Raw genomic sequence first — 66,047 nt, 5'->3', positions numbered from 1 at the left:
TCCCCGTAGAGTAGCCACAGGTTAGAGGATTACAGCATGAGCAATCGACATGCAAGTGTTCCAATAAGACCATACTCCTTGAAAAGCCCCTGAAATGAGACTAAAGGAAGAGGAGAGAAAGTACTCACCAATTTTGCACTGAAGCTCAGAGTCCAGATGTAAAGACTCAGCCCCACATTGGGCGCCAAATGATGAAGTTTTAAAATATAAGTGAGGTTTGGTGGGGTGAGGTCCGGAGCCAATGACCAAGAAGGAATTCTTGAGACATCTGTGGTACAAAATGGTGGTTTAGTAAAGCATGGGGACAGGACCCATGGACAGAAAGAGCTGCTGTCCGGGCATTGTGAGGGGTGGCAGGTTATATACCATGGGGGTGGGGGACGGAAAAGGGAGATTTCATATGCTGAAGAGGACCTACAAGATACTGAATACCAGAAGCCTTGCCATTGCCAAGGTCGTTTTGCCCTTTTTAGCAAGCTATTAAGATAGTTGGGAGATTCCTAAAGAATGTCACATGTGTCCCACCCAAGAGAGGCGGTGGGGGAAGGTTGGAGGGTGTCAGCTTTTGCTTTGTCCTCAGCCAGCCTTCTGTTCCCTCATCAGACTCACACAGTATATAACCTTCTGAGATTGGCTTTTTTCACTCAACGTAATACCTCGGAGAATCATCAGTTGTATGCACCAACAGTTTATTACTCTTTATTACTAAATAGTATTCACTGAATGAAAACTATTTACTTTGTTTACCTGACGCTATAGCTTTTTCTAGCTTCCTGTGCTTCCTCTCCCATAGTAGTTCAGTGATTCTCAAAATATGGGGTTCCCTTCAACTGGGAATGATTATTAAAAAATTCTGAACCCCAGGGCGCCTGGGTGGCTCAGTCATTAAATGTCTGCCTTCAGCCCAGATCATGATCCCAGGGTCCTGGGATCCAGTCCTGCCTTGGGCTCAGCAGGAAGCCTGCTTCTCCCTCTCCCACTCCCCCTGCTTGTGTTTCCTCTCTTGCTGTCTTTATGTCAAATAAATAAATAAAATCTTAAAAAAAAAAGAAATAATAAAATAAAATTCTGAACCCCATTTCAGATCCATTCAATCTGAGTGTCTGTGGGTAAGGCCTAGTATTAGATTATCCATAACTCAAACACTACATTGCAATGTAATAATGGTTACTTTTTAGCTGCATTAATCTAGAAACCAATGTAGCTACCATTTAAATTAGAAATGGTGAAGGCTAACGGGCATTATAATTATGAAATCCATTCTTCAGAGGCAATTAGTTGTAGTGATTGACATTAGACACTGCTAATTACAGCAATAAATGTCATAATTTTTCTTGAAAATCACAGCACTGGTGTTGAGGGAGCAGAAGGCAAGCTGGGGACAACGCACAAGCTGACAAAGCTGCAAGCTCCTAGCACAAGTCCCTGGTGGGATCTGTATGACATTCCTCCAGGAAACTTCCAATTACCTTAATGTTAATGCTTTGCTAGAGGAAAAAACAACCTTAGCTTGATAATAGGCAGGCATGAAGGGGCAGAGTGTAATGTTCCCCCAGGAAGTTCCCAACTATCTTAATGTTAATGCCAGAGGGGTAAACAACCTTAACTTGACAACCACAAGGCCTCTGGTATCCTGTGAGTTTTTGTTAGCATATGAATGTTCTTTTAGAAATCTCCCTTTTTCATTCCTCTGGAACTCCATAGGATATAATTAACCACCCCCCCACACCCCTGGGAGCAGCAACTCTTTCCACCCACGCCCACGGGTCTTTTCCCTGTGCTTTAATAAACCACCATTTTGCACCAAAGACATCTCAAGAATTTTCTTGGTCTTTGGCTCTGGACTCCACCCCACCAAACCTCAACTATACTCCAAAACCCCATGACCAAGACATGTTTTCTTGCCTCCCAAGGTTCCAAGCTAACTAATTTCCTGATATTCCAGAAAGAATTAAAAGTGAAATAAAAATAAAAAAAAAAACCACGAAGGACATCTGGTGGTGAAATTTGTCACCATTATGTCAAATTACTTCATACTGCACTTGTCCCTTGAGGCCACACTTGGGCTCAGAAACCACCCAAACCCAGCTTCTAAGCCTTGTAGTAAGCCACAACCGTGGAAGCCCCACGCCTCCATTCAAGAGCGCACTCTGCCTCTGACTGACTGCCCTCGTCCTGGTTGGCTCCTAAGGACCTGAGCCTCAGACAGACGCAGCTCCCTGCAAGGGAATAATCTGAGTATTTCTATGCCAAGACGGCTGCAAGATGTTTTACAATAAAAAGATGAAAGGGCAAAAGCAAACGTCAGAAAGTTAGAAAAACACTGAGATCACAAACAGTGATGGCAGGTAATCTAATTTAACAACAGCTAGCAAGGAAATGGTGGATGATTTTGATATGAACATCTGCAAAAAGCCATGACCAGTCACCTTCTGATCCTATCTATATCCCACCAGGGCACCTGCATGGCATAGTGGGTTGAGCATCCCATCCTTGGCTACAATTTTGAAAAGACAAAAAGTTATGTACAATGTAATATTAATTATCTATGAATCAAAGCTTTCAAATTGTGACTATTTTTTATTTTCCTATGTTTAGACTATATTTATTATAATTTTATGCCAACTGACTCTAACAAAAGAACTGGGCTTGAATTGTTCCTTTTTCTGTTTTTTCCTAGTAAATCTTTTTTTTCATATTTTCCAAAATTGTTAGTTCTCAATGGATTGAAAGAAAAATATTTTAATGGTCTTTCTTCAGAGCTAGTTTGTGAAGCACTGAGCTAGAAGGCTGTGTCGCTGCTCGGTGGTCCTGTTACTCCACCCCATCCGTGGAACCACGGGAAGCCTCATACCCGCACAAAATCAACCTCAGACCACACCTCTCTGGATCTTGTCTAAAACTGGACTGTTGATTCCTTTCTTAGGAATCCAGCTTCACAATTTCCCCAGACTTGAAATTTTCTAAATTAATGACTTACTTTTAGAAAAACTAGTTAGAGAAGTGTTTTCATTGTACTTAAATTGTAATAACAGGTCTCTGGGTATACAGTTGAGTTCTCAAGGCAGATAGACATCCCCAGGCCCCAGCCCCTTCCTGTCCCCTGCTCTACATTGCTCCTGCTGAAGTGGAAGAAAAGACAAAATGACCATCCTGTTTGGTTAAAAAAAAGAAAAAAACAAGGCCCCAGGGATGGTTTAGCACTCTCCTGAGACGTCTCTGCATAGATTATACTTCCACATAAAGGGGGCCGGCCAACTGGCCCTGAGAGACCTTGAAAACGTCCCATTACCATCCCCCATCATCTGTAACCATAAAAACTCACCCCTAGCCCTGTCGGGTGCTCAGCCTTTGGGAACCATCCTGCTGAGCCCACCAGCGATAATAAAGCTGAGTTCTCCCAGATTTCCGTGTGCCACTTGAGTTTCCTCAGTCGCTTCAGATTTTCTGCAACATTTGGTTCCTTGACCAGGAAACCCAACTGCACTGGCTCATCGTGCCCCTGGTGTGGGGCCGGAGATAGGCCTTGGAGGCCAATGGAGTACTACCCTAGGATTTAGGCATGCCCTGCTGATTTCGGTGGCCCCAAAACGGGGTTCTCCTGGACAGCCACGGCTCACCTCCGCCCTGCTGGACCAACAATAGGAACCCGGGGACAACTGGCAGGATCCACCCATTGGACCAGGTAAGCTCTGGGGCCACGGCCCAAGACAGATCTGTCCATTGAGTACAGAAGGGGAGCCTGATCACCTCCCATTAGTCAGGGATACTCAGAGTGGGGTGTCCAACCAGATTGAATCTGAGGAGTGCCTGACTGTGTGAATCTGTCTGTATGGCTCCACCGCTTCGGCTACAGAGTCTGAGTGGGCTGCACCCTGAGTCTCGTGGAGCATTATATGGCATAATGGTCACCTACTCTATGGCATAGCCTGGTCCCAGGGCTTAAATGGACAGACCTTAGCTAAGACGCTCCTAATTTCCCGTGAGGGACGTGAGCAGGACAGTACCTGAAAGAATCCCCTCCCTTTGTCTGTGATATCGTTTATGATGGGAGGGAAGCCCAGTAAACCCACTATCTTAGAGAGCATGCTTAAAAACTTTAAAAAGAGCTTTAGTGGTGACTACGGGGTTCATATGACCCCAGGAAAATTCAGGACCCTCTGCGAGCTAGAATGGCCTAGTTTTGATGTTGGATGGCCCTCAGAAGGAATCTTAGATTTGCCCACCATCTGACATGTTTATTGCATGATCACAGGAAACCTAAGGCACCCTGATCAGTTTCCATATATTGACTCCTGGTTAGAATAGCTGTTGGGTCCGTTATCAAAGGAACAAGTCTGAGACAAAGTGAAAGTTATGCAAAGCCTTATTCTATGCCAAGCATTAGAAGTTAGGCTGACCGGCCAGGGGAACAAGACTGAGACAAAGTGAAAGTTATGTAAAGCTTTATTCTATGCCAAGCATTAGACGTCAGACTGACCGGCCAGGGCCACCTCCGAAGACAGCGAACCCCCTTGGTCTTACGGGCTAGTTTTTATAAGGCACAACTGCAGACCTCTACATATGTGGTTTTGGCTGATTGTCTTTTACCTGTCTGGCCTTATTTTAGGTGTGTGTTTTAGCAACGGTTACCTGGAACCGGTATCACTAACTGCTGAGGCATTTACTAAAGAACAAAATGGCTACCTAGACAACGAAATGGCTACCTAGACAACATGGAGTCACTCTGGCTAAGCAGGCCCAAGCAGGCCCTAGGGCTTTAACAGGTTTTAACGTGGAATAGGCCCCAACAATAGCTAGAACCCTCCCCCCTGGGTATGGTTGCATCTATAGTAAGAGACCGTGCAGGATCTTCGTCGCTCAACCAAACTGAAGTGTAGGGGCCTGATTAGCCAGAGGAACTGTAAACCCCGGATATAGGGGTGGGCCAGGCCAGCTAGATGGAGACATCCAATCAGTGGGGCATGCATATATTTACTGAGGTGAGTTGCAATCTCATTGGCCACCTGTGTGTGGGCCGGGCTCAACCACCTCTATAAAGACTGGTCTGTGAGGCTGCAAGGGAGGGGGTAGCAGGAGGAGTTAGAATAGCCATTAGAGTAGCCATTGGGAGTCGTTAGGGTAGTGGTAGGAGTGGTAGTGTCGGGGTCGTCGAGAGTGACAGGGGCCTCTTCATCATCGGGGGCGTTGGGAGCAGCATTGCTGGGAGCCTCGGCGTCAACGCCCTGAGCAGTGGCGCCACCCTGAGCAGTGGCACTGTCACAAGTCCGTGGAGCAGCCTCATCCAGAGCGGCGGCCTCGTCCAGGGAGTGGCCTCGCCACCCCGAGCAGAGCAGCGGCGCTGTCACGAGTCCTGGGAGTCGCCTCGTCCAGAGCAGCCTCCTCCCGGGGAGTGGCCCTGTCCAGAGCGGCCTCGTTGGCAGCAGCCTCGTCTTGAGCGGCCTCATCGGGGGCGGCCTCATCCCAGGGAGTGGCCCCGTCCGGAGCCGCCTCGTTGGCAGCGGCCTCATCGCAAGTGGCCTCGTCAGGAGCAGCCTCGTCCCAGGGAGCGGCCTGTGGTACAGTGAGGTTGAGGCAAGGAGCCTCCAGGAGGGACCCCAGGGCAAGGAGGCAGTGGCCCCCAGCAAGGCTCGGGCACCTACCAGTCAGTTTGATTTCTGATGCACGGCGCGAAATAAAACTTTGCTTGATTTTTGCTTTGTGTCAGTCTCGTTCCTTTGATCACGGACCCTAACATGAAGTACTCGGAATAAACCATACACCAGGAGGAAGAGCTCCCACCACTGTATGTTCCTCCAGCAGCCCCAACTGCTCCTGAAGTGGTACCTGGCACCCTGCCACCCTCAGTGTCTCCGCCACCTCCAGCTCTATCCCTGCCTCCCCCTGTTCCAGTGCTAGCTGCAGCCTCTCTGACGCCTCCGATTCCACCAATGGCCGCAGTGTCCCCCTGCCTCCAGTACCCCAACTGTCAATGGTCTCACTACCAGCCTTCACACCGCCCCCAACTACTTGTGATGGGGACTCTGTGTGAGGGCCTGTAGGAGGGCCTGGTTAGCCAGAGGAACTTACTTGCAAACCCCGGATATAGGGGCGGGCCAGGCCGGCTGGAGACATCCAATCTGTGGGGCATGCATACATTTGCTATGGTGAATTGGAATTCAATTGGCCACCCGTATTACTGACAGAGCATGACTGTGCAGTTTTCCCTATGTGTTGCAATCTCATTGGCCACCTGTGTGTGGGCCGGGCTCAACCACCTCTATAAAGGTTAGTCTATGAGGCAAGGCGGGGAGTAGTCGTCAGGAACAGCGCCGTTGGGAAGCGTAGTCGTCGGGACGCAGCCTCTTCCTGGGAGCGGCCTCGTCCTGGGAGCAGCCTGGTCTGGGGAGTGGCATTGTCCAGGGAGCAGCAACGTTGGGAGCAGCATCATGGTCGTTGTCGCCTCTTTGTAAGAGACATCCCCAACCAGTTTGATTTTCGATGCTTGGCATGAAATAAAGCTTTGCTTGACTTTCGCTTTGCATCAGTCTCTTTCCTTTGATCACAGACCCTAATACTCCCCAGAACCCAAATCCCGAAATACCACACGCCGTGTTCAAGCACGGGAGATCCCGGCTTACCAAGGGCCCTCCATGAGACTCGAGGTCCCAATACAATTTGTGCAGATGGCACCCCCTACCAGGTCGGCCCATCATCTATTATCAGCCTTTCAACACTACCGACCTCCTAAACTGGAAACATTATACTCCCGCATATTCAGAGAAACCACAGGCAATGACTGACCTCATGGAATCCATCTTCCAAATCCACCAACCAACGTGAGAAGATTGTCAACAGCTCCTTTGCACCCTGTTCAACACAGAGGAGAGAAGAAGAATCCTTCAGGAGGCGCATCAGTGGCTCCAGGAGGTGGCTCCAGCAGGTGTTATGAATACCATGGGATGGGCTAAGGAGTCTGCACCAGACAATTGCCCGACTAGGACTTCAACATGGGAGAAGGCCGTAATGCTATCAAGCTCTACCAAGAAGCCATCCTGCGAGGTCTCCGGCAAGGTGCCAAGAAACCTACTAACATGTCAAAAACAGCTGATGTCACTCAGGACGGGGGAAAAAACTCCTGGTAATTACTACGAGCGGCTTTTCGAGGCTTTCCACCATACAGTCCATTTGATCCAGAAGCACCCGAGAACTAAAGGATGGTAAATGCTGTCTTTGTGGCACAGTCAGCCCCTGATATCCGTTGCAAGCTCCAAAAACTTGAGGGTTTTGCCGGGATGAACATCACCTAGCTACTAGAAATAGCCAATAAGGTCTATCGAAATTGAGAGACTGTAGCAAAACATGAGGCTGAAAAGAAGATGAAACAGAAAGTCGCCCGGCTAGCCACAGCCCTTCAACAAAACTCTCAACTGCAAGGCTATCAGAACAGTTAAGAAGAACAGCCTCAACAAGGTAGAACCCTCAAAAAGGACCAATGCATATAATGCAACGAAATGGGGCACTGGAAGAAGGAATACCCAAATTAAAGGCCAAAGCTATGCAAATCCTCTACCCGACCTGAAACCCAGGCAGACCGGGATCCAGCCTTTATTGGACTACCCAACAAAGACTCTGACTGATGGGGACCAGGGTCATTGACATTAGGCCCCCAGGAGCCCATGGTTGATGTAAATATGGGGGGCCAGAAGATCACTTTCATGGTGAACACCAGGGCAGAACACTCAGTAGTAACTACACCAGTGGCACCCCTTACAGAACGAACTATAACCATCATGGGTGCCACAGGGGATTGAGCCACAAGCCAACCCTTTTGTCAATCCTGAACTTGTAAGCTAGGCGGACACACTGTGTCCCATGAATTTCTATATGTTCCAGACTGCCCACTCCCTTTACTGGGAAGAGACTGGCTTTCAAAATTAAGAGCACAAATCTCCTTCAGATCTTCTGGACAGGTCACCATGAATCTAAACCCCGCCAGACCTCGACTCATCTTGTCCCTCAACACACCCCAGGACGAAGAATGGAGACTGTTCGAACACCTGAAGACAAACCCCGAGGCCTACCGGACTGTAGTCCCCAATGTATGGGCAGAAGATAACCTTCCCAAGACTTGCCATCTGGCGAGCTCCACTCATTATAGAACTAAAGGCTGGAACATAGCCACAATGGCAAAGGCAGTATCTGATCTCATGGAAAGCCCAAATAGGCATATAGACCCACCTAGAGCAACTGAAAGAAGCAGGCACTCTAGTCAAATGCCAATCTCCCTGGAACACTCCTCTGCTCCCAGTCAAAAAGCCCGACGGTGACTACCAATCTATCTAGGACTTGTGTGCCATAAACCAGGTTGCTTAGACTCTACGCCCAGTGGTGCCAAACCCCTATACCCTCTTAAGCCAGATCCTGCCAGACGTTGCCTGGTTTACCTGCCTCAATCTAAAGGATGCTTTTTTCTGTATTTGCCTAGCCCCCATAAGTCAACCTCTCTTTGCCTTTGAATGGACTGATGTCAGCTTGGGATGCCAGATGCAACTCACCTGGACCAGACATCCACAGGGGTTTAAAAACTCACCAACAATATTTAGTGAAGCCCTGGCCTCCGGCTTGGCTGACTTCCCCAGGGAATGAACTGGCTGCACAGTACTCTAGTATGTCAACGACCTTCTCATCACCAGCCCAACTAAGGAAACCTGCTGCTGAGCAACACTCGACATCCTACATCACTTATCAAAAAGAGGATATTGAGCATCCTGGGAAAAGGCTCAATTATACAGATAAGAGGTCAAATACTTAGGATGCATGATAACTCAAGAAGATGGGCCCTCAGCACCGAACAAAAGGCTGTGATAACTAACCTTCCGCGGCCCACCATCAAACGAGCTTTGTGTGAGTTCCTGAGGGCTGCAGGATTCTGTAGAATCTGGATACCAGGGTTCTCAGTCATAGCCAGGCCCCTGTATGATTCACTAATGGGACTGGATAATCAGCCTCTACAATGGGAAAACAGACGAAAAGACTTTCAAGGAACTCAAGGACTTACTTGGAAGGGCCCCAGTGCTACTAGGCCTACCTATATACTGGGAAACCCTCCTGCCTGCATGTTCATGAAAAGAACAAAATTGCCTTAGGACTTCTAACCCAACCAATGGGCCCTTCTAACCCAACCAATAACCCAACCAATAAGAAAAGCCCACTGCATATCTTTCAAAGAAATTAGACCCTGTCGCCTCCATAAGGCCCCCTTGGTCTACAGGCCTTGGCAGTCGCCACACTTCTCATCAAGGAGGCTGACGAGCTCACTTTAGGACAACAGCTCACAGTAAAATTTCCCCACTCAGTGATCACTCTTCTGAACAGTCAGAGTCAGAAATGGATATCAAATGCCAGGCTCACTCAATATCAAGAGCTACTTCTAGAAAATCCTCACATAAACCTACAGACTGTGCAGGCCCTCAACCCAGCCACATACCTCCCAACGGTGGAAGGGGAACCAGAACATAACAGTCTGGAAATCATAACTGAAGTCTATACCACCCAGCCAGACCTGCAGGACTCCCCTCTGAAAAATGCTGACCTTACCCTGTACACTGATGGTAGCAGCTTCCTAAGCAATGGCCTAAGAAAAGTGGGTTACACCAGTACCACAGCTACAGAAGTCCTAGAAGCTAAAGCACTCCCTGTGGGATGGTCAGCTCAGAGAGCTCAACTCTGGGCCCTTATCCGAGCACTCTTACTAAGGACAAAACGGTCAACATATATACTGACTCAAGATATGCCTTCGCCACTGTACATATACAGGGGCAATCTACAAAGAGGACTCCTCGCATCCGATGGAAAAACCATCAAGAACAAAAATGAAATCCTCCAGTTGTCAGAAGCAGTATGGGCATCCTGGAGCTTAGTCGTCATCCACTGTTGGGGACACCAAAAAGGAGATGCCATGCCAGCTATAGGGAACCACTTAGCTGACCAGGCAGCCAGGGAAGCTGCCCAAGATGGACAACCTGCCATTATAGCATTTGTTACCCCCTCCTTACAAAAACCTACTTATACAGCAGCTGAATATGACTGGGCCAAAACCGAGGGAGCCATTTACCATCCCCAAGGGTGGTGGATCCTCCCAGATGGGCGCTTATTCATTCCAGCAAACCTCACCCCCTATGCCATCACTGAACAACATTCAACTTCACACTTGGGGAAAACGGGGCTTGAAAAACTGCTGGCAGAACATTTCTACATCGCCAAACTCGCAACCTTATGCAAGTCAGTCACAGATCGGTGTGCCACTTGTGAGGGACACAACCCAAAAACCGGACTTTCCCAGCCTCCTGGAGTACAGCGCACAAGGACAGCTCCCTTCGAAGACCTGGAAGTGGACTTCTCAGAGATGACTCCTTACCAAGGTATAAAATATCTGCCAGTTCTGGTCTGCACCTTCTCAGGATGGGTGGAGGCATATCCATCCCATACCAAAAAGGCCAGAGAAGTCACCAGAGTACTCCTCCAGGAGATCGTGCTTTGGTGCAGGATCCGCTTACCATACATAGTATCAACGACCCAGCCTTTATCTCTGAAGTTCTGTAAGAGCTAACTTCAGCCCTCAACATCTGGAAACTCCACACAGCCTACCAGCCTCAGAGGTCAGGGAAAGCAGAGAGTATGAACCATACCCTCAAGGAAACCTTATTCAAATTACATGCTGAGACCTCCTTAGGGTGGACAGATCTACTTCCCTTAGCAGTACTCCGTCCCTGCTATACCCCTCAGAAAAATGAATTCTCCCCATTTGAAATACTTTATGGCAGGCCACCCCCACTGTTGTCTTCTTTTCTGGGCAATCTTGACATCTTAGGAGACACGTGCCTCCAGGACCAACTGTTATCCCTAGGAAAAATCATCGCAGAATTACACACCCACATATTAGAGAAGGCTCCTATATCCCTAGGACGCCCCGTCCATTCCTTCACCCTGGAGATGAGATCTGGGTAAAAGACTGGAAACATGAACCGCTTCGCCAAACCTGGACTGGCCCACATACAGTAATTCTCATAACACCCACTGCCCTCAAGGTTACCAACATCATACCATGGATCCACCTATTCACGAGTGAAAAAGGCAAACCCAGACCAAGCTACCTGGATCCCCACATCTGTTACCATCAAACCCTCCGAAGATCACTCTAAAGAAGGGCCCTAAACTCTAAAGTACATCCTTTCCTTTCTCAACCCAGCTGTAGCCTCACGTTATGGCTACTAAGTTTCCTCTGCCTCCTCCTGCCAGGAACCTCCACTAACCCAACAACATACAAATGGAAATTAACCCAGACTTTGGAAGGCCAGGACAAAGGCCTTTGTAACTAGACCACTGGTGAGTGTCCCACCTTCCAGATATCCCTATGTCAACTCCTGGCTCCCTACAAGGAACAAGTGCTTGAAGGGAGGCTATGTAAAGAGCAGGGACATCAGATATACCTTTGCCCAGACCAGGGGTTAGAGAAATGCGGGGAAAACTTTTGTGACCAATGGGGTTCTGAGACCATAGCCCCATGGGTGACATCAGGCAAGCTTCGGTTCTCCCTGGTTTACATGTCCCAGGTCAGCCAAACACAATTACCCCCACAGAACTGAAGAGGCTCCTAGTAGGACTGGCCGTGACACTGGGAACTGCATTTCTCTGTTTCCAGGAAGGACTCCGGAACAACATTCTCGCTCTCCACTGGGACAGACACCCTCCATGGCCCAGATTCTCTTCTATAAACCCCAGTCCTCCAGGGCCAACCATTCAAAACTATACTTGTCAGCTCTTAAACACCTCCTAACACTTATGGTTCAACTCGACCCATTCCCCTACTGGTTCCGCCTGCTGGGTCTGTCTCCCTTGGCTCAATTGGCTTTCTTCAGTATCCCCATCCCTCCTATCTGGCTGTTGCCCAATAATACAAACCCTGTGAGTTTTGGTCCTGTACAAAACTCAGTCCCGCTGCTTCCAGCTAACAATCTAACCTGCTTTCTTCCCCCCTGCTGCACCGAGGTCCCAGACCTGGGACGTCACAGCTCCTCTACCTTACTGCACCTCCCCTGCCCCCGGGTATCTTCCTCTCCTGAGAAAACAACCTTTTCTTTAGGTGCTGCAACGAAAGTAGTGCCCCTTCTGGTTGCATACTTGTGTTTTTGTCCCCCTCTGCCTCACTACACTTAGATTTCCAGTTCCAGTCCCAGGTCTCTCTTCACCACCAAAGCTGACGGGCAGTAATCTTACCATCCCTCCTAGGGGCCAGAGTCTTTGCCGACATACCTACTGGTGCATGGGGCCTCAGTACTTCCCTTAACTTTTACTTCAAGCTTTCACAGGAACTCAGTGATGACACGGAACGCATCGCAGATTCATTAACATCCCTCCAGACACAACTCTCCAGTCTGGCAGCAATAGCCCTCCAGAATCGGCGAGCCCTAGATCTCCTCACTGCTGAGAAGGGAGGAACCTGTCTCTTCCTACAGGAGGACTGCTGCTATTACGTCAACCAGCCCGGGATCATCCCTTCCAAGGTTCGCGAGCTCCAGGAATGCAACCAGCATCGTCGAGAACTCACGTCTTAGGGTTTCAACCCACAATCATGGACATCCTGGCTATTACCCCTAGCAGGCCCTTTATTGTCCCTACTCCTCCTGGTTACCCTCGGTCCCTGTCTCCTCAACAGTTTCATCCGTTTCATCAGTAATACTGTCTCTCAACACACGATAGCCTGTATCCTCGCCCTCGGGATACAATCCCTTAAATCTAGGTAATGATGATCTCTAGGGTACCCCTGCTGATCATCAAGACGGAGGACATGAGGCGGATAGAGACTCGCAGGCCCCAGCCCCTTCTTGACCCTGCTCTCCATTGCTCCTGCTGAGGCGGAAGAAAAGACCAAATGGCCATCCTGTTGGGTTAAGAAAAGAAAAAACAAGTCCCCTGGGCTGATTTAGCACTCTCCTGAGACACCTCTGCATAGATCATACTTCCACATGAAGGGGGCCAATCAGTCCTGAGGGACAGTGAAAATATCCTGTTACCATCCCCCATCACCCGTAACCACAAAAACTCACCCCTAACCCTGTTGGGTGCTCAGCCTTTGGGAAACGATCCCGCTGAGCCCTCCGGCGAAAATAAAGCTGTGTTCTCCCAGATTCCCGTGTGCCACTTGAGTTTCCTTGGTCCCTTCAGATTCTTCTGCAACAAGAGAACAATGCAGAAGTCTTATGGAGTAAGATTTACTGCATGGAGGTGGGTCTGGAAGACCAAAAGAGAAGGGAGGGCATTCTAGGTTTAAAAAAAAAACACAATTTATCTCAGTCGTTAATGTCTGTCTTCAGCTCAGGTCATGATCCCAGGGTCCTGGGATCAAGCCTCGAATCGGGCTCCCTGCTTGGCAGGAAGCATGCTTCTCCCTCTCCTACTCCCTCTGCTTGTGTTCCCTCTTTGGCTGTGTCTCTCTCTGTCAAATAAAAAAAAAAAAAATCTTAAAAAAAAAAACACAGAAACAAACAAAAAAAAACCCCACCATTTATTTTTACCATTCTTATTCCACTGTCTGGATAACATGAATCATGGTAAACATGAGACAGTTGCCAGTCAGTTACTATGACTCTGCAGTCTTTCTAAAACAATGTTGATTTCTTGTCGCTTTACTCATCTTCAGCCTTTGAACAATGTTATTTTCTCAAACTGTCACTTTTCTAGCTCATATATCAATAAATCTTCAGTAGGTGTTTTTCTATTTTAGAAAAATACATAAAAATGTAAAACCACAAGAGAAAGAAAACTTAGGGCCAGTGATGGGACATTGACCCCCACCCCAGTATCTCTGCCCTTAAGGTGTTCAGTCAATCTGAGATAGGCCTGAGGATAAGTTATTGAAATGGAATAGCATGCCACTATTAAGAATTACAAATACTTGTCGTTTATTGACATGAAAAGTTGTTTATAAAACATTAAGCTACAAAAGCAGGTTATAAAACTTAGATACAAGATGATCCTACTTTGGTGATTTCACAGATCATAAATGTCTCTCTGTAAAATATATATTTACAAACAAAAGATTATAAAAAAAACAAAAGAAAGATTTAAAAACAAAACAAAATCTAAATGAAAATATTATGTGTGGGTGGTGGGAGTGTGGATGCTTTTTTCTTTCTTTTTTTTATTATCTACATTTCCAATTTTATTCATCTAACTTAAAAGGCATTGACTCTGAGAAACAACCTGGAGGTTTTGAAGGGGCGCGGGTGGGAGGTTGGGGGAACAAGGTGGTGGGTAATAGGGAGGGCACGTGTTGCATGGAGCACTGGGTGTTGTGCAAAAACAATGAATACTGTTATGCTAAAAAAATAAATAAATAATTTTTAAAAAGGCATTGAAATGCAGTATGATGTTATACTGAGTATCAGAAAGTACAAAGGGGTTGGAGAAAATACCTACTTAAGTGTTTGGGTGTGTCAGAAAAGGCTTCCCAGAAGAAAGGGGATGAAACCAAAGGCAGAGCAAGCATATTACAAAGTTTACAACTAGGACTATATATCCCCTTCGGGCGGAAAAGCATCAAGGGTAGAAGGACTTTGGAATTAAATAAAGGTAGGAGACAGGTTGGATTGACACAAGGAAGTAAAAAGTACCTATAATACCCAGATAAACATTTCCAACTGTCACAGAACTTGGAGAAAGAGAAAGCAGACAGGTGCCAAAGGAACGGAGTAAGTCCACTGACTTATTTATCTACCTCTTCACCCACACTAATGGGTTGGTCTGTGTGGGTTCTTTGCAGCATCCCATTCTCTAGGTTGGAGGGATGAAGCCAAATCTTGACTCTTATATTAGGCCAAGTAGATAAATTAAGGGAAAAGAAATCAGGAGAGGGATGAAACAGGTAAACAAGGGAAAAATGAAAAACAGACAGAAATTTAAAAAAAAAAGAATGTCAGTTGCTCTAACACAGGTAAAAGATACTTCAAAAAAAAATTAAAAAATCAGGGGCACCTGCATGGCTCAGTCGGTTAAGCATCTGCCTTCAGCTCAGGTCAGGATCCCAGAGTCCTGAGAGCTAGCCCCACATCAGGATCCCTGCTCAGTGGGGAGGCTGCTTCTCCCGTTCCCTCTGCTGCTCCCTCTGCTTGTGCTCTCTCGCTATCAAATAAATAAATAAAATCTTTTTTAAAAAAATCAAAAGTTTATGCCAAGAGAGGTGACACATAGAAGGTTCAAATGTATGCCATTCTATAAATATTAATCAAGAAGGGGAAGGAATGTCCCAGTGTGAGCAATTTGATGATGATGTGGCTACCACAGGACCAAAAACACTGTAGCATTGCTTTGGTAACATATTTTAATTAAGGTGCTTTGTTATGGGGGGAAAAACAAAAATAGGTGGGGAATAGTACTAATTTTCACTAAGTCGGTATTTTTATTCATGTATGTACTTGGGTGACACAGTAGAAATGATTTGGTATTATGCTACCATGTAGGCTACAACCTTTTCTCAAAAATAGCAGTCATATTCACCCTATACTGTTTTTTTTTAAAGATTTTATTTATTTATTTGACAGACAAAGATCACAAGCAGGCAGAGAGGAAGTCAGAGAGAGAGGAGGAGTAAGCAGGTTCCCTGACAAGCAGAGAGCCCGATGCGGGGCTCGATCCCAGGACACTGAGATCATAACCTGAGCTGAAGGCAGAGGCTTTAACCCACTGAGCCACCCAGGTGCCCCCATATTCACCCTATACTGTTAAAAGTGACATTCATTTGGAAGGAATAAAGGAACTGGAATAAAGTAAATTATTCCAATTTTTATTTTGACAGTCCTGCCCTTCTGATCTCATCAGACTTATTTTCTGATGTGTTTCTTGGGTTTAAAAATAATTACAGTTGCTCTAATGTTTAGATGAAAAGACAACTGATAATAAGCATTTTACCAACAGTCAAAAAAAAAATTCCATGGTAGGTGCAATCAGTAAAAATAGTCTATTCATTGGTTCCCCTTTTTTCTTCCATCATTTTCAGGATTACCCTCATTTCAACGGAATAATTTCTTAGTTATTCCCTCAAGCATTTTTCCCTCCCTCTGTGCCAAACTATGTAACCAGTAGAGCTGTTTATACATTAAGTCATTTTGGTATAAAGTCAAAGGATCGAGACTGGCTCAGCTCTTTAATTCTTGTTATAAAACCAGAACCCGACCCTGTAAAAATGCAATGAGACTAGCATGATCATTATAAATTATTGATAATGTGGATTCTATATGGAACTTATAGGACAGGGCTTATTCCAGGAAGTAAATAGCAGATATTAAATTTTAAAATGTTGATAAATAAATGAGAAGCCACAGGTTTTGTATTAAATTTCTCGATGAAACAAACAAAACTGACAATAAACAACAGGAAAGGAAGGAGGTAATGAGATCACATACATGCAGAAACTGTTTAATTGCTTTAATACTTTTAAAAAAACTCAAGGAAAATCTTGCTCTGGTTAATTTCTATATCCTAAACTCTCATTTCCTGTCTCCTTGGTGTTGGCAATGACCTTTTGAGTCCAATCTGGATTATAAACTTTTCATATGCCAATGATATCTACTTCTGAAACCTGCCTTTGGGCTCTGATAACAGACGGGTGTGAGGTGGTATCTATTGTGCTTTCGATTTGTATTTTCCTGATGCCAAGTGACACTGAACATTTTTTCATGTGTCTATTAGCCATTTGTATATTTTTTAAAGAACTGTCTGTTCACGTCTTCTGCCCATGTCTTGACTGGATTATTTGTTTTTCTGGGTGTTGAATTGGTAAGTTCTGTACAGATTTTGGATACTAGCCCTTTATCTGATAAGTCATTTGCAAATATCTTCTCCCACTGAAGTTGACTTCTAGTTCTGTTGATCATTTCCTTTGCTGTGCAAAAGCTTTTTATCCTGATTAGGTCCCAATACTTTGTTTTTGCTTTTGTTTCCCTTTCCTTTGGAGACTGTTTAGTAAGAAGTTGCTGTGGCCAAGGTCAAAGAAGTTGCAGCCTGTGTTCTCCTCTAGGATTCTGATCAATTCCTATCTCATATTTAAGTCTTTCACCCATTTTGAGTTTATTTCTGTGTATGGTGTTAGAAAGTGGTCCAGCATAAATGCAGAAAACATATTTTAAAAAGAAGCAAGCCTGGGGCACCTGGGTGGCTCAGTGGGTTAAACCTCTGCCTTCGGCTCAGGTCATGATCCCAGGGCCCTGGGCTCGAGCCCCACATGAGGCTCTCTGCTCAGCGGGGAGCCTGCTTATCCCTCTCTCTCTCTGCCTGCCTCTTTGCCTATTTGTGATCTCTGTCTTTCAAATAAATGATAAAATTAAAAAAAAAAAAAAGAAGCAAGCCTGGTCATACTTACCAGATGCTGACCTTTTGGAGCATTCTTTCATCAGTAGACTTGGTACATGCAGAGGGAGGAGCCCGCTCAGCTGGCTCACAAACTGAGCTGCCCTTGTAAAGATGCCCCTGCCAGGAGGCGGGGTTCAGTGTAGGGGACTCCAGCCTCCACTGGAGATGCCGTGTTCCTCTCTGAAGTCAGACTGTGCTGGGGGGTGGGGCATAGTGGAGGAAGAAGAATATGGTGTCACCCAGCCCTCTTGTCCCAGGGAGCGGAACTACAGGTCACTGCTTTTCAGGAGGCCCTCTCATAAAAGTGACCAATCTCCTGTGGCCTGGGCTTTCCTCAGTTCCCTGCCCTTAACCTGTCTGTTTCTGGACCATCAGCCAACCTGGCACCACAGAGGTCCTATATTTTATCTCTGGCTGGTGGCTGGGATGCAAAACTCCCAAGTTTTAAAGGGCCTGGCAAGGTGCAGGCCACTCCCCAACCCCAGAAGAGAGCCTCGCAGCATGGCCAGCACTGTCCTGTCCCTGAAAAGCAGTTGCACAGTGCGCACATGGAGGCCAGAGTTTACTGTAACACTCGGTGAAAAGCTGGAACCAGGTTATCGGCTGTCTATGTGCAACTCGGTCCCCTATTCCATCCTGTCCCAGAAAAGCAGTCAGAAAGAGGCTTGAATCTACTGTGGCAGACACTGGAAATCAGCAGCCAGTTTGTCTGTTATCTGCCCGTGTCTCTGCTCGCTGCTCAGCGCTGCCACAGAAAAGCAGCCACTCGGCGTGCACACAGAGGTTTAAGCCTTGTGTGGCTCACGGTGAAAATTTAAGAGGTTTTCTGCCCTCCACACACACATCTGCCCCTGCTGTTGAGCACTACTCAACGGCTCCTGGCTGGCCTATTGCCCTTGGAGACGCAAAATACGCTCTTTCAAATGTACTCCAGGAGGGGGAGCGATCTCTCCCGGGGCGACCCCGGCGATCTCCTCACTGCAGCTTATCCTGAGGTCCCTATCCTGCGGTCCCTATCTCTCACGTTCTCCCTCTCCCTGACTTTGCTCCACAGAAAGGGTTCCCTTCCCATCACGGCCACCACGAGGCTTTCCTCTTCAATTCACAGCTCTGAACCTCACATCTACTGCGTTCTTTCCCTCTAACTGCGGAGACTGTTTCCCTAATCCTCAGATCATCTTCCTAGTTGTTCACAATAGCTGGATGTTGGTCTAGCTGTGATCAAAAGACAAGGCAAACACAGGGTAACCCTACGACTCCACATTCTTAACTACCTCCACACCAGTTACTATGACATCCTTAGTCTCATTTTATAGCTGAGATACAGGGACTAACATGGATTTAGATAAGAAAATGGATCAAGGCCCCGGGGTTATTAAAGTAGTGAATTGGGGATTAGGGAGACGGCAGATTGGTAGCATTTGAGCGCTAAGTGGCCACAGACAACACATGCACGGGTTATGAAACCTCCTATTCTCAAATGCTATTAGAGAGTCATAGGGAGCTACTCCAAGAATCACAGCTATGGAACAGTTTGTTTAAAATAAACTTTTGTGAATTAAAATTTGTTTCCACCCTGAAAAAGTAATCTCTTTATAATCAGAGGTTTCCAAAATGTGTTTCCCACCTTTCCACTGAGTCTTCAACCTTTTTCAGTTGTATCTAGCATCCCAGCAGCTTAGAATTAAGGGTTGTGGGTACAGGTTCTGATGCAATTCTCTCACTGTTAACACGGGGAGGATATTAGTACCTGCCTCACTGGAGGTTTTAAAAACTAAGAAAGAGAATATACCTCACCCACTAAGCAATAATGTAGCCAACCACACAGTTATAACAGGCACAATTCTAAGAACTTTACATGGACTAACTCCTTAATATGCAAAGTAAACGTTTAAGGAAGGTACTCAGGATCCTCATTTTAGAGATAAGAAAAAGGGTTTAATGAACTTGCCAAACATACAGAGCTGATATCAGAGCCAGGATTCTAACCCCGAGTTCATGCTCTAAACCATGACACTGTACAGCCTTTACTATGCCCACAGTGAGGGTTTAATAAAATGTTAGCTCTCTAGACAGCTCATTTGAGGCTCACGAGAAGAGACTTTACTAACTTAATCACTGAATCATCAGAAAGTGAGACTGGTTTCTAGTCTTCCCTACAGCACGAGAAGACCGCAGTTTTGCTGCTGGGTGATTGTAAGGGCAGAGTCAGTTCACAAAGACTGGCCTGGAACACCAGCTCTGCAAGCGTCCAGAGTGAGCAGCGTGGGTGGCAGGGGAATACTTCACAGCCAAGAGCTCAATTTTCTAGTCCAGGCTCTGCCACGTGTTTTCTATGTGACCTTGATCACAGCATTTAACTTGTATTGCTTTAATTTCTCTTCTACAAACCAAGGTAAAAAGACAGAACGACTGGAATGGCTCTGAAATTTCAGGATTCTAGGACACACAGTCTGAACAAGTGTCCCTGTTAAAATGCCAGTGGTGCAACGTGCCAGTGGACTACTCATACTTCATACAGTGATGAAAGCATTCAGAACTCCTTCTTAATATTTATGGTGTACAAGAAAATTGGTCGGGGAGGATGTTTCAGAAAAGGAAACATCCTTTTTCCTTTTTCTTCCTGAAGACAAGTGTCATAATTTTTCTTCAAGGATAAATAGTGATTGATGTCCATATCTAGTTGTCCTAATTGATTTCCAACAAAATTCCCCTTGACCAAAAAGGACCTGAGATACTCTGTGCTGCCGAAGGACAAAAATGAATAGGGAATCTCAAGAGAATTCTTCCTAAAGAAAAAGATAATTTAATTGGCCATATATGAAATACCTACTTATAGGTATATAGGTATATGGAAAAGTAGTTACAAATAATTTTACTGTGGGCTTCCATTCTTACCATCCATTTGTATATTTGGTGCCAGTTTTCCATTTACTGCTGCAAAAAATTACCACAAATTTAGCAGCTTAAAACAACACAAATTCATTGTCGGACAGTTCTGTAGGCCACCAGTTTCACTAAGCTAAGATCACACTGTTGGTAGAGATGCATTCTTTTCCAGAGGCTCTAGGAAGAAGTTTGTTTTCCTGGTTTTTCCTCTGGCTTCTAGAGGCCACCCTAGTGCTCGGCTCCCAGACCCTTCCTCCATCTTCAAAGCTAGCAGCACAGCATCTCTCTGACCCTGCTTCCATCACCACATCTCTTTGACTCTCTTCTACATCCCTCTTCCACTTTAAAGGACCTTGTGATTACACTAGGCCCACCCAAATAACCCAGGAAATCTCCCTGTTTTAAGGTTAACTGACTGTCAGACCTTATATCATTTGCAACTTTAAATCCCCTTTGTCATGTAACCAAACACACTCATGGCTTCCTCAATTAGAATGTGGACATTTCTGGGGGAGGGAAGATGCATTATTCTGCCTACCACCATCTCCTTCCCTCCCTCTGTTGTCCTTCAGATGCAATAAACTCAGGGAAGAATATATAAAAATACTTTACCAAATCAAATAGGAACTGGAAAACAAAGTCACTCCTGTCTTCCCCTCCTTCACTTCCTTTGAACTACAGGGTATATAGATTCCAAAGTCTAAAGAGGTTCAGTTTACGTTGGTCGTCATTGCCCATTATTTGCTCACTTTCTCTATAGTATTTACATAGTATTTGACATTTGACAAGATTTCCTTAACTTTTTTTGTGGCTAAATTAATCAGTTTGTTATGTTTTTGTAGTACTTAGGACACAGTGATGTCATCCCAGGCAACAACCCAGCCCAAAATGTATGAAACCGTATTCAATCCTTACCCGCCAAACAGCATCATGGCTCCTGGGTTTCAACAACCTGTGGGTTTCATACGCCTGGGAAACCAAGCTCAGAGTGGCCAGCCTCCCTTCCTGGGGTCTCCAGGAATCATCACCAACAGTCATCAAGGTCAAGGAAATATACAGGTGGTAAACCCAGCTACAGGAACAGCAATTACAAACTTTAGAGAAGAAGCAAAGATATTAGGGGTAAGTCTACTTACTATGAGAATTTTAATTTTGCATTTGCAAGGTTATATTGTACCTATAAGTAATAGGTGGAAAAAAGTTTATGATCTCATGACCTACATCCAATCATTAAAAAGTTCTGAACGTTACTGGAAAATGTGTTCCTTTAAGGCAGAAATAATTCAACTGCATATAGACTTTACCCTGAGTTCAATTTATTTTAGATTCAAGCAAGGCTCTAACAGGTGACAAAGTCCTCTTCCTAGCAGGATGATTCAGTAACACTGACATTATGGGAACACCACTACTTCTAGCTTGATCTCACTTCTGCAAAGGACACTTTGGGCACCCTCGATCCCGTCTCAGATTAGTTGCAAGCCTGGTATTTGTGTATACAGGTGAATTCACATTAAAATGAACGTTGACAGCTGCCTTAAAAACAGAAGCAACTATAAATGGGCAGTCTGGGGAAACTGGGTGGGGAAGAAGAATTCATGGCCATTCCATCAGCTGTGCCTTTCACCCAGGGCCTATGCCGACATTATGATTTAACCGCCATGCTACTTCTACAAAGGACACTTCAAACACTCATAATCTTGTTTATGTAAGTATTGTAAGACATGCCCTACTTGTAGATGAAGATTCCACCTGCACAGAGAGGACTGTTAGTTTTTGCTGTGCTTTCCAGATACCTCATTCATGCCACTAACAATTCCACGCCACAGTACTGTCTCTCCTGTGTGCAGTTCTAACTTCTCTGCTAGAGCATTCAGTAGGTTATACTGAGTGCCCCTTATGTACCAGAAACTCGTCCAGCCATCTTACTACCTATTTCAGGTTTCACCACTTTAAAAAAGTAAAAATAGGGCGCCTGGGCGGCTCAGTGGGTTAAGCCGCTGCCTTCGGCTCAGGTCATGATCTCGGGGTCCTGGGATCAAGTCCCACATAGGGCTCTCTGCTCAGCAGGGAGCCTGCTTCCCTCTCTCTCTCTCTGCCTGCCTCTCTATCTACTTGTGATCTGTCTTTGTCAAATAAATGTTTAAAAAAATAAATAAATAAATAAATAAAAAAGTAAAAATATGTTGCACTCTCTAGCAGACAGATCTAGGCTGTGGAGGGTGGCCCCTTTGATCCTCCTCCTGGCAGAGAAAGGAAATCCCCTGCTCCCACTGAGCAAAGGGACAAACTGGGACCCCACAAACCAACCCCACACAGGTGTTAGGAATACTACAGAGAACAAAACAGGCACGATCATGCCCTCATCTAGATCAGAATCGCAGGCTCAGACTACACACATAAAACAGAACTAAAGCACACGATGTGTTAGAAGGTGAAAATGATGTGGACAGAATAAAGAAGTGTAAAAGGGCTGGTTAGTACCAGGCAGTGAAGGGTATGAGTAGCAATTTCAAGTTGATCAGAGGAGGCTTTCCTGAGAAGACGACATTTGAGCAAAGACATGAAGGGAAGAGCAATCCATGCAGATACCAGGGCAAAAGCTTCCAGGTAAAGTTGGGAGGATCGTTAGAGGAAAATGTGGGTGCTGTGTTTGAAGAACAGGCAGGAGGCCAGTAAAGTAGAACAATATGATGGAGGGAGGTTGTAGCATTGAGGAGGGCAGAGGAGGGGTGGGGACCAGACCTTGTGAGGCCTGGGAGACAGAAGTCCTGGCTTGTACTCTAACACTGGAGCATTCTGCCTGGGAACAAAGAGGTACTCAAGAACAGCATTTTAAAGTGATGGATGCTGTTTTGTTTTTAAAAGTTCCAACTGGCAGAAGCTACTTCTCCTTAAAGATTGTGCACTTACGCTATTGGTAGCTCCCAGTCACCAGAACAATGCAGGGACCTTAGGTGGTAGGATGGGAGGCATCTGCCTTAATTGATTCAGAACTCAAAGTGGTTCAGTGGCCAAAACTCCAAATTCCTGTCTGGCCTGCAGGTCAGTAAATGGCAGAGCCAGCATTATACTAGAGGAAAAGTAAGCCAATACTAATCCGTATTAGTCGGATTAAGATGAAGGCAAGGATGAGAATAAGAAGTCTGTGGCCAGATGACTGAAATGCTGCTCTAAGGAAGAGCTTGTAACCACCAATTATAAGGCCTAATTTAGGAGTTCCTCAGCTGAGATCCATGACTGGCTTTAGCCTGTGACACATCTGAAGTCCTATGCAACAGTGTTGTGTGTGTATGTATGGATGTGTAACAAGATTTTGTGTGTCTGTATGAATGTGTGACAAGAGTTTTTCAAGAAGATTCATAGTTTTTATTATTCTCAAAGAAATTCATTACTCAAAGAAAATATTAATCCTTTAGCATTATTTAGGAAACTATGATTTTTTCCAACTCTGTTTCAACTTAGTAGCTTAACTGCATTCAATAGCAGGTTATTAAAGAAATAAACACAGCAGTGTTCGTATTTGCAGTCTTCGTGGACAGATAAGATGTAAGCTTGGGAAGAAGCCAAAGGTAAACCTACAGTTAGCTTCTGGTCCAAACTAGAAGCACTTATTTCTCACAAATATGTTTCTTCAGGATGAAGGAAGGTGCCCTAAGAGGTACAAAATATATCCTGTCTTTGAGAATATGTCTTGGCCAATAAGAAAATACTTGCATGCCTGCAATTAAAAAAAAGAACAATATAAATTTTTACAAAACCAAGGAATAAGATGTCTAATTTACATAAGATAAAACAGAAATTTAGAAAGAGAAAAAAGAAAGCTTAAACTGACTAATATAATCAAGACAACTTCATGGAAGAGCTGGAGCTGAGCCCAAGGGAAAGCCATATTTAATAGTTAAAAGGCATGCGTTGTGGAATCAATTTGCTGCCCCTTAGTAATCGTATGGACACTGCTATGCTCTGAATGACCTCCCAAAACTCCTATGTTGAAATCCTAACCCTAACAATGACAGTATTAGGACATGGGCCTTGAGGAGGTACTTACTAGTAGAAGGTGGAGCTCTCAGGAATGGGCGTATGAAAGAGGCTCCTGGGAGATCGTGAGCCGTTCTCCCTTATGTGGGACACAGTGAGGAGGCACCATTAGGAACCAGGGGGAGGGCCCTCACCAGAAGGCAACCATGCTGGTACTTTGAACTTAGAACCTCCCAGCCTCTGGAACTGTAGCAAAACATTTCTATTGTTTATAAGCTACCCAGAGGGTAGCGCAGTACTTTCTTGTAGCAGCCTGAGAAGACAGAAACAGGCATCTCTGTGTCTCTATCCAGCTGCTGGGAAGATTACATGAAATAATAAACGTGAAGTGTTGAGACTACTCTCAAACATGTAGTTGATGCCCCGTAAAACCCTTGAGACTTCCTTCATTTTCCCCATAACTGGGATCTCCCAAGCAGAGAACAGGTCCGTCTGAAACAGCCATCAAAGTCACAGTTAAAGCATTTTTTCAGAGAGTCTTTTAGAGGCTCTTCGGGGACACCAATTCATGCTTAATCAGTAGCACCTTCTGAAGAGCTCTCCTCGGCCACCCTTACAAGCCACCCCAAACACCTTGAACGAGGCTCACGAGGAGGGTCTGGTGCCGGTGTATGCCAAAATCTTCATGGCTCACCTCCTGCTGTAAAGGTATGTATGCCTAAAGGACATTCGTGGATCTTGACAGAGGGGACAATAAATAAGCAGCAGCAGCAATGTCAGTAATGTCTCATTAGTGACTGTAAATGAAGAAACAACTTTAAAAGGTCTGTTTTCTTTTTTCAGGCAATCCAGATCATGATCGGATTGATGCACATTGGTTTCGGAACTATCTTAGGTTTCATGAACACCGTTTATGGACCAGTTTTGGGATTTGCTTCCCTTGCTCTTATTAGTGGATATCCATTCTGGGGTGGCATCTCTGTGAGTAAGCTGCTACAACACTTCTCCATCTCAGTTTATTGAGGACAGCTACCCCTAGCCTATGCACAACTCATTTTCTGATCAGCCTCCAGCTGATCAGCTGATCTTATTTCTGATCAGAAATAAGAGCTCTGGTTGGGTATAAATAAGGGAGAGCTTCTGTTCTCCATTTTAACCTGCAGCTTAAACTCATACCCACAAGTTTACTCTGATCCAGTAACCAAGAAGCCAAAGTTTTAGTTCCTGATTACATTTAAGATGGAAACGTATGCATTGGGTAGAGAGAGGCAAAAGGAGGTAATGGGGAGCATGATTAAAACTATGCAAGTGATAATGACAAGAGACTGAGCTACGAGTTCACAGACCATCAGCACAAGGTAAGCTCACAAAAGAATGAGCTCCTTACATGTGAGAAACTAAGGGGAGAAAAAATGGGAGAAGTCAAATGGACACAATGTCTGAAGATTTCTCCAGAAAAATGGAGAAGTATGAGAGGAATTTTTGAGAGGTAAACTAGATGAATATAAATAGACCAGTCTTTCCTACAAAGAGAGAAGCTCCCAGGAATGAAGAACCTATCTTTCATACATAAATGTGTCTGTTTCTACAGTTCATTGCTACGGGTACTCTCTCTATACTGGCGTCCAAGAAGCTTTCTCCTAGTCTGGTAAGTCAGAATGTTTCTACTTATTAAACTCTTCTGAAGATTCATTTAATTGATTTGGAGAGTAAAACTGAGAAAGTGGATTCAGCAAATGCAAAGGGGAGCACTTTTTCCCAAAACTTTCTATCGATTGACTCCATGGTATGTGTGCCTCAGCATGGTCCACAAAATTTGCCCCTCAGAAATGGAAGAGTCCCACCTTCTGACTCTTTAATCACAAAAGTGAGAAGTGGTATAGATAAGGTTGTTGAGCTTACCCTAAAGGCTACCTGGTGCAGTTGGGTCACATTGAATTAGGGGAAGCCCAAAGCAGAATATAGGAGCCAGGAAATACCCACCTGCCACTTCACTATCAAAGACTCTATTATTCATTTGCCATTTCTCAGTTCTGCCTTGGTTTGTATTTTTATTTTTTATTTGCACATATATCCTATTTTTACTCAGATTTCACTTTTGTTTTATAGTATGTTAAATCATCACTAAAAGAACCAACTGGGACACAAAAAGAGTTTATAAAAATAATCACTGAGAGAGGTCTCTATTTTCTTGGTCACAGCTCTACAACTTTTGCAATTTCCTGGTCTACTTCTGAAACAGGAGAAAGAAAATGATTTGACAAGAAATAGTGACAGCTAGAGCAGAGGTGGTTTCAAGATTAAATTTACTCCAGCACAAGAGGAAAGAATGGAAAAATGGGAACACAGAATCACGCTGTTCATGTTCTCCTAGATAACAGAGACTAGACTAGAGTCTAGAACAGACACTAAACTAGACACTAAACATTCGACTAGAAGCTAGACTAAAGGCCAGGCTAAACTAAACTAAATCAGCCTAATTCCAATTAACCACTTCTGTTGTAATAAAAAAAAAAAGTAGACCATCCTTTCTCTGGACGATTCACAGATCCTTCTGATGTTGTCCCAGCACAGAATGTGTCAAAATCTTCTTGTAGAAATGGGAAAGTTTTGTACTCTACCCTGCACTTCTACCCACAAAACCCTAACAAGTTCCTCATTCTAAACTGGATTTTTTAATCTAGTCCCTAGAAAGACTTCAGGGTTTTCATCAACTTCTAATTTTATCAGCAAAGACGTTTTTGCATACATGCTTTTCCATCTATACAACTGGATGCTACGTAGTATTACCTCATATGGTCGTTGTAAGAACTTCATGAGATATTGTATTTAAATAACTTAAACACAGTGCCTGTCACAGAAAAAATGCTCATTAATGGTTTATTTGTTGTTTTATTACTTTAAAAGGGAAAAATTGTTATTGTGTGTGAGGCTTTAAGGCAATCCCAATAGATGAGCTTCTCCTTTGTATTATTTACATTTTTCTACAGATTTCAGAAGTATACTACATTTAGGCTACATACAGAGTAGTTTTTTTTTCCATTTTATTTATTTTTTCAGCGTAACAGTATTCATTGTTTTTGCACAATCAGAGTAGTTTTCATGAAAACTCAGAAAGGCAGAGGAAGAAAAGTCACTTCAACTTCAAAATTTTTTTAAGATTTCAAAGATTAAAAACTATTACATTTAACTGTTTCTTATTTAATTTTTTCTCCTATATGATTTATTTTTCCTGTCATCTCCATTAGATCAAAAGCAGCTTAGGAATGAACATTGTCAGTACTTTCTTTGCCTTCATTGGAGTGATTCTGCTGCTGGTGGATGTGAGCATCAATGGCTTACCCAACCAAGACTACTGGGCAGTTGTAAGTATCCCATGATCTACCATGTGCCTCCTCTCCATGCTCACAGAGTGGGTCCATTTTTTTACCTCTCATGACTGTACAGTAGCCCTAGTGGAAAATCCCTTTTTCTATTCCAGCCCTATTCCTGATCATGTGATCTCTAGGACCGCAGAAAAAGTGGGAGAGCTATCTCTACAGACAAACTAGGGCAGAATGGACATCCTTTATTGGTCTTACTGTTAATCACATGAACAATGGGGGAAGACACTTGAGGACACTTAAAGATACCCAGATAGAATTTTCCAAAGATTTTTAACTCTATGTAAATAAGGTAGTCAAGTTATTGCATAGTTTTATTTTAGAGTAAGAATGGGATGAGGGGCAACTGGCTACAACAAGGACATTTCACTTTTATTAGAGAAACTCAAAGAATGAAGCAACTTCAAAATGAAACACATGCCTCTGAAAGTTCTCAAGACAGAACTGTCCATTCATAATCACATTAGGCAAAGCATAGACTCTGACAATTACCCCAAGAGTGGAGAAAGTGTACAGAAGCACTTATAAGAAGGCAAGAATATGAGGCAACTTCTTGGTAAGTAAGAAGGAAAGAAACAAGAACACAAAGTTTATCCTCTATAATATCAAACCAAGAAACAAAAATTAGTCAAAAACAGCCTTTTAAATTAGCATCCAAGTAAAAAACCAAGTGAGTCTGCTGTGTCTCAAGGTGGTAGAAGAAAGTACATCGCCTAATCCTGTCTTTTATTCCCCAGAAACAAAACTAAGAAAAGCAGGACACCAAAAAATATGGACAAGTCTCACTAAGGCTCTCCAATCTGGAGCTGAGAAGACTTAGGTGGAAAGCAGTCAGTTCTAAGAAAGTACAAAGCAGGGGCATCTGGGTGGCTTAGTTAAGTGTCTGACTTTGGCTCAGGTCATGATCTCAGGATCCTAGGACAGCTCTGCATCCAGCTCACCACCCGGCCAAGAGTCTGCTTGTCCCTCTTCCTCTCCCCTCCCTCTGCTCATGCACTCACTCACTCTCTAATAAATAAAATCTTAAAAAAAAAAAAAGAAAGAAAGAAAGTATAAAGCAAATCCTGAATGGCAAAAGCCCTTGTGTAGCACCCCAGGACCTCAAGAAAAGTAGGGCACCAGAATTAACATTTTTCAGTACCACTTGATAACGTGGAGAAATGAGCAGAAATCCATAGGAACAGAATATACCTCTGGTCATGTAGCAAAGAGAAAGCAAAGTCTACATCCAATAGCAAGAATTGTGCTCAATGCCAGCTAAGTCATCTCTTTCACTGCTACAGCTGCATGGTTAGCATTCAGTAAAATGAACATAAAACAGTATCTGCCTCTGAAATTGAAACTGGAAACAAGAAAGACAAAATCAACGTAGTTAAGTAGAAACACAATCAAGGAAAACTTGCCTATACCATATCCAAACAAAAGTAAAGCCTGTATATAGTTAGTTGTTCACTTTAAGAATGAGAAAATTGAAAAAAAAAAATGGTAGGGAAACTATCCAAATACATTAGAGTGACTAAAGGAAGAAATGAAAGGATAAAGGGAAGGAAAGAGGAAAGAAGACTTAAGATTCATGGGTCAGCAGAAACATTCAGATGCCTATTACTTATTTTGAGAAAAAAATACAGTTCAGCCGATTGGAAAAAAGACATGTCAGATGATAAAATGTATGCAAACACATGTGCCTTCCCTCTTCCTCACAAGATGTGCCCTGGTTTGATGGGAATGTGAGTCACATAAATCAGGAATACACTGAGTTTCCTCATTATCATGGTTAGATTCCTTACTTATCTGGAAAGCCACACCCTCAAGTTTTAGTTCAAATTCCTGTCCTATGAAACAGAGACTCTCGTCTGTGATTACCACATGTCCCAGACACAGTACTTGGGTTTCAGGAACTGGTATTCAATTCAATTCTAGGTACACATTTTTCAATTGAACACAGACACAACAAAAGGAAATTCCAAGTAGCAGGTCAAACCATGTTATACCATAGCATGTCAGTAGTACAGATTTAAAAAAAAAAAAAAAGGAAGAAATATTATCCAATTATCTATAGAAGACTCCCCATGGGCATTTTATACTATTGAAAATCATTAATAAGAAAACAAATGACAGAAGGAAATAAAAGAACACTGCAGCATTATAGAAATCAACTGAGTACCTCAAACCACTGTTACAGGTCTAGTAAAGAAATCACACACAGCAAGAGATAGAATGGGCTCAGCTAAAAATGGGGAGAGAAAAACTGTAATCACAGTCTTCACAGAATAAAATGACAAATATATTAAACAAATAGAGAGAAAATGATAAACATGGAAGACAGGCAAGTTTCATCCAACATAGTAAGTGGTTTCCCTGAGTTAGAGAATCCAACAAATGGTACAGAAAAAAAGTATACTTTTTCAGTATTATTCCAGTAATTTTCAGTATTATTCCAGTAATACTGAAAAGATCCTGAAATAAGAGAATAACTGAACTTGTACATTGAAAGAGAATAACCTATTCTGGGAGAAAGATCTGTAAAATAATGGAGATAGGGGCGCCTGGGTGGCTCAGTAGGTTAAAGCCTCTGCCTTCGACTCGGGTCATGATCCCAAGGTCCTGGGATCGAGTCCCACATCAGGCTCCCTACTTGGTGGGGAGCCTGCTTCCCCCTCTCTCTGTCTCTGCCTGCCTCTCTGCCTACTTGTGATTTCTGTCAGATAAATAAATTTAAAAAAATAAATAATGGAGATAAATGACATAGGTATAGATATAGATATTGTTAAGATAGAAAGTACAACAAAGGATTATTTAAGGTTTTACGGAGAAAAATCCAATACCTATAAGCTGGAAAAAAAATCAGTATGATTCAGTCCCCACCACAGCAACATTCAATGGGGGAAAATAATGAAGCAATGTCATAAAGTTTTGATGAACAGAAACTGTGACTCAAGAATAACACATCCAATAAAATTCTTGTACAAGCATAAAAGCAAAAACAAGATACTCTCAGTAAACAATGAGAACACACTGGTGCTTAAAAAAAAAGAATATTCCACCACATAGGAGGTAAATTAAATCAAGATTCAGAAAGGCAGGGAGAAACTATGTAAAGAGATAAGCGAACACGAGACCATTTAAATATTCATCTAAGACTGTAAGACTGAACAACTGGAGAAATGACAGCCATAGAAGTGAATATAAAGCTTTTAATGTTCACCCAGCACTCTCCACCAAAAAACATGAAAAATTACAAAATCACCAAAAACTGGGAGGTAAAGAGAGGGAAGAAATGAGAGATGTCAAATAAGAGTGCCACTTGCTTCATTTTTCATAGCAATCACTTCATACTGCCTAAAATGGAAACTTGGTTTAAAATTACTTCAGCTTCTTCATGGATTCCTAAACTTTTAACTCTGGCAGACTTAATTTACCTATTTCTATTCTTTCAAAGATCAAGTAATACTTTTACTTCAAAATAGCAAGTACAAAACCATTCCATTCTTTAAGAACAACGTTTCTATCTCTTGCTTTCTCTCATCCCTTCTCTCATTCTGCTTCCTCTCTTGCCGTCACTCCACGCATCCATTTCTCTATCTGTCTTTTGGCCTCTACATAGAGATCGGGAATAATAGACAACAAATTCCAATTTTGCTTATTTCTAGGCAGTGACATTAGGGATGACTTTTTTTTTAAGATTTTATTTATTTGACAGACAGAGATCACAAGCAGGCAGAAAGGCAGGCAGAGAGAGGGGAAAGCAGGCTCCCTACTGAGCAGAGAGCCCGATGCCAGGCTCCATACCAGGACCCTGGGATCATGACCTGAGCGGAAGGCAGAGGCTTTAACCCACTGAGCCACCCAGGTGCCCCTAGGGAAGACCGTTTTCTATATAGCTTGATTTTTTTAAATAAGTAGGTAACATTTTTATAGAAACAAGAAAGTCATCACAAAGGAAAAAAAAAAGTACTTCCTTTATAATGTTCCTAAATAATCTGGTGGAGAAAAAGAAATTCTTCTGGCATTTTAAACAAAATTCAAAATTAATTTACATTCCCCTGAAATAAGCATTTGATGATAATAGAGAAACAATCAGTTGAGTAGGAGAATGGCACATTTGATGAGTCAAAAACTTTGTGAAGCTTGTGTGAAGACTTCTTGATTAGTCAAAATTTTGGTATGTTCTTCCCTGATTTCAGCTTTCTGGGAAAGGAATTGCAGCCATGCTGATTATCTTCTCTCTCTTGGAATTCTGCACAAATTGTACTACAGCCTATTTTGCCAAACGAGCAATCACCAAAACCAACAGGGTGAGCCGGGCCTCTTCTCTATAAAAATACTCTGAGTATGTGCTGGGGAAATACAGACAAGTGTCAGCCAAGTCCCACTGCGGGTTAACAAGAGCGCACTTTGTCCTTGAGTCATGGGGTGGGGATGGGGTGGGGCACGGGGCGGAATAGGATTGTAGTAATAATACTGCTTGTTTTGTTCATTCCAGCCTGTCCTGGTTATTCCCAACGTGTATACAGCCGGTCCCTTGGAACCAGGGGTTTTCTCAGTTCCTCCCAGAAATGATGGCCACCTCACTCATGCCACTTAACACAACAAGGAGAGGTGCCTGGGTGTCGCAATCGGTTGGGCATCTGACTCTTGGTTTCCACTTAGGCTGTGATCCTGGGATGGAGCCTCATGTCAGCATTCGCACTCAGTGTGGAGTCAACTTCAGATTCTCTCTCCCTCTCCTTCTACCTCTCCCACTCTTGTGCACACATGCTCCCTCTCCCCCTAAATTTTAAAAATCATATAAAAGAATTTGGCTAAAAACATAAAGAAGCAGCAAGCAATCTCATGAAATTAAACTGCTCTGCAGGAACTTAAGAAGCTGGTCTCTGCGGTCCATGGTGATTGCTCCTCTTTTAAGACTATGTTTGAGATTTTACTTAGTTTGTTACTAATGATAAATGCATGTATTTCCCTGCCACTGTTTCTTCCTATATACCACTACCACGCTGGGGAGATGGATGACCAGAAGACTGAAAATGGCTCACAGTATTTTGTATATTAATTTCATCAAACCCTGCCTCCTGGATAGCTACAAAGCTTTGCTATTTACAGAGTATTTTTCATGTTCATTAAACTCATTCGCAAGGGGACAAGCGCAGGCCAAGGATAGTACACTGGGGGAGTTTTATCCGGATTATGGCTGTTTTGTTTCTGAAATGGGAAAAAACATGGGCATGTTTAAAAGCCAGTGGGAACAATCCAGATACACTAGAAAGCTACTGAATATAGGAGAGAAAAGGGATGATTGCAGTCTAAGTATCAAGAAATCAAAAGTGTATTCGAAAGGCATGGCCTAAATCATGAGGAAGGGTGGCTTATCTGCATGACAGAAAGAAAGGAAGATGTCATTGTTGCCGATATCAGTAGGTTTGCAGAGATGGTACAGAGTATGTAGGAGGCTCCATTATGATGGCTTGTGTCATCCCCATCAAAGCAGAAGTGAGGTCATGCCCAAGGTGGGGGCCATGTGTAGAATGAGAATATTGAACAGAAAGGGTGGTTTTGGATAAGCCATGGAAATAGAGAATAAACTGATCAGAGAAACAGATGAGGGTTGCCAGGCTGTACCAAGGGCACATTTAAAGAAGTGGTCACAAATTTATAGCACAAACAAACTGATTGCTTCCACAAGACTTGGTTGCTCAGATGTGAATCCAGATAAAGGGCCAGTTTGGTTTTGTCCAGGATTAGGGTTTTGCAAGAGGAGATGATAAAATACCAAAGGGGCAAAAAAGCGTGGGATATCATCAGTAGTATTACTGCAATGATGGACTATGAATCTAAACGGGATTAAGAAGAGAAGGGAAAAAAGTACAGATAGATTGGTCAGATATTGTTATCTGCCCTTCTCCATAGAGCTGTTGGAAAGATCAAATTAGACAACATTATGTGTAAACAGTTTGGAAATAGCAAAGTATTACCCATTTTTGAAGCTTGAGAGTTCTTTTTAAAAGCCAAATGGCACAAAAAAGATAGGGAAAGAATAGATAGGGAAATCAAAATCAAGGAAGAGGCAGATGAGAAGAATGGAATTCCTGTATCTGGGAAAGCAGATGTATTATGTCAGGTGAATGTTACACAGTTCTAAATTTCCTCCTCTGCCTGGGTCCCAACTATTTAGCAGTTTGGGTGATCAGGAATGCTGTGTCCTTCACCCCGAAACTTGGCAGCTAAGTGAAAGTAAAGACATATACTCTATGGTCTGAGGGTCTAGGAACCAAATAGTGCTCCCAAAATGGCTGTAGGAGTAGCATACTATAAATCCACATAAATGACTTAAAAAGTAAGACTTGCTTTATGGAAGAGAAGCATTTCTAGCAAAGATGAAATTTAAAATAAATTTCCATCGAACACATTCTATTTTTCATTTTACTTTAGTAGTAGTACTAATGTTAATAGCAAATATTTAGCCCACTCTATGTTCTGGGCACATCCCTAAACACTTATATAAATTAGTACACTTAGTGCTCACAAGATCCCTGTGAAAGAAGCACTATAATCAGCATCCTTTCCAGATGAGAAAACTAAAGCAGAGAGATTAAATCTTGTCATTAGGATGAGCAGTTAGCAAAGACTGAAGGAGGAATTTGAACCCAGGCAGTCTGGCTCCCAAGTTGAGGCAGTGCTCCTAACCCTTACTCCCACTCTTCTTATTGTCTGGGATAGAAGCAAAGATTTGTAGCTCCAAAACAAGAAAACAAACAAACATATTTCTCTACAATAAACCTGTGGTAAATGGGGAAGGAACTACCTAACTCTCTGATGGGAGAAAAGGGGTTTAGTAATATAATACCATTACCTTCAGCCCTTGCCACTTGAAAGTTACCCTGTGACTTTTTTTTTTAAGATTTTACTTATTTATTTGACAGAGAGAGATCACAAGTAGACAGAGAGGCAGGCAGAGAGAGAGGGAGGGAAGCAGGCTCCCCGCTGAGCAGAGAGCCCGATGCGGGACTCGATCCCAGGACCCTGAGATCATGACCTGAGACGAAGGCAGCGGCTTAACCCACTGAGCCACCCAGGCGCCCACCTTGTGACTTTTAATCTCACCTGAGAGTCCCTTAACTCAATTCCTAGAGTGTCAATTGATTTGGCCCCCAACTCCTCTTTTGGCTAGAGAGTTAAAAGATGCTAATAGATTTGTATTTTAAGTTGAGGCTTTTTATACTGTAAAAAACAAGACTGTCTTACCTCTACAATTTTAACTATGCACAATATTCTTATGCAGTGGATTCATTTCAAACAATGCAATCATGTTTTTATGCAACTGGGGAAAGTATTCATTCATTGACTAATCAAAATTAATTGAGTGCCTACTCTACAGGGCACTGTTCTGTGTGCTTGAGAAAAACAAAATTCTATTCCTTGGATACTGATGTCATCTAAGTGTTAGACTTCCTGTGAAAAATAAAATCGGAGTTTAATTTTAAGTTAGATCTTCAAGCTTTCTAAAAATGCACCTGTGACCTAAGACCTAAGAAAGTGATTCGAGTAGAAACACTATATTCCAGCATAGACGTCACATGCCTATTACTAGTACTAAATACTAAATTACTTAAAATACTGATCCTAAATTATTGAAAGCTTTATGGATTTTCATTCTGGATTGTCTAAAAACTTACTCATTTATTCATTCATTTGCTCAAAAAAATACATTACTACTTCTTGACAACTGTGCTAAGCTATTACCTAAAATTAAGGTTTTACATACTTTTTAATTAGGGTAATATAAAACAGGATAGAGCAGGCTTTATCTTAATGCCAGTATACATGTGCTTTTTTTCACATAAAAGTAATAAATGCTGGGTTTGAGAACCAACTCTTCACTCAAGAAATATAACTGAAACCATACAAGGAAAACCCAAGCTCATCCTGTATTTAGTGTCTTCCCTCTTCAGAAAAACACGGGTAATTATTAGATTTCCAGGGCTCCATACCATCAACCAACTCTAAATTCTAAGACTTAGGTCAAGATGTCATGAAATGCATGGGTTCAGAGTTATCTTTCCAGAATCTACAAACACTTCATAGATACATACATATCATTGATTCATGCCTGGCCTACACTTTTCTGAAAGCTTTTTCCAGAGTGTATTTTGCATTTGTTAAATCCCTTTACAAATCAGTCACAGCTGTCCCCTTGTCCCATGGAGCAGATGCTGGCCAAACTCATTCTAAATTTGGGTGACTGGGAGGGAGGTGCCAAGGGTACCCAGGCCTCTATTTGTAGGAGTGATCTGAATCAGGGGAAAAGATCCTGCAGGAAGCTTTGAGTTCCAGTATCTGAAGCTCAAACTGAAAGAGCAGAACATGGAGTCTAGTTCCCTGCCTGGTCAAACCAGGTTTGATCCCCATGGAGAAAGGGGCGTTCTCATTTGCACATGGACTATGATGAGGCTCCTGCTCTGTGAGGAGGAGTAAAGAAAATACAAGGCTGCTGGACCCCCAGGGCCTTGGAGCTTGGGAAGCATTGGGAGACAGCACCTAGGGCAAAGCAGCCTTCTTCAAAAAGGCAGCTGCATAGCCTGGGAAGACAAAGAGGCAGACAGAAAGTGGCTGCTATGCTACAGAACAATGTGAAAATTCCAGGGACTCCCAGAAGTACTCTGGAAGTGGGGATTTGCAGAGAACCGAGGGGTACTTGAGCAGATCGGTGGCAAGCCAGACAAATGTGGCCACATTGCCAGTGTGTCTTAATTCCCACAGGATGGAGAGGAGTTGGACATAAACATTTTCTTAAAACTGGCTAATTTTTGCCATTCTCCCTTCATTTTCCAAGTAAAACAAACAAAGCCTTCCTCTCTGCAGACTTCCTTCTTCTGGACAAGGCAATTTATATTTTTGCAATGTTCACTCTTCTCCCCAAACCCACCTCTACTCCACTCCTCAGTTCCCTGACTTCACTCAAAAACTGAATATCCCTTGCCCCGCAATGACCGTGACTATGGGTACCTGGCTCAGGAGGGTGTTTGCTTCTCCTTCTCCCTTTGCCCCTCCCCACCAGCAGGTACTTATTATTTACAAGTAATAAATGCTGGGTTTGAGTACAAAGACTTCACTCAAGAAATATAAATATTTCTCTCTCAAGTAAGTAAAATCCTTAAAAATAATAATAAATAATAATAAAATAAAAATGGACATATCCCTTTACTCCGTTCTACCGGCTGGCTCACCTGTCTTCAGTGGGTTCCACCAATCTTTCTCCACTCATGGTACCTACCCAGTTTAAACCTCACTCACAATTTGACTTTGTTATCACAATTCCTGCCACTCACCTAAGAACTTAAAAACATTTATAATCTGGTACAGACTTTTTGGCCAAATATCACTTCGTATAGTCAGAGAATGCTAGCTGCAATGTCTAGTTCTTTTTTTTTTTTAATATTTATTTGACAGAGAGAAATCACAACTAGGCAGAGAGGCAGGCAGAGAGAGAGGAGAAAGCAGGCTCCCTGCAGAGCAGAGAGCCCGACGTGGGGTCGATCCCAGGACTCTGGGATCATGACCTGAGCCGAAGGCACCCCTGCAATGTCTAGTTCTATTGGTCTCAGCCTACTGATAGTGATGCTATCGACCTGAGTCCCTTAAGGCCCTCACCTGAGCCCTACAACTCATAGTGGCCCCCACAGATGTGCCTCCGATGGAACAAGTGATGTGGCTGGACTGACCCTTGTGGTTCTTACTGTAAGTGTAGGTTGCACCTCAGCAACAACCATCAGGAAACTTTGAAGGACAGGACTTACTACTCACAAGTAAGTCCTATAGCAAGGGACAGGAATAGAGAGAAAGTACAAACCTGGGGTTCTACCTTTATTAGGGTTGAAGGTAGTGTACCTACAGTTGGGTTCGCTCTTTATGGGTGAATTTAAGACAACAGAGCAGGAATTAGGGCACAGGAAGGGAAAAGCAGGGTCATTCAAGTGATTAGTTTTCTATGTTAACCACAGAGAACTTTCTTAAAGGGAAACTTCGGAGGTGGAGTGGCCCATTTTTTCTCTAGTTGTTTTGTTAATAGCTGTGTAATACAGATGGCAATTCATTTATTTGAGAGGACTATCTTTGAAATAGATGCACTGGATATCAAAAGCTTAATGTCAAGGACTCGGGCTGTAAGTCAGAAGAGAAAACAAAGTCCGAGAGTAGCACGATGGAGTACACACAGCCAGAACTAGTGCTGAGAACCATCTCCAGACCTCGTAATTTCCAACAGTATTCCTTACACAATTCTGCGACGGTCATACAGCACAGCTCTTCCTGAAGGAGGCCCAAGAAAGCAAAGGGGTACAGATTCTGGAGCTAGACTGCTGGAGTCAGAACCCCAACGTGCCCATTTATAAGCTGTGTGACGATGAGCAAGATCCCTAACCTCCCCAAGGGTCCCTATTCACCAGTTCAAGTAATAACAATGGTGCAGTTTAAATAAGATAAGCCAATGTGTGAAAGCAGCTACACAAAGAGGCCTTTAGACCAGAGTGGCTCTAATACCTTGAGGGCCTACATGAGCAAACTGAAACCAAAGCCAGAATCAATGTACTCCAGCCCGAGAAAATTAAACTTAAGACCAACCAACCACAGCGCTCAAGAAAGGCAGCTGTCTAATCTATAATTTCCTTGCTTTGCTTCCACATCTTCTAGAAAGAAACCCTTCCCCTAGCGCCTGCCCATGAGCTGTTCCCAACCATTCTCAGTTTGAATCAACATTTGCTCTAACCCCTCATCGATGACATCGGACCCTTCTGTATCTGCCCGCTGCGACCGCTACTTCTTTACACATCTCTTCACACACGTTCTTTTAAGGACTCAGCACATCAAACAGAAAACTGATACCAGGTCTAACCTGAAACGTTGACTCACCTCAGCAGGGGGATGAAAAAGTCGTTCTGATGTCTTGCCAACTAGTCTTTTCATTCATTTCCTTCTTTGGCTCCTTAAGTTTAAAAACCAAAAAGGGCAGAGGGTAGTCATGGACTCAGCTACCTTTTTCAATATTTACACCTCCTAAAAGGCATCTGCACTACAATTTTCCTCTGAGGACAGAGAAGGTGAGTGACCGACTTTTCATCAGTGACCCTGGCGAAGGCACCAGAAGGGCCGACATCACAAACAGATACTTGGAGAAGCCATTTCTTCAGACACCAAGCGGTAGTTCTCACGCGAGTCTGGCCACGTGGTCCGCAAAGCCCTAGTGAGTCTGCGCACACGCCCCCGCTGCCCCGCCCCGCAACGTAGCAGGCGTGGGTGCGCAGGCGCACGAAGACAGTGCCTCAGCTGCTGCCGTTGGAGGCCCGCGTGGCCTGAGGAGCCTGAGGGCCTGCTGGGTCCTGGGCTCCTTGAACCTTTAGTGATGCTTGCCAGGCAGCGTCTGGTAATCTGGCCCTGAGGACACTACCCCTGAGATCTGCCTCTTGATCCGGGCCTGGGCACTGGCAGAAGGACCTGGACGGAGTGCTGGAGGAGCGCTCCTGGGCGAGGGGACCATCCAGCGCGGGTCCTCCGCCCCCTGAGCCTGGACCTGGACCTAAAAGGGCGTAACTCGATCCTTAGGACCTTGAATAAGTACAATGAAGGGTAATGATGTCGCTTTGCTTACAGTATTTCTTGTGTGTTAAAAGTGTAAAAGAGTCGCGGAGATAGAATTCGGGGCCCCCTACCTTCCCTCTCCTGCCCCATCCATCCTTGTACAGACGCTGGGAATCAGCCACCCGCTGTGCGCCCAGTCCAGTCCACTTCACCAAGTGTGAGTCGGTCAGTCGCAGCCCAGGACTAGCCCTGGACATGCGGAAATGAATTCCTTGGGTTCCAGGAGCTGACTCTGCCTTGGGAGCCAGACCTGATCATTCAGAGTTAGATAGACAACACTGTGATGGAGTGTAGGGGAGCGAGGAGAGGAGGCTTCCCCAAGAAGGGTGCTGTTGGAGCTATTAGGGCAGAAACCCCGGGAAGGGCCTGGGATGAGGCCGAGGAAGTGGGCAGGGAACAGCTCATGAAGGGCTTTATGGGCCCTGCTGAAGAGTTTGAACCTTATTCTGAAGACAAGAGTCACATTCCTGCTAAAGATGGAGAAGTGGCTTCTAGACATGAGCTCTCTGTGACTGTTTCAGAATTTCTTTGTCTTAAGGCAAAGATGAGGATAGGGTTGGGAATGAGGACTAGGGGCTTGTTCTGCGGCTGCTTTTTGATTAGTGATGAAAGCACCAGAGAATAGAAACAAATTATTAATTTTTATTTTTTATCTCTCTCTTTTTTTTTTTTTTTACAAAAATGAGATACTTCAGTGGGTTCTAGAGTAACTGAATGTAGAATGTTTTTCGTTTTTTTTTTTAAAGATTTTATTTATTTATTTGACAGAAAGAGACACAGAGAGAGAAAGGGAACACTAGTAGGGAGAGTAGGAGAAGGAGAAGCAGACTCCCCACTGAGCAGGGAGCCCGATGTGGGGCTTGATCCCAGGACCCTGAGATCATGACCTGAGCTGAAGGCAGAGGCTTAACCGACTGAGCCACCCAAGTGCCCCTGTAGAATGTTTTTCTAAAAAATTCTAACCATCATTTATTCCAGAAATAATACTGTAGAATTTATTTTCTTCCATCATTTAAGCTAAAGAATTTTAAACACACACACAATCTGTTTTTTTCATGGTACTTCAATGAATACTTCATCTGGGGTGGTTTTGGTGGGGGCCTGAAGGAGAGAGACTATAGGATGCTGAATATTCTGCTCATGGTGCTTTCACTATCAACTGTGAGAATTTTTATACTTAAAGAAAAGGACTAATTATTTTTTATTATTTTCCTTTCTTTCTCAAAAGTGACACTAGCAATCTAGATAGGACTTCCTCATTACTTTATATATAAATTCTGTAATTCTGTGCCTTTTATTTGAGCACGACGGAATGATTAATCTTGGTTGCCTTTAGGCCCGTACGCTTTCTTTGGTATTTCTCAAAGATGCCGTTTAATATATGAAACTTAATACTTAACTTAAGTTTTTGTATTTAACATATTGTTTTCTCTACTGTCAATAGCTCTTATAGTCTTATCTAGCTTTTTTCTGTCTCTATACTTTATAGAATTAAGAGACATTCAGAAAATCAATTTTAGAAACCAAAGACTCATTAAGATAATCAAATCATGAGATTTTAAGGGTACAGGGAATGAGAGTTCATTTACTCAAATCTGCCTCTCAAAAGGACCAAGATTAGGGGTTTAAGATCATCCATTACATTATCACCTAAGTGGCATGATTCATGTTATTGACCTAAGTTTGACATGTTAGAAGATGTAGAACAATGTAATGTCAGATCCACAAAGGATACAGTTATTAGCCAGGTTTTCTGAACACCAGGGAGAAATGCAGGAAAGGGGGGGGGGGGCGAGAGGGGAAGAAACAATAATGAAAGAACTCCTAGAAGAAGCCTTTAGTGGGGGAAAAAAAAGAAACAATAACAACAAAAGAACTCCTAGGAGAATCTCCAAGATTGTGGAAGAAACTTTGGTAAGTTGTCCGACGGTAGAAAAAGTTCTTTCATATAAAGAAAAACTAGATAGCAAGTATGTGACAGAAAAAAATAAATCATGAGCCCATGATGAATTTAAGTATAATAACTTGGTTTTGAAATGTAAACATGGTATTATGAATTGCATTGAACTCATTATGAATTGCAAATAAATTGTTAAAAGCTTTACTGAAAACACTCTAACATTGTTTCCTAAGTGTTCCAGATATTTTATCATCCAGGGCCACTGCTTACTACTCAGAGAAAATAACTGTAAAATGCCTATACTTTTTAGTTGTAGAGAGAGGTTTTTCACTTATGGAGGCCATTATTCAGAACAGGTAGATGCCAGCTGATGCCTTTACAAAGTTAGGCACAGAAAGAAGAAAACAATTGCTTCAGAGTTTGGGAGGTGGTTGTAAAATAGTGGGAAAAGAATCAAGCTTAAGTATTTTCTTCTGAGCAATGTGTGTATAAGTGTTTTGTATTGTTTTGTAGAAGTTTGTTAATAAAAATATCATCAAAGATTAGAAGCATAATCATCTAGAGGAAATGCTGGTAGTATGGCTCGATGTGTATGTTCAAAACTCTCTGCAGCAGATAGTCTTGCTCTAGGGGTAAGTAAGACTTCAATTTGACTAAATTCAGGAATATGTACTACTTCAATTTACTAAGGATTATTCTTGAATCTGGGAAGGGGCATATTTGGTTAAGTCAAAGGCTAAAAATGGGTTTAAGAAATTTTTTTTGAATATAGTTGACACAGAATATTACATCAGTTTCAGGTATACAACATTGTGATTCGACATCGCTATACATTATGCTCTGCTCACCACAAGCAGAGGTAGCTACCGTTTGTCACCATATGATGCTGTAACAAGATCATTGACTGTATTCCCTCTGCTGTACCTTTTATTTCTGTGACTTGTTCATTCCATAACTGAAATCTCACTGTATCTCCCACTTCCCCTCAACCCCCGCAAAAAATTTTTAATTCTGATTATCTCCTACAAATTTTGACTGATCTTATTTCTCTTCATACACAAATATGTGCTTATATATAAGCATACTGACTAAACCAACATACATAGGGTGCTAGAGAAATCCCAAAAAGGAATAAAAGAAAAAGAAGTGTTTTTTTTTAACTGGAAGAGGGATCTCTTCTTGATCTCTTTCTATTACTGTATTGATTTCTATGCAATAGAATGATTATTAATTTGTCTCTTCAATTATAAACAGAGAGCTTAGCTATCTCTTAGTAACACCAAGGAATTATGAAGATCATGCTCTTTCCCATCTGAAAGAGAAAGAACTTTTCCACTGGATGTGAACTTTTCCTTTGAACTTGGCTGCTGTGTAGACTGTTTCCCACCTGACTGTTCAGCTGAGGTTCTTAATCTCTTGGGAGTCACAGACCCTTTCTGACATAGGAAGGAAGCTCTGAATCTTCTCCCCAGCTTCATATACATATTGTAATCCTTTGCACTCATATTTTTGTGTGTAGAGAAGAGGGCTATGACCTCCTGAAATGCCATCTGTTGGCTCTAGGTTAAGAACAATTTTTAAGTAAGAAAATCCATCTTGTTCTTCTCTACACACTAGCAGCCTTGCTTTCTAATATGGTTGCTAGGATATTTCTTAGTATTATATAGGACAACCCCAATTATAAAGGGAGACGCTACTCTTCAACTTCACTTAAGAGTTGGGCAAGTCGGGGCACATGGGTGGCTCAGTGGGTTAGGCCGCTGCCTTCGGCTCAGGTCATGATCTCAGGGTCCTGGGATCGAGTCCCACATCGGGCTCTCTGCTCAGCAGGGAGCCTGCTTCCCTTTCTCTCTCTGTGCCTGCCTCTCTGCCTACTTGTGGTCTCTCTCTGTAAAATAAATAAATAAAAATCTTTAAAAAAAAGAGTTGGGAAAGTCAAGTGGAATTAATGTCCTTCATTCTGATGCACTTATTCAAGAGATATTTACTGGGTTCCCACTTTTAGAGATTGGTGACAACAGTGAGATAACTAAATTCAGTCTCTCAAGGATTTTGCTATCTATTAAAGATATTCTGCCAATCAAATCCAAAGAATCTCTGAAGATAATGCCATTTTTTCAAATTCAATGCAGAGGAAATCTAAAATCTAAATCTATAAAAATGGGTAAGATTGTTACGAAAAGTAACAATGGTCTTTCTATAAAGAGAATTCTCTACAATGTATCTTTAATATTAGCTGATTGCATTTATGTTTTTAGACTACTTGCTTTATAAGGAGCTGAAACTATTAAAGCATTAAATAGCTTCCTGTTAAAGTATATATTCAAGTAAAAATAATATTACCTTCAAAATTTTTACTTTTATTTGTTTTAATTAGGTAGGCTCCACAACCAACATGGGGCTTGAACTCATGACCCTGAGATCAGGCATCACATGCTTCACTGACTGAGCCAGCGAGGCGCCCAATCCTCTGAAATTTTTAAAGCATAATTAAAAATGTGATTCAGTATATGAAATATCAGTTCACATATAAATTGAGAAATAAATTTACTGACACATATTTTCTTGGATTATAGTTATCTTCTTAAAAATTAAAGTTGAATAATAATCCTCCCCTCCACCAACCTTTCCCCTATCTAATAAGAAGACCTGGTACAAGCAAGTCTACACTGGATATTCTTTGTATCTCTGTGTTGGATTGTACCTCACCCCAGCATGCTTGTGATAAAGATACATACCAAGTATGCCTTGGAGGCAAAGGTAAACCTTTAAAAGATGCAAAACGTTCAACCTTATAATTACTAATATATAAGAACATATTGGATAAATGGCTTCCTGCATCCAAATAGAGTAGTAACCATATTTTCCCCCAAATACCTTCAGTATTCTCCTCTCATGCCATTGCTTGATAGGTAGAAAGGATAGCAGTAGTAAGAGACTGTCAACTTTTTTATGGGATAATTGACTAGAATTATTACTGAACAGTATGATGCTCCAAGAACGGCTGATTCCTATTTGGTAAACTTCAGTACTTCCTGGTTAGGGCTTTCTTTTGGGGCTAACCAGTCCAGAAAATACATGGTAAGTTCAATCCTACTTAACTTTTATCTTTCCTAAAGTATTGATTATTTCTTACAGTTAACATTTATTGGAGCTATGTTATAAATTACATGGTTTCGGTACTAATATCATTTTCTTCTCACAGGCTGTCCAGATTATGATTGGCATATTTCACGTTTTCATGTGGTATTTCCTATTGATTTTGTATATGGGACAAATTAGAGGAGTCTTTGGGACGTACAAACCTATAACTTACAAAGCAGGATGTTCTTTATGGGGAGTTATTGTGAGTAGAATATATTTATGATTTAATCATTCAGTAAATACTGTTCATGCCACTAGTGTAAGATAGGGAACAGTTTTTAAACAGAGATTTCAGAGGTTCAGGAGAATTATGTAAGTAAATCTCATGTTGGTAATTTATTCAAAATTAAATTCCTTTTTTCAACACATGTTCCTTTAGTACCTTTAACTTACCAGGGTTTTTACAAGAGATGTGGATACAGGAAGGAATACACAATGACAACCATAGGTTGGATTGACTGTAGATACATGAAAGACAAAGAATCTTCGCCATAATACCCATTAGCATGGTTAATTTTCATAATTAGGGTCTTTACCTTCTTCACAGAATGAGTCTATACTCACACATTTTCTAAATTTGTCATTACCTGCCTTCTTCTGTGGTTTCTAGACAGCCAGAAGGTAGTAGGAATAGTTGAAGAGTATGGCATCCTCAACGCTGAGCAAACAAATAGGGAAAGATAAACTATATTAAATTCTGTTATTTTGCCAAATAAGGCTGAGAATTGACCATTGGAGTTAGCAATGTGGAACCCAGCCATAAACTTGAGAAGTAGTTTCAGTGGAATGGTGAAGCAAGACCTGACTGGAGTTGGTTTAAGAAATAATGGAAAGAGAAGAACTATAGAGACAGCAAATAAAAATCCTTGAAGGACTCTGGTGTAATGTGGCATTGAGAAATGAGGTAGTAGTGGGAGGAAGTTTGGGTCAAGACAGGGTTTCTTATTAAAAGTAGTTTCAGTAAGTTGGAAGTATCATGTCTTTTATGAGGGGACTGAACCAGAAGAGCGAAAATCAATATGAAATAAATGGAGAAAAGGAGGGATTAATAGAATCCTGCACTGGGGTAGGCAAGAGATGATGTTTTTTAATACACAAATACTTAAGCTCATGGACAGTTCATGTCTAGCAGTGAATCTCAACTAGAGGTGGTTTTACCCCTCAGAGGACATTTGGTGATGTCTGGAGACATTTTTGGTTTTCACAGCAGGGGTGGGCATCTAGTAGGCAGAAGCCAAAGATATGCATAAATATCCCACAAAGTACAGGATAACCTTCATAAGAAAGAATTATCCATCTTTAATGTAAATAGTGCCAAGGTGGGTAACAGGATGGAAAGATAGAGGAGCAAAGATAAAGGACACATTTTGATAGGTGGGTAGATGGGATATTGGGAGCTTGTGGACCTTCTCTTCCTATGGCTTCAAATATCTCCATGAATTAGGAGCCAGATCATGGGCTGAGAATGAGAATTGGATAATGAACTGATTGTTTGAAGGGAGGGTGTAAAATAGCCATCTAGAAAAAGAGAGCGTATGCATTGTAGAAAAGTAGTCTGACTCCCACTAAGATAAAGAGCTCACTTAAGCTTTAGGAACAGGGTGTGTGTAGTGAGATGTCGGTCAAGATGGTTGTGTGTCTTTCTCAGGTCCCGTTTGGCTGCATGGGTTCAGGCATTCAGTGAGAAGGAGAACTGCATTTAATCAGAATTTGGGTTTAACCATGCATCTGTGATCAAACAAGAATGTTGCAAAGGAGTTGAAAGTGTATATAAGTGAGTGTAATAGTTAACCATGGAATTTAAACTGGTGAAAGAGAGAATATAACAGGGAAGTGAGGAGCTTGATGATAGATGCAGATGGGTTCAAAGGATTGTTAAAGTTGGGATACTATGGAACCTGATGTAGAAAGATAGAAACTAGTAGTCCTAGTGAGATACTTGGAATTGAGATATGGAAGATGTCATACTTATTGGCAGAAAAAAACACCAGAGAATGAATATAGGAGTGAGCGACTGAGATAGGATGGGGTTGGTGGATTAGAGAAGAGAAATTCAAAGAACTGTAAGACCAAGGTGTTAGAAGGATCATACACACACACACACACACAAACACACACACACACACACACACAACCAAGGTCTAAGAGGTGTTAGAGAGTGAGACAGGAATTAAAATCACCAGGACTAGAGTGATCAAATCAACTTCAACCAGGCTAGATAGTGGGTGATAGAATCTGATGACTTTTGATTGAAAGCTGGGGGAGAGGCAAGCAGTGGAAGTAATAAGGAGCAAGGAGACCACTTACCCACAGTTAGAAACAGTGGGATAAGGGCTGTAAGAGAAAATGGCCACCACTTGAGAGGGCTCCAGAGAAAGCAGTGGCCTCTAGGAGATCCTCTTTCTTTGTACATTGGCTCACAAGTGTCAAAGCATTTCTTTAGAAAACAGTGGTTAATTTACAGACAAAATCCAGAAAATGATTCATGTGCCTCAGTGTTTAATTGTACATGTTACAAAAATAACATGTGTAGCTCCTAGAATAAATTATCTAAAATTTCAATTAAATCCAATAGAAAACTCTCATAAACTTTGAAAGGCACTTTGTGAAGCACATGGTTTGCTAATCTAGCTACAGAGCACTCTAGTTTATAATTCAACTCATATTAGCTCTTCCTCTCACTGTGTACTTCCTTAGAAATCTCAGCTTTCATTACAGAATGAAGTGCTGTGTGTGTAAATTTAAGTTATCCTGGAGGAGTTAGTAAGCTTTAAGATTTGGTCTCCCTATATATGGTATAGCATGAATGCTGTTTTTCCACAGATTATCTTTTGATTTAGATCTTTGTGAAATTCACTAAAACAGATAAGACAAAAGGAGTGTTCCAAAGGAATTATGCAGCTCACCTCCAAACAATATGGCATAACTTCACACTTCTGGGAAATAAAGTAACCTGGTATGAAATAATGGAAACTCTTAAAAAAAACAACACCACCACCAAAACATGAGTTACAGCTGTTACTTAGTAATGGCCACAGTCTCAAGAGATATATTTTGTACAAACACAATTTGGAATAGACTCATGAACCACTTTTCACATTTGGATATGTATACAGTAATTGCAATCAGTGGCTTCATTTTATTAGGAAGGATAGCATTTGAAATGATAATCAGATGAGTTCAGAAAGCAGGCACAGATATAAGCAAACTTGGCTCCTGATTCAGGACTCTTTGAGTCATCTTTGGTATATACCACAACCTGAATTCTGCCTACTGTCCCCTGTTTCTGTGATTAGTGACCCGACTATTAGCTTTCAGTTCATGACTATATGATGGAAACTTGTCCTGACCCCTTCTACGGAAACGTCTTTATATCTTATTACTCTTAGTATTCTAAAAATAACAGACATGGAAGGGGGAGTTGTTAAAAATACATCTTAAGTTGATGAGCATTATCAATGAATATTTATAAATATGTTTTTATATCCAGTTTATCATTACAGGAGTCTCCATAATAAGAGCAGTAAGGCATCAGACTCAAGGCGTGGTAAGTGGAGATCCTTCAGGTATCCTAGAAATCACTTGTCACAAAACTAAGTAGAGTTTAGTGAGTATCTGAACAATGAAGGAATCTACCTTACTTGTAAAATAAAGGATTAAGTGAAAAGCTAGGAACACATAACTTAATGTAGACAAACTTTCTATATTAGAATCATTATGTAAATGTTCTAAATTTAATATGGGGATTTTTGGTTTGGTATTCTACCTTATTTTAATATTGTATAAACTTTACTAGTAGACAAAATTTAATAGAATCTAATAATGCCTTTATATATAGATATAATATTACTGTAAAACTTCATTTTCCTAACTATCAGGTTTGAGAACAGTATTATATCTTATGTCTGTCCAGAAAATCCATCCATGGTATAGGTAAAATACTGGACTTAGACTCTTAGAAATCAGTGAGTCTGATCTCACAATTATACAGCTAAAAACATATCCAAAGATATTGATGGATTACCCTAGAGAATGAAAATCCTAGATTAAAAATCACTGATTCTTCTTTGTTTTTTTTTCTATAAGTTGCCATTTTCCATCTTTATTTTTGTTTCATTTTCTATTTTATGGTGGATCTCCTTTTGTTCAAATCCTATCTTAACAATCTTTCTTCCAAATGACTCAGAAGATTGTAAAATACAACATTTTTTAGCCCAAATGGAAGATTGATGCTTATTGATGTGATATTTCAGTGTTCCCTCCAGATTAGTTAGGTGTCATGTAAACCAGGAAAATATTTTATCCTAGTGGCAAGCATTCCAGACCTCTAAAGCTTCAGAAACTAGATCAGAGTTCTGATGAAATGATTTTTTTTCAGCAATTCAAACTGTTTAACCTAAATGTTTATTCAGAATATAACAAGTTTACCATGTATCTTCTTTTCAGATTACATTTGCTTTTATCATGAACATCTTCTGCATAATTGTTGCAGTTATTGCATCAATTCTAACAGCAATTGAGTTGTCTTCTTTTAATTCCGTGTCATATAGAAATTATGGACAAGCAGTAAGTGACCAATTCTTTAGGAACATCTTAATTTTGAACAATTCTCTTCCAGGGTTTTAAAGCCTTTGGAAGTAAAATAAGGCTTTATTAGTCTTTAAGAGATTCTTTGTTTTTAGTAGTAAGCTCTTTTTTTGGGGGGGGGGAATCTCTCTTTTATTTTTTATTTTTTTATTTTTTTTTCCATTTTATTTATTTTTTCAGCGTAACAGTATTCGTTCTTTTTGCACAACACCCAGTGCTCCATGCAAAACGTGCCCTCCCCATTACCCACCACCTGTTCCCCCAGCCTCCCACCCCTGACCCTTCAAAACCCTCAGGTTGCCCCAACCTCCCACCCCTGACCCTTCAAAACCCTCAGGTTGTTTTTCAGAGTCCATAGTCTCTTATGGTTCGCCTCCCCTCCCCAATGTCCATAGCCCGCTCCCCCCTTGATTGAAAGTTTCAATTCCAAAGTAATTCTAACATGATTTTTTGGTAAATATTAATAGAATGTTTGAATTCTTGACATGCCCAATTAAAATAAAGCAAGTAGATAATGTGAAGGCTTCAGTGATAAGTGTATATGCATTAGGCATAGGGTCACTGATGATTCTCTTAATGAAATAAAAGCATATCCTAGACCTTAAAACCATTCCCCAAATCAACAAAATAATTCTGCGACTGATGCATATATTTGGAATTGTAGACACCTGGTAATTTCTCGTTTAACACAGAGCTTTTCATACACAGCCAGTTTTTTTTTTTTTTTGAGATTTATTTATTTATTTATTTATTTATTTTAGAAAGAGAGATAGAGCACAAGTGGGGGGAGAGGGAGAGAGAGAGTCCTCAAGCAGACTCCCTGCTAAGTGTGGAGCCCGATATGGGGCTCCATCCCGAGACCCTAAGATCATGACCAGAGCCAAAATCAAGAGTCGGATGTTCAACCAGCTGAGCCACCCAGGCATCCCCATACAAAGCTTATTTTTTTGTCTCACATGAATTTTGCTTTATGTGGTCAAATGCTAAATGTGTGTGAATCTGTCTTGTTTCCATTTAATTAAATATCCAATCACATACTTTGTACCAGAGAAATAACTGTATTTCAATTGTGTTGGCTTTAAATTCAGAATAACAGAATATTAGTGCTGCAAAAGACTTTCCAAAGAGAATATATTAGAGTAGAGCTCCTCTTTATTATTGAACAACAAAACAAAAAATAGCAACTTGAAAGTTCCAACTCAAAAATAATTCTAATTAGAAGACTTATTGTAGATGAAGCATAATCTTCCTGCTTCCCCTACCTCAACTTCCCTCTCTCTATACCTGCACTGTATTGTAAAGGGACCATCAGTGGAGGGAATCCAAGCATGAAAAACAAAAACCTAGAGAACAATGAAAGGATGAGAGAAGATACAATAGTACCCCAAAATGGACTGTGTGTAATGATTGATTTAAATAAGTATGCATCAGATTTTCCCTATACATTGTAAGAAATTCTCCATTTTCCCTAGAAATTCATTCTGGGAATCTTCAGTTTTAATTCTGGTGGCAGAGATAAGGAGAAATAATTAGGTTATTAAGTGGAGGATTTTATCAAATTATTTAGTTGACCACTCTTATTCACAAGCTTATAATCATCAGTTTAAGATAATAATGACATAATTTCCAGGACTCACCTTTTGTAAACACCATTACAAACCATTGTAGACTGTATTTATCTGACCTCAGTATTAATGATCAATTTCACAGTCTCCCAAATGCACAAGTTTCAGTTTTGTTTCCAGTGATCAATTACATGAATGAACTTACATATTAGACCTACATCTCTAACTCACAATCTTCTCTTAGAGGCATTACAGAATACTATTCCTACATTTACTAAGGCACCAACCTTTTACAAGATTTGCCATGTGACAGCTTTTCTAATAAAAGCAAGCTGCTTGGCTAAACCCATAAACTCATCAAGTTATCAGTGTTCCCAGGTAGGTTCAGCTATCCCCAAAAGTGCATGTCTCTGAAACATACTTCTCTTATAGCAAAATAGTTGATAATCTAAATCCAGAACCAGACTGACTTTATCTAAACACCGTCTTCAGTACTCACTGTCTGTGACTCTGTGGACAAGTTTCTTAACTTCCCTGTTCCTTAGTTGTTTCTTTTATTTTTTTTTTAGTTCTATTTATTTATTCATGAGAGACAGAGAGAGAGACACACAGAGAGAGGCAGAGGCAGAGGGAGAAGCAGGCTCCCCAAGGAGCAGGAAGCCCGATGCAGGGCTTGATCCTAGGACCCTGGGATCATGACCTGAGTGGAGGGCTTGATCCCAGGACCCTGGGATCATGACCTGAGCGGAAGGCAGACACTTAACCATCTGAGCCACCCAGGCGCCCTTGTTCCTTAGTCTCTTTATGTGTCAATAGAGAAAGTGCTAACACATACCTATTATACTGTTTGTATGCCAGACTCCAAGCCTATTATTCTTTTATTTTTTATTTTTTTATTGCTGCTTCATTTTCTTTTTTTTAAATTTTTTATTACGTTATCTTAGTCACCATACAGTACATCATTAGTTTTTGATGTAGTGTTCCTCGATTCATTGTTTGCATATAGCGCCAGCTTGATGTTTCCACTTCAATATGCTTCTGTTGTCACCATCTCAAATTCAACAGATATAAAACAGAAAATATTTGCCTCCTCAAAAGTACTGTGCTGCAAAACTCCTTATTTCAGTCTCTAAAGCTAAAAACCTTGAGGTAATCCTTCACCCTTCTCTCTCCACTATCCTCCCAAATGCCAATTATTGTTTATTATTTACTTTAATTTTTATTAACTAGGGCTCTCTTAGTTGTAAGTGATAGGAAATACAACCCAAATCGACTTAAGCAAGAAAAGGGGCACTTACTTCTGCTGCACTCAAAGGCTTACCTCAGTCATTCTTTCCATTGTTTGCCTGTTTGAACTTCTCTGGCAGATATCTTGCTATTTACAGGGGCAGAATTTAAGAATAACACTAACATATACAAGTTAAGGAATGTGGACAAAATGACTTTTTACAGTCTTGGCAACAAAGAGGTCACCAGTACTTCCCAGCTAAAATGTTACTATTATTGTGTTTCTGCCAACAAAATTAAATCAGAATTATGATAAGGTAACTTACTCTATAGTATAGAAAATATAGTATTTTCTTTGTCTTCCTGTTACACTCCCTATACCTGAGTTATACTGAGTTACCTGAGTTAAACTCATTTTATCATTTTCTTAAAACATGTTCATTCTTCCATGCATTTTTCCCTCACATTATCAAACCATAGGTCATGTGATACATATTTTAGCTTTATTATTTTTCTACTTTATGTCTCCATTAATTATTTTATCACACTTTTAATGTATGCTATTACATTTTTTCTAGAACAAGTCACAAAAAAAACTAGTAAAAGAATTTAAAGCTGCCTAGAACGTTGCTTCCCGCCTTTGTTTTTCTTGGTCTTACTCTTATTTGTAATGTCTTACCTTTTATGAAGACTTCCTGGATATGAATGGCTTAGGGCAAACCTCCTGCCCCTAAAATTCCTGAGCAAGTTTTTATCCATTCTGACATATTTGACCTTATTATATGTTACTTTATATTATCTTTCTGTCTTTTCTGCTTGAATATAAACTTTGAGAAAGCAGGAATTTTTTGTCATTTCATTCTTACCATATACTCCCTACCACCTAATAGTTTCTTGCATAAAAGATATTAAATAAACCCAACAAAAACAGAAGGAGGAAGAGAAAAAATTGAAGGAGAGAAATTGTAATGTTATTATTTCCAGGTCTGAATATCATTCTTGTCTTTCTACAGCCAGCACAAAAACTACATTTATTTTCAGGATTGGAACCAATATCATTCATCCTGATATGTAGTTGAAAATATCTTTCTGATTGCAGTAGAAAGGATCTGCTTTATTTTCCCAGCAAAATTGTAGTCACTCTATATTTACAAGTGAGATGTTGTTATTTGAGGATTTACTCATCCTTCCACATCATGCTACAGCAATTTCTATGTGGGATTTTTATCACCACACATACAAATTTAAGTAAGTCTGTAATTAATAACAGTTGTTTTAATACATGAGAATTGCTTGATAAAATCTCTTAGTAGCCATCTTATCACTGGAGACAGAGAGTCAAATCTTACTGACCTAAGAGCTTGGATAGATGTCAGGGATGGTCAGCAATTCCTGTACAGACAGTTGAAAGATTACTCCAGATTTGCTATGAAATAGAGGAGGCAAGGGGGTCAGCGCTCAGAGACAAAGACCCTTTGTGCTTCTTTGCTCCCAGCTTTATTGGTCCTTCAGGATAATCACAAATCTTTGTCACTGTTTCTCAAGCATGTAATGTGTGACAATGGGTTTTACTGGAACTAGGAGGATCTGTTTATGGGAAAGATAGGATATGCTAACCTGTGTGTTCTCCGAGTCCTACTATACATAGCCTAGAGGACAGTGCATAAATCTTTTAGATCTTAGGAAGGCTGTTTGGGCTAAGGTTCCGGAAAAGCAACTCCCACAGCATTCCAGTGGCAGAGTGGTCACACAGGCCTAGGCATTCCAAAGTCCTACATCCCTGTCCAAAACCTTCCCTTGCTCCCAGCGGCCTTTGTGTTAACATTTTAGTAAGCCAGGTATTAGGGATGATTTCATGCTCTACATTAACCCCAACAGATAGAGACTCTGTTGTGAAGAGAATAATGAGAATGAGGAGTTATAAGAAGTGAGACAAGAATGCTGAGTGACGAAAACCACCAGTGGAAGCTGAAGATAATGAGCAGGGGGAATAAGGGTAGGAAAAGCGGAGTGGAAGGCAAAGTAGTAGAGATGACGAGGGAAGTCGAATGGTGTAAGCAGCCTATTTATTTTTCCTGTTTTCCTTGACACTCATAGTAGGAGCTGTTCTGTGAACATATTTACATTTATTAAAGATAGTAATGCAAGATTTCTCCCTATTTTCTGGTTTCAGAAACTTGGAAGGGAAGTTTCACGGATTTTACTGATATCTTACCCCTTGGAATTTTCTATTGCATTAACTTACTCAATCTTTGGCTGTATTGATTTGGTAAGTGTTTATCTACTCTGGCAAGTCAAGAGTTGCTGATTTCTAGCACATACACTCTATAAGGATGATACAATATGTTAAAACTCATGAAAATGGAATATGTCACAATATTTCCTTTATTTCTCTTATTTTTATTGTTTATAAAGTTACAAAAATAATACATGAAACTATAAAGTAAAATTATAGATTAAAAAGTTATTGTCCCTCTTACTGTAGTCCTCATCATACCCACACATCCAAATCTAAACAAAAAGACACAAACACACAGACACACTATACACAGTTTTCTTGTTTACTAATTTTGTAATCATTTTCATGTTGTTTGTCACATGATTTTTCCTAACTACCATAAACATCTTTTCATTATAAAACAAAACAATGCCTTTTAGTAGCATCATATTTTTCCTTAGTATTTATTTTGACTTTTTTTCTTGCTGCATCTTTGGCTTCTTTTCCAGTTTTTTTTTTTTTTTTTTCATTATAAACAATGATCTTTACATGTAAGACTAGTATTTCTGTAGGTAGTTGATTCCTGGAAGTGTAATGACAAGTTTGATAATATCCCTAAATGCTATAATAATCCACAGTACCACAAAAGTTTATGAGAATGATTATTTTATACAAGCTTTAAATAAAACTAGATATCAGGGTGCCTGGGTAGCTCAGTTGGTTAAGGCAACTCTTGATTTCCAATCAGGTCATGATCTCAGGGTCATGAGATGGAGCATGCATAGGGCTCTGCACTACATGTGGAGCCTGCTTAAGATTCTCTCTCTCTTTCTCTGCTGCTCTCCACCCCGCTCTTGCATGCTATGCTCTCGCTTTCTCTCAAGAAAAAGAAAAAAGAAACTAGATATCTACACTCATTCATTCTTTCACAAATATTTATGGAGGGCCTACTATTTCCTAGACATTGTAATAGGCACTAAGGATGCAATCGTTAACAAGACAGTATCCCTGCCATCAGGAAGTTTTCTTTTCAGTGGAGGAGAAGGACAGTTAACAAGTAAATATATATCTGTATTTATGTGTGTGTAAATTATAATCAATGATGTTTACATGTAAGACTAGTAAATATTTGGATTGGATTAAAGTTCACCCTAATGATTTTATTATGACTTCATTACTGTTTTATAAAGACTTGATCTCCAAATAGAGTCAAATTCTGACGCACTGGGAGTTTCACATAGGAACTTTAGGGGGACACGGTGAAGCCCTTCACATAGTGTTTAAGCACAACCTCTGACTAGTCATTGGTGCCTGCTTATGGTGACCAGGGGAAAACCCCATCAAATGAGTCTTAAAAACAAAAACATGAATTAAAAAAAATGAAAAACATAAGTAGATATATCAAAGGCCACACACTGCAAGGGACACAGGCGCCACAAAATTAGTACAGGCAAGTCACAAAAGGCAGTTTAACAACCACTATGGGGGAAAGTAAGAGAATCAGAATCCAGAGTCTCTACAATATCTTATCTAAAATACCCATTTTTCAACAACAAAAATAATACATGCAAAGAACAGGAAATGGTGACATATATACTTGAAAAAAAAACAGTAGCTACGGTTTTGGGGGGGAAGAGAATGAATGACAAATGTTGGGCTTCACAAAGACTTTAAAAAACTAAAGAAAAAAGTTAAAAAATTAACATGTTAATTAACATTAAAAATAATGATTCCTCAAACAAGAGTATGAATGTCTATTACCTTGATTCTGGTGATGGTATCATAGTGTTTATATATGTTTAAATTTGTTTAATTCACCCATTTAATACATACAGTTCTTTGTATAACATTATACCTCAATAAAGCTATTAATTTTTAATAAGTATTAATATAAATAAGAGATACTAATTACTAAAAAGAACCAAATGGAAATCCACTTTAGAAATACAGTTACTGAAATGAAAAACTCGCCAGAGGGGCTGAGTAGCAGATTTGTGGTGACAGAAGACAAAATTAGTAAACATGATAGAATGATACAGTTCATCCAATCTGAAGATCAGGAAATAAAAAGAAGAAGAATTAATAGCACCTCAGAGATCTTTGGGACACCATCCAGTACACCAACATACACATAATGAGAATTCCAGAAAATGAGGGAACAGGAAAAATACTTGAAGAAATAATGGCCAAAATTTTCCTAAATTTGATGAAAAATACTCTGCATAAGTAAGAAACTCAATAACTTCCAATTAGAATAATCACAAAGATACTCACTCCTAGACACCTGAGAACCAAACTGAACTAAAAAAGAGGGAAAGTCTTAAAAGCAGCAAGAGAAAAATGATTTCTTGTACAATAGAACCACAGTAGGATTAACAGATGACTTCTCATCAACAACAGAAACCTGAAGGCAATGACTTGGCACGTCAAAGTGTTGGAGGAAAACTGTCAAGCATGAATTCTGTATCTTTTAACCATTCAAACATGGAGGGCAAATAAAGACATACACAGATGAGCAGACAGAGAATGCATGGCTAGGAGAACTGCCTTACAAGAAACACTAAAGGAATTTCTTAGTCTGAAAAGAAGTGGTATCCAATAGAACTCAAAAATACATGAGGAAATAAAGAACATCATTAAAGGTAATTATTGCAGATGACTATAAAAATATATAAATACACCTTTTGTGCTTCTCTTAGCTGGTTGAAAAAACAATTGCATAAATTGCATTGGGCCCACCGAGATAATCCCAAATTATCTCCTTATTTTAACATTTTTTTTAATATTTTATTTATTTGACAGAGAGAAATCACAACTAGGCAGAGAGGCAGGCAGAGAGAGAGGAGGAAGCAGCTCCCCGTGGAGCAGGGAGCCCGAGGCGGGGCTTGATCCCAGGACCTTGGGATCATGACCCGAGCTGAAGGCAGAGGCTTTAACCCACTGAGCCACCCAGGCGCCCCTATCTCCTTATTTTAAAGTCATGTTATTACCAATCTTAATTACATCTGTCACAACTACTCAGCTCTACCTTATAGCATGAAAGCAGCTATAGACAATATATAAATGAATAGATATGGCTTTGTTTCAGTTGAACTTTACAAAACAGTTAGTGGACTGGATTGGGTCCATATTCCAGAGTTTGCCAACTCCTGTTCTATAGATAGATATTGTTTTCTTTTTCCTCTGAAATTTTAAGAAATAAGTTTATAAAATCAAAAATTACAGCACTGTATTGTTGAGTATATAACATCTAGGTGTACTATATATGACAGTAATAGCACAAAGGAAGGTGGAAGGAATTGAGCTACATGAGAATGAAGTATCTATATTTTAGTGGAATTAAAGTAGCAGGCACCTGAAGCAGTCTGTGATAAATTAAGATGAACATTCTAATTCCTAGACTAAGAACTAAAAGCTAAGAACACTCAAAAAGTATAATAAGATAACAAAGAAATTAAGATAATATCCAGAAAATAATAATAGGCAAAGGAGGAACATAAAAGACACAAGACCTATTGGAATTTAAAAGCAAGGTATTAGGCATAAATCCAACCATTTCAATAACATTAAAATAAAACTACACTGAGATATTCATTTCCTAACAGAATGATTAAGTTTCAAAATACAATTCTAACTGATGATAATGCCGATAGATAAAAGAAATCTCTCACTCCTACTTGGAATTTAAATTATTACAACAACTTCAAAAACTTTTGGGGCATCTTTATGGAAAGTTAAGATGTGCATACCTTATAAGTAATTTTAGTTTTTAGCATATACCCAAAAGAAATGTGTATGCATATGTATTAAGATACACTTCCAGGAAAATACCAATAGTATTCATAATAGTCCCAAAGTGGAAATGCTGCAAATGGGTGAATGGTGAGTATATAGAAGTATATAACTATTAAATTCTGCATAGTAATTAAAATGAACTATACCTGTACTTAACAATAAGGATGACTCTCACATACATCATGTTAAGTATAGACAGACCCAAAGAATGCATACTTTATGATTCCATTCAGATAAAGTTTGAAACCGGGCGAAACTAATGCTCAACTACAATGTCTACAGAGGGATGCAAGCTAGTAAAACTGGAAAGAAAAGATTAATTACCTAAAAGTAAAAAAAAAAAACAAGTTACTTTTGGAAGGAAGAAATGGGTAATAACTGGGAAATATCATGACAGGGTAACTTTTGGGGTGCTGGCATCTGTTCATGTTCAAGAAGAATTTTTTGTTGTTATTATAGTTTGGAAGTACAACAAAAAGTCACAAGTGTCTGGGGTCTCTGTGTGGCTCAGTTGGTTAAGCATCCAACTGTTGATTTCAGGTCAGGTTGATCTCACGGTTGTGAGTTCAAGCCCCATGCTGGGCTCCACACTTGGTGCGGAGCCTACTTTAAAAAAAAGTTACAAATGTCTAGTAGGAATTAATGAAGTGGTTTGAAATACAGTTGGGACACAAAGAGGACACGTGGCACTTAAATATTTTATTCTCTAAACATCAGTACCATTTATTTTTTTAAAAATTAAGTATTTGTTACATGTATGATCTTAGGAAGAATGATAAGATTTATAAGAATTTAATTTTTTTTTCAGAATCATCATCATGGTGAAGATACTCTCACAGCTGTTACAGAGGAAGCTGAGAGCACTTTTTGAAAACCTTAGAAATGTGAGATTTCTCCTGGTGCTCATACCTGACGTGGGCCCTAATGATATCTCTATATAACGAGGCTGCTACAAAGCCCACAGATTTTGTGCAAAAGAAAATACAAACAAGTTGGATTTTTCTTCTTGGTATTCAAGAAATTTCTCTGCACATATTTTTGTAGGCTCCAAGTAGAAAGCTTTTCCCTATTTAAATATATTATTACAAGGAGAAATTTATTTTCTAGGTACTCTGCCCCTGTCAACTCTGTCTAATTCTAAAGCTGTCAACTCTCCCTAATAGAGCTTTTGCAAGAGGCCATAAAAAAAGATTTGTGATTGTCTCTAGAGTACAGGCATTAAAGACTTGGAGCACAATACTGTGTAATTCTCAGGAAAACTTTAAATAATTCATGCCCCTACACGTGAAGAGTACATTTCAGAATGAGTTCTACCTGAACTAGCTTCTACCTGAACAAAGTACGAATCAAAAGTCATCCAACTCATAATCCTTTCATTGTTCTTCTTTGACTACTCCTCTCCTCATTAAAGTTCCTTTCTGCCCGGAAAGTCTCTGCTGTCTTCCTTCCCTTTCATTTCCCTTGCTTATTATTTCTTACCATTGCTTCGATTATCTGTTCAATTGTCTTTCAAAGCAAACGAGTTGCTTTTCCATAATAAGAATTCCCCCCAAACCTGTTCTGAATTCAGATTCCACCTCTCGTCTAATAGGGGAAACAGAGCACGAGAGAGCCTTGCTCAGCAGTATTAATCATGCCACTGAGTTCATCCAGATCTTTTAAATGTGCTGCTGTTTTGTTTTGTTTTGTTTAATTTTCTGCCTTGTCTTTCAATTGGTTTCATCAGTTGTTATCTAATATTACAAAAAATTTCATGGGTCTAAGAATTTCAGTGGTTAGCTTATGTGTCTAAGTTCAACACACTGAGTGTCTTCTGTTGTGCCAATGACTATATTAAAGTCAGGAGTTTCAAAGATTAATGAGCATCCTCACCACAAAGAATTTTTGTTTTAGGGGAAGAAACAAACAGGTAACAAATCAAGATGACGCAGTGTGATACATATATTAACTGAATTATGAAGAAAATTGAAGTGGCTCAGAAGAGATAACAATCCTTTTGTTAGAAAATAAGAGGGAGAAGGAATAAAGCTTTATAATGGATACAGCCTCTCAGCAGGGGATTAATTCTAGTTTACAAAGCAGACTGGAATGTGGGGAAACAATTCAAATAAAATTAGCTCATGCAAAACCCAAAATGTGGGAATAGGTCATAGTATATTCCAGTGGCTAAAATAAATATATATCATTAAAACACAATGACAGGAAGGAATAGGTCAAGTGAAAGTTGGAGAGGTAAGAAGCTAGATGCTAAGTCAAATCATCAAATATTGATGGACTGATGACTGTATTGTACTGAACCACATCCTGCAGATAGTGGGAAGCCCTTGAAGAGTTTTTAAGTAGGGAATGATAGGCTTGGATTTATTTTGAGGAAAAATTATTAATTAGGTGGAAATGCATTAGAAAGGATAAATTTGATAAGAACAGCTAGAGTGTAGGAGAGAGTAATGGATCACTGTTGCAATGAGTCAGACAAGCAATGAAAAAGAGGGTAAGTTTTAGCTGTGAGACTGAGCAGACATAACTATAAAAGGAAAAAAATAATCTTAACTCCCCAGTTCCTGGACTGAGTGATACCTACAGTGATACAAAATGTAGAAGACACAAGGATTGAATGAACTGTGATAAGTTCTGTTTTGGATAAATCGAATTTGTTTGTTTCTTCCCCTAAAACAAAACCTCTTTGTGGTGAGGATGCTCATTAACCTTTGAAACTCCTGACTTTAATATAGTCATTGGCACAACGGAAGACACTCAATATGTGTTGAACTTAGACACATAAGCTAATTAGGAGACATGAAAATAGAGTTATTGAAATACTTACCTGGGGTTGAATATAAATTAGCTATATGTTGTTGAGGAACCAGGTGGTAGGTAACAGGGAGGGCACGTACTGCATGGAGCACTGGGTGTAGTGCAAAAACAATAAACACTGTTATGCTGAAAATAAACAAAAAAAATTAGTTATATGTTGATTGATTTTGGTGGTAGTTAAAGATGTGGAAATGAGTTTCTTCAATAATTAAGAACTATATTCTTGGAAAGAACACAACAAAAGCAAGCCAGAATTTTAAAACACCATCTGTTGCAAGATATCTGAGATCTAGGATTTGAGGAGTCAAGATTTCAGAGTTGAAGACAAGATACAGTCCAGGCTTTCGACATAGCTTTTCTCCAAGATGTATCTCCTGAATCACAAACAGGAGCACTGGGTATTTATACACAAACAGTGAATCATGGAACACTACACCAAAAACTAATGATGTATATGGTCTGGTGACTAACATAACGTAACAAAAAAATATTTAAAAAGGTGAGAAGAGCTTTCAGTGTTCTTTTGGGTTGTAAAGACAATTAATTGGAGCTCAGACTCACTAAAGTGTGAGAAGCTCATAAACACCTAGAATTTTCTGTTGTGTTCCCTCCAAGGGCTATATCCTAATGGTAAAGGTGAGAAAAAGTGGGCCTTCCCTCTCATAGACTGATGCTTGGACCCAAATCAGTTTGGTTACAGATTGTAATGAAGTGAGCTCCAAATGTGATATTCTGCCAAAGTAAAAATTTCAAGAGGAAGATAGCATTGTCCTGAGCATCAAGTTATCTCTACAGTTTTTCATACACAATGTCAGATTTCATCAAAACAAGAGTTTAAAGAAAAAAATTAACAGAAATCCAAGAGAAACCACAGGCCCACAATAGATCCAAGAATTATAAAACCTTAAAGATTTTAGCAGAGAAATGAAAATCACAACGATGATTCAAATGGAAATGAGAAATCACATAAAATATGATCCAAATATATGAATGTAACAGCTACTAGATATAACTGGTGAGGAAATCAGTGACCTAAAAGATAAAGTGGAAGGAAAAGTCAGTCTCGAACATTAAGAAAATGACAGAAAATGCAATGTGGAAGGAAAAGAATAAGATACAGGCGGCCTTGAAAAGTTCTAATACCACATGTTTGAAATTTCATGAGAGTAGAGATTAAAAAATCTCAAAGATTAAAATCTCAAAGAGATTATGTCCTGGAAATTTAACCAATTTGATTTAAAAAATAATAGATTCAAGAAGGGTTATAATCCTAAACTAAGCAAATACATCTAAGGACACTTCATAGTGAAACTGCATGAAACCAGTCAGAGAGAACAGTCTTAAAAGTTGATGAGGAGAAAAGACATTTTACTTTCAAGGAACAGTGATAAAAGAGAATGGCAGCTGATTTGTTGACAAAAACAATAAATGCCAAAAGTCATTAACACTGAACTGAAAAGTTCACTAAGTGTTCTGAAGAAAAAAGGGAAAGGATCCCACATGGAAACTTGAAGAAGGAAAAAAAATGGAACAGGATAAATATCTGAGTAAAGATAAATGAATGTACCCATATAAACAATAACTTCTGGCATACTAAGACATTTAGAAAAGAACTGAAACAGTACAAGACAAGTGATAAATGGAGCTAAAGTGTTGTAGGGTCCTTGCCTTAAAGAACTGATTTATAACAGCCCTTAATAAGTTGAGGTACGGTGCATGCTATAATCTCTAATCACTAAAAGAATAATAAAAGAGTGTATAACAACCTAATTAGAAAACTGAGATAATATGAGAAACCCAAAAGAAAGCAAGAAAGAAAAAAAAATAGAGCAGAGGTAAACAAACTAGTATTAGAGTAAATATTAAAGCAAGAAAAATTCTTGAAGTGAGGAAATTTCATCAAAAGTGTCACTCCACCAGGAAACTATAATTCTACATTTGTGTGTAAATAGTGACATATCATTAAGATATATAAAGCAAAGGTGGAAAAGAACTAAAATATTGAATAGACCATCCATTATACTGGGAAAATTTTAGCAACTTTTCTTAATAATTGACGGAACAAGCAGACAAAAACATCAGAGTATATGTTAAATAAAACATAAACCACCCACCCAGCATATTTACTTTTACTATTTTTAATTTTATTAAATTATTAAATCTAAATTTATTAATAAATGTTAAATTATTTTTATTTTATTATATCTATGCAGTACTAAGTCCTAACCTTAGGAAACTTGAAAAAGTACCCAAAGCAAGCAGAAAGAAATAAAAAATAAGAAAGAAAAAGAAAAAATGAGAAATCAAACTGAAAACAGAAAAATAGATAAAGTGAAACAAAAAGCTAGTTGTGGAAAAGATTGACAAAATTGACAAATTTTAGCAAGACTGTCAAAGAGAAGAAACACATTACTAACAATATATGAAACAAGATTTCACTATCGATCCTGCAGACATCAAAGGACAATAAAGGAATCCTACAAACAACTCTATGTGCATAAATTCAACAACTTACATGAAATGGACCAGTTCCTTGAAGAGAACAAGTAATCACCACTCACAAATGTATTTCAAATACATTTGATTAGCCCTATAACTACTTTAAAAATTGAATCAATAATTTAAAACTGGCCGCAAAAGAAATTGCCACATCTACATTGTTTCACTGGAGAATTCTACCGAATATTTTAGGGAAAAGTAACACCAATTCTACACAATCTCTTCCTGAAAATAGAAGTGGAGGAAATACTTTACATCTCATTCTAGGAAGCCAGTATCACTCTGATGGTTAAACATTACAAAGGCAATACAAAAATACAAACAAACAAAAAAACCTACAGCCCATATCCCCCTTGAATACAAATGCAAAAGTTCTTAATGCAGGGTTAACAAATATAACTACTTGAATGGATCTCAAGAGCATTATTCTAGTGAGGGGTAAAAAAAGCCAATTTCAATGTATGATTCCATTTATATAAACATTCTGAAATGCCAAATTTTGTAAAGATGGACTGCCAGGGGTTAGAGACTGTGAGGAGATGGGGGATGGTTGTGACTACAAAGGGGGAATCTTCGTGGTAATGGAGTAGGTCTGTATCTTGATTGGGGAAGAGATTACATAACTCTACATATATAATAAAATTGATACTCTATACATACATAGTACCAATATCACATTTTCAGTTTGCATATTGCATTGTAACTATGTAAGACAAAAACTGCTGGGCATACTGAGTGAAAGGTACATGGGACCTCTCTGTACTGTATTTGTGAATCTATAATTCTGTGAAACTTCATGAATCAATAATTACTACAAAATAAAAAGTTTAAAAGGGGGTTTTGATATCACAGGGCTGAAGGGGGGCTTCTCAAGAGATGGTAGTATTTACTTCAATGGATTTTCACTTTGGATAATTCATCTACCTGTATAATTGATATGTACAGCTTTTTGTACATTTAATTCAACTTAATTATTTCTTTTGATATGAGAATGGATGAAACCAGCCAGAGTGAAAGTACTGAGTGGATAGTAAAGAGTACTGAGGGAAGAACCATGGAGAAACCTAATTTTAAGATTGATGACAAGAAAGAAGGTATAACAAAGTCTAGGCAGTGGTCATTGAAATTAAAGAAAATTAGAGAATTGTGGTATCATGAAAGCCAAAGGAGAGGTGACTTCCAAGGTAGGGATTCAAATAGGTCAAATAAGTAATGGAAATGGCAAATAATAAATTGTTGGTATTTATATCTTGGGCTAAATTTTAGGAGGTAAAAATGACATAACAATATATGAAAAAGTAGAGACAAGAGTATAAATTAATTTATACTATTGATACTCTCAGGTAGGTTAGGAAAAAGTTGAGCCTGCATGTAGGCCAAGAGAAGTGAGAGGTACAGAGAATTGATAACCTGTAGCTTATACAAATGGTCACAAATGCTTCACATGCCCATATGTGTATTCCTTTGAAAGGTGACTTTGAAGCTCCTAAATATATTAAATAATTATTAACAGATCTAAAGGCAAGAATATACAACAATGCAATAATACTAATAGTGATAGCAGGTCATCCCAACAGAAGGTCAGTAAGAAAATAATAGACTTGAACTGTACTTTGGAACAAATGGATCTAACAGGCATATACAGAGCATTCCATTCAACAGTGAGAGAATATATATTTTTCTCTAGGGCACATGGAACATTTCCCAAAATAGACCATATATTAGGTTACAAAAAGAAGTCTTCACAAATTTAACCAAAGTCAAACTATATCAAGTCTTTTCCAACTTTTCCAGTGACAGTGACATGAAACTACAAACAACAATATGAGAAAAACTGAAAAATACACCAAAATATGAATATTAAATTACACACTTCTGAACAACCAGTGGGTCAAATACTAAACCTAAAAATTATTTAATTTGGGGGCACCTGGGTGGCTCAGTGGGTTAAGCCTCTGCCTTCAGCTCAGGTCATGATCTCAGGGTCCTAGGATCGAGGCCTGCATGGGCTTCCTGCTCAGCAGGGAGCCTGCTTCCCCCTCTCTCTCTGCCTGCCTCTTTGCCTACTTGTGATCTCTCTCTTTGTGTCAAATAAATAAATAAAATCTTTTTAAAAAATTATTTAATTTTTTTAAATTAAAAATATCTTGAGACAACAGAAATAGAAACACAACATATCAAAACTTACTTGATGCAATAAAAGCAGTTCTAAAAGGGACATTTATAGCTTACATTATGAAATAATGCCTACATTAAGAAACAAGAACAATTTCAAATAAACAACCAACTTTATACTTCAAGAAACTAAGAAAGGAAGAATAAGCTAAGCTCAAAGTTAGTAGAAGGAAAGATATAATAAGGAAATAAATGAAATGGAGACTAGAAAGACAATAGAGAAGATCAATAGAATCCAGAGTTGGATTTTTGAAAAGATAAAATTGATAAATCCTTAGCTAGACTGAGGAAAAAAGATAATAAAATTATAAAAGAAAGAAGAGATATTACAAATGATACCAAACAAATATGATCATAAGAGACTACTATGTACAATCATGCCAACAAATTAGATAACTTCAAAGAAATGGATAAATTCCTAGAAACTACAACTTCCTAAGACTGAATCATGAAGTAATAGAAAATTTGAACAGACCAATAACAAGCAAGGCTATTGACTTAGTAAATTCCCAAACAACAAAAGTCCAGGACAAGATGGCTATATGAATTCTACCAAACATTTAAATAATTAACACCAGTTTTTCTCAACCTCTTCAAAAAAATTGAAGAGAAGGAACACTTTCAATCTTATTTTACAAGGCTGCATTACACTGATACCAAAGCCAGACAAGTGCATTACAAAGAAAGGAATTACAGAGAATATGCCTATTAAACATAGATGCAAAAATCCTCAACAAAATATTAGCAAACTGAATTCAGGAGTACATTAAAAGGATCATACATCACGCTCAAGTGGGATAATCCCCGAGATACAGGATGGTTCACCTCACCTGAATAAATAAATGCGATATAACACA

General features: G+C 40.3%; 2 protein-coding genes and 1 long non-coding RNA gene across 6 annotated transcripts; 2 read left to right on the top strand and 1 right to left on the bottom strand.

Moving 5' to 3' along the window:
- Positions 1-5,370: 5,370 nt before the first annotated feature.
- Positions 5,371-21,110, bottom strand: LOC123949299. The gene is made up of 3 exons (XR_006820040.1): positions 17,399-21,110; positions 13,089-13,212; positions 5,371-6,849 (listed from the first exon to the last, which is right to left on the bottom strand). It is a non-coding gene; the product is annotated as an uncharacterized LOC123949299 (long non-coding RNA).
- MS4A12 (membrane spanning 4-domains A12) lies at positions 14,623-32,508 on the top strand. Its single transcript, XM_046016699.1, has 7 exons — positions 14,623-14,732; positions 21,120-21,399; positions 25,099-25,236; positions 25,847-25,903; positions 27,504-27,620; positions 31,823-31,933; positions 32,122-32,508. The coding sequence occupies exons 2-7, from the start codon at positions 21,136-21,138 to the stop codon at positions 32,221-32,223; spliced, it is 789 nt and encodes a 262-aa protein (XP_045872655.1). The 5' UTR covers positions 14,623-14,732; positions 21,120-21,135; the 3' UTR covers positions 32,224-32,508.
- Positions 32,509-44,371: 11,863 nt separating this feature from the next.
- On the top strand, positions 44,372-59,370 carry MS4A13 (membrane spanning 4-domains A13). Of its 4 annotated transcripts, XM_046016567.1 has the most exons (6): positions 44,372-44,512; positions 47,801-47,857; positions 48,757-48,876; positions 53,863-53,964; positions 56,218-56,224; positions 58,530-59,370. In XM_046016567.1, exons 1-6 carry the CDS (start codon positions 44,384-44,386, stop codon positions 58,571-58,573), a joined length of 459 nt encoding a protein of 152 aa, XP_045872523.1. In that variant the 5' UTR covers positions 44,372-44,383; the 3' UTR covers positions 58,574-59,370. The 4 variants fall into 4 exon arrangements, with proteins under 4 accessions (XP_045872523.1, XP_045872521.1, XP_045872524.1 ...); XM_046016565.1 differs by lacking the exon at positions 56,218-56,224 and having other exon boundaries at positions 53,863-53,958; positions 58,511-59,370; XM_046016568.1 differs by lacking the exon at positions 48,757-48,876 and having other exon boundaries at positions 44,384-44,512.
- Positions 59,371-66,047: the final 6,677 nt, after the last annotated feature.

Source organism: Meles meles, chromosome 8 (assembly GCF_922984935.1).
Source record: "Meles meles chromosome 8, mMelMel3.1 paternal haplotype, whole genome shotgun sequence".
Classification (NCBI taxonomy): domain Eukaryota; kingdom Metazoa; phylum Chordata; class Mammalia; order Carnivora; family Mustelidae; genus Meles; species Meles meles.
This window is presented reverse-complemented; position numbering and strand designations above follow the sequence as displayed.

Bases quoted from the DNA above. Each gene is read 5' to 3' on its own strand.
- MS4A12 (XM_046016699.1), top strand. From the start codon at position 21,136: ATGTCATCCCAGGCAACAACCCAGCCCAAAATGTATGAAACCGTATTC. The intron at 25,237-25,846 runs GTGAGTAAGCTG...CTGTTTCTACAG, and splicing joins CATTCTGGGGTGGCATCTCT to TTCATTGCTACGGGTACTCT. The intron at 27,621-31,822 runs GTAAGTATCCCA...CCCTGATTTCAG, and splicing joins ACCAAGACTACTGGGCAGTT to CTTTCTGGGAAAGGAATTGC.
- MS4A13 (XM_046016565.1), top strand. From the start codon at position 44,384: ATGATTGGCATATTTCACGTTTTCATGTGGTATTTCCTATTGATTTTG. The intron at 44,513-47,800 runs GTGAGTAGAATA...TTTTATATCCAG, and splicing joins GTTCTTTATGGGGAGTTATT to TTTATCATTACAGGAGTCTC. The intron at 47,858-48,756 runs GTAAGTGGAGAT...TCTTCTTTTCAG, and splicing joins GGCATCAGACTCAAGGCGTG to ATTACATTTGCTTTTATCAT.